At 39.8% G+C, this 72,089-nt stretch overlaps 3 protein-coding genes across 3 annotated transcripts; all 3 read left to right on the plus strand.

The window, feature by feature from the left end:
• Positions 1 to 22,119: 22,119 nt before the first annotated feature.
• LOC114290678 (uncharacterized) lies at positions 22,120 to 25,548 on the plus strand. Its single transcript, XM_028234622.2, has 2 exons — positions 22,120 to 24,714; positions 24,864 to 25,548. Exons 1-2 carry the CDS (start codon positions 22,125 to 22,127, stop codon positions 25,184 to 25,186), a joined length of 2,913 nt encoding a protein of 970 aa, XP_028090423.2. The 5' UTR covers positions 22,120 to 22,124; the 3' UTR covers positions 25,187 to 25,548.
• A 2,513-nt stretch (positions 25,549 to 28,061) lies between these two features.
• On the plus strand, positions 28,062 to 28,878 carry LOC145821094 (Disease resistance-responsive (dirigent-like protein) family protein). The gene has a single exon (XM_082917681.1). The coding sequence runs from the start codon at positions 28,131 to 28,133 to the stop codon at positions 28,683 to 28,685; it is 555 nt and encodes a 184-aa protein (XP_082773807.1). The 5' UTR covers positions 28,062 to 28,130; the 3' UTR covers positions 28,686 to 28,878.
• Positions 28,879 to 40,828: 11,950 nt separating this feature from the next.
• LOC145821747 (uncharacterized) lies at positions 40,829 to 51,919 on the plus strand. Its single transcript, XM_082918308.1, has 3 exons — positions 40,829 to 41,418; positions 41,528 to 42,270; positions 51,851 to 51,919. The coding sequence occupies exons 1-3, from the start codon at positions 40,947 to 40,949 to the stop codon at positions 51,917 to 51,919; spliced, it is 1,284 nt and encodes a 427-aa protein (XP_082774434.1). The 5' UTR covers positions 40,829 to 40,946.
• Positions 51,920 to 72,089: the final 20,170 nt, after the last annotated feature.

The following is a 72,089-nucleotide window of genomic DNA, read 5'->3' on the forward strand; positions in this document are numbered from 1 at the left end:
TATAGCTATAGAAATTTAAATAAAATAAAGAGATAAGGGAAAGAGAGGCAAACAGATTTATAGTGGTTCAGCTTCAACTCGGCCTACGTCCACTCCTCAAGCTTCACTTGAGATTTTCCACTATACTCTAGCTTCACAAGGATGCTAGTAACCTTTTCACAGATGGAGCAATCCTCCACGGATTTTACACAGACTTTCTAAGTCAATAACACTGAGTGTACTACACTCTTACAAGGTTGAAAAGAATGTATTTTTGCTTTCACAGAAAGTTACAAAAATTATCTCTCAAAGATAGATATATAAAATGAACCTTTGATTTTTCTGGAAACCTCACACAGGAGAGATAAGCTTAATGCTATAAGGCTTAGTGTATAATTTCTGAGAGAAAGATGTAAACAAAATTGAAGAACACTTCTCAGAGAATTTTTAGAGAAAGATGAGAATGATTTTTGATCAAGGAATGTTTTCTGGGTTCTGTAACTTGTATAAGGTTTTTGTAAACTGTTTATAACAGAGGCTTTGGTATATATAATGAAACTTATAACCGTTGTATTCATTTGAATTCATTTGAATATCTTCCACTCCATCATTACTACTTTTAACTTGTGGGAGACAAGGCTTGGATCTTGGAACAACTCTTTTAAAGAATAGCCATTGTATTCATTTGAATATCTTCCACTCCACCATTACTACTTTTAACTTGTGGGAGATAAGATCATTACTAATTTGAATATCTTCCACTTGAACCTTTTGGCCTGCTGCTGTGCTGGGCTGTTTGAGCCTCTATTTTGGGCTGTTTGAACCTCTAGTTTGGGCATTATTTTTTGGTTAAAATGAACTCCTGATTTAAGCAAATATTAAATACATTCAAACAACATTTAGGATAAAAGTTTAGGTGAGAAATAATGGAACAAAATAAATTTTGATTCTATTTTTCTCTTTCAAATAAATTAAAACATAATTTAAATAAATCATGAAAATAAATTTTGGATTCTATTAAAACATAATTAAATAAATCATCAAAATAAATTTTGGATTCTATTTTTCTTTTTCAAATAAATTAAAATATAATTAAATAAATCATCAAAATAAATTTTGGATTCTATTTTTCTCTTTCAAATAAATTAAAATATAATTAAATAAATCATCAAAATAAATAAGTCTAACAATTCTACTTATTGAGACTTCACTTACTACTCAATAAGACTCCACAACTACTCAATCAAACTTGATTTACTACTCAACCATCGTTGCTACTACCACTACCATTGTTACCGCTACCACCATCATCACCACTATGCTACTACTACCACCACCATCACCACCACCACCACTACTGCCACCAACTTCATCAACATTGTCATTATTTCCATAAACATCACTAAAAATTTACTACCACTATCACTATCATTGCTATCTTTACCACCACCACCACCGCCAACACCACCACCATCAACGGTACCATGCCATTACTGCGGCTACCATGCCACTGCTACCACTATCGTTGTCTACCACCATGCCACTACCACCACCACCATCACTATCATATCACCACTATTGCTCAATCAACTTCTATTTATTACTCAATCAAACATGACTTAATACTCAATAAGACACCACTTATTTGGGTTTGACTTGCTACTTAATTAAATCCTACTTATTACTCAATTAGATTATATTTACTATTTCATCAAATTTATCATTGTCCCAAAATGTTGAAAAATACTCATTGAGCTTCCACTTAGTACTTAATAAGTTTCCACTTATTACTTCATTAGACTCCACTAATTACTCAATTTTGGTTTCACTTACTACTCAATGAGTTTCCACATGCTATTTCACTACACTTCACTTGCTACTCAATGAGTTTCCACTTACTATTCCACTAGGCTTTACTTACTATTCAATGAGTTTCCACTTACCATTTCATTACACTTCACTTACTACTCAATTTTGGTTTCACTTATTACTTAATGAGCTTCCATTTACTACTTCAATAAACTTTATTATCTACTCAATTTTGATTTCACTTACTACTCAATGAGTTTCCACTTACTATTTTATTATAGTTCACTTATTACTAAATGAGACTATACTTACTATGAAATTAAATCCCATTTACTACTCGTTAATTGTTTACTCATTGCTCCATCAAATTTAACTTACTATGTAACGCCCCAAAAAAAATACATAAATCCATCACTTTAGACATGCATTATACAAAAGAGATTAACCATTTCTATTCATCAGAGTAATTCTTACAACAGTATTACATGTTAATAACAAAAGAAAGTGCCCTATAGGCTTACAGCTTTCCAAGTTAACACTTGGTTACACAAAAGAAGAGTACTAACTCCATACAAATTAAGCCCTTGGTTTGCTATACATGTAATACAAATAAAACAACCAAAAAGAGTCTTCAACTCTCATCATGATCCAAACTATGTCCTTGGAGGTGGCATGCTACCTGTACCTGAAAATAATGTCCCATATAGGGTGAGCCAACGCCCAGTAGAAATATGCTAAACACAGTATGAACAATAACTAAGACATTATCAAATGATAAATGTTCAATTTCCACAAATCAATTCATAACCCATTTCCATCTTATAATCACTGCGACTATGTTTCATTCTACTTTCCATTTCTTAACAGTTTCGCAAATTATATCAATGGCTCAGAACCTGGCCAACCCTTACTATAAGACAGTAACTCATATTAAACATTTCCCATTTCTCAATAGATAAACATATTAGTTGTATCAACATCTCAACAGATAAGCATACAAGCTGTATCCACATTTCAACAGATAGGCATACAAACTGTATCCACATTTCAACAGATAAGCATACAAGCTGTATCATCACTTCCATAGATAAGCATATGAGCTGTATCAGTGGAGTCCATCCCCTATCTCCTCCCAAACAATATTCGGTTTAGAGGTCCATCCCCTATATTCCCCTAAACCGTGGAGTACATCCCCTATCTCCTCTCACACACATACACAGAGTATATACACATTGGTCATATACACAATCAATCAATACATAACATTAATGTATTCTATCAATCGTCATACTTTATGACATAGCCAATTGATTAGTTTTAGTTTGCCTAATCATTATGCATTGTCTACAACAATCAAAACTACCCTCCACCGGTAGCCCAAGCAATTATTTCTAAACAGATAATAAAAGCTCCAACAGATAAAATATCATGTTTTCAAAAGTGAGCGATTAACAAATCCAACTCCACTATTCTACCATATAATGAGTCAATTTCATTATTTCCAACTCCATTACAAATACCAACACTTTTCCCAAATTAATTATACAAATTAATTTACACAACGAATTAGAGCATTTCCCTCATTTTTCAATATTGACCCAATGGTCCATATACCAACAACCAACATCAATACCACTATTTTGAAACCCAAAATACTCATTTTAGAATCAAAATAATAAAACCCTCTTTGACATTTTGAAACCTTAAGTCCCAAAATTTCCCAATTTCAACACTTTATCAAAATCGCCAAAAATCTATGTTAAAGACCATAAGAGTGAGTAGGAATCCCTACCTCAAATTCGGAGTTCAAGGGATGAAGATGGAGAAACTCAACGTGCTCCAAAACTCGATATTTTCGGATCAAAACGTAGCCCTCAATGATCAACACAACTTTTGTAAAGGCCAAAGGTGAGGAAACAACTCTAACTAGATCAATACCTAGAGAGAAGGCAAGGTTCTAGAGAGAGAGGCTCAACAATGGAGTTTTGAAAAAGTAAGAGAGAGAAATGAATGTGAAAAAGTGATTTTAAAAGTCAAAACACGGAGCTTTAAACCCGACTCCCCGCTCGAGCGTGGAAACTTCCGCTCGAGTGTCACTCACAGACTCCCGCTCGAGCATCCAAACTGCCGCTCGAGCGCGGAATACACACTCCCAGCACTTTTACAGAACCAGGTCTCTGCTCGAGCGTCCAACTCCCCGCTAGAGCGTAACACACAAACTCCCGCTCGAGCGTCCAAACTCCCGCTCGAGCGGACAACCCTGCAGAGAAAATACTGGAAGGGTGATTTTCCCGCTTGAGTGCCAAAATCCCCGCTCGAGCGGACAGACCAAAATCTGGGCATCTACACTTGGTTCCTAAGCTCAACCAACCTGTTTTACACCTGCCCAACACAACCCAAGACTCAAATACAAAAGAGTAAAGGATGTAAACGAGATGTACACAACAACCAATAAAAAAGGGAAACCGGGATCGCTATAACCTCCCCCCCTTAAAGAATTTCGTCCCCGAAATTAAACACAATTTCAAAAACAGGTTTTCTCTACTTCTAACAACATTTCAACCCAATATTAAACATTCCGACCCATTACCGGTCAATCTCATCTCTTTTCAAGAGGCAAAACACAATATATATTACAAGTGCATTATCAACATGCAATTTTCTTCCATTTCCAACCATTTCCAACATACATGGTTCACAGTCCATATCATAATCAATATACATGATACAACTCCAATTCTACAATATAGCCAGCATATGCAATATCATAATCAACTCCCATATCAAGGTAAGTTGTACAACATACTTCCATTAAACCAAAACATTACCAATGTTTTACAACTTAAGACATATGTAAAACTCTTAAGCCCAACAACATTACAAAATCTGAATACAAGATCACTCATCAATAAACAAGTCCGGATATTTTTCGCGGACCTCCAACTCACGTTCCCAAGTGGCTTCCTCCACTCCGTGATGTTTCCATAAAACCTTTACCAAAGGGATGGTCTTGCCACGCAGGACTTGATCCCGCCTATCCAAGACCCGAACCGGTCTCTCCTCATACGAGGCGTCCTCATCTACCTCTAAGTCGGTCCAATCTAACACATGCGATGGATCCAGCTCATACTTCCGAAGCATACTAACATGAAAGACGTCATGCACCCCGGACAACTGCGGCGGTAAAGCCAAACGGTAAGCAACTTCCCCAATCCTCTCAAGGATCTCAAAGGGACCAATAAACCGAGGGGATAACTTCCCAGTCTTCCCAAACCTCATCAAACCTCGCCTAGGTGATATTTTCAAGAAGACATGATCACCTATCTCAAACGCCAAAGGCCTCCTCCTACGATCGGCATAACTCTTTTGGCGACTCTGGGCTGTAATAAGCCGCCTACGGATAAGCTCAACTTTCTCCGTCGTCTCCCTAACCAACTCTGGACCCAACAAAGGTGTATCACCCACCTCGGCCCAACAAACTGGAGACCTACACGGTCGGCCATACAATGCCTCAAACGGTGCCATACCGATACTCGACTGAAAACTGTTGTTGTAGGCAAACTCCACCAAGGGCAAGTGCCTCTCCCACGTCCCACTAAAGTCAAGGACACAACCTTGAAGCATATCCTCAAGGATCTGAATAGTACGCTCGGACTGCCAGTCAGTCTGAGGATGGTAAGCCGTGCTAAAGGTCAACTTAGTGCCCAAGGCACTCTGCAAACTCTGCCACAACCTAGCAGTAAAACGAGGATCTCTATCTGAGACGATCGTCACTGGGACCTCGTGCAATCTCACTATGTCCCGAATATACAAGTCGGCGAGATGATCTACCGAATCTCTCACACGCATGGGAATAAAGTGCGCTGACTTAGTCAACCGGTCTACAACCACCCAAATAGCATCACTACCCCGCTGAGTCCTCGGAAGACCTACAACGAAGTCCATGGTGGCATGCTCCCACTTCCACTCGGCAATAGGCAAGGGTTGCAACAAACCCGCTGGCCTCTGATGCTCGGCCTTCACTTGCTGACAAGTAAGGCACTTCGATACGAAAACTGCCACATCCCTCTTCATACCTCGCCACCAAAACTGGCGACCCAAATCATGATACATTTTAGTGCCTCCCAGATGCACCGCAAGGCGTGAATGGTGGAACTCTCGGAGTACTTCCTCTCGGCAAGACTCCGGCACAAACAAACGGTCTCTGTATCTCACACTCAGGTCGGGATACACCGTCAAACCTTTCTCAACCTTCCCACTGGAGATCTTCTCTCGGAGGGATTCTACCTCAAGGTCACCTCTCTGTGCCTCCAACACTCGTGTCACAAGTGTAGGCTGTACAACTACAGAAAATAAGGCCGCAGCCTCAACGGATTCGCCCAGAAGCAAATCAAACTCGCCCAAAGCACCCAACATCTCCCATTCCCGGATGGCTATACAGGCTATATCGCTGATGGATTTCCTACTAAGGGCATCGGCCACAACATTGGCCTTCCCCGGGTAATAGTGCAACTCAAAATCGTAGTCCTCGATGAACTCCATCCACCTTCTCTGCCTCAAATTTAAGTCCCTCTGTGTAAACAGGTACTTCAAACTCTTGTGGTCCGAGAACACCTCGAACCTCTCACCATAAAGGTAGTGCCTCCAGATTTTCAAGGCAAAGATCACTGCGGCTAACTCTAAGTCGTGTGTAGGGTAATTCTTCTCGTGTATCTTCAACTAACGTGAACCATAAGCTACCACTTTCCCCTCTTGCATCAACACACAACCCAAACCTTCTCGTGAGGTATCACAATAAACCGCATAACCCAACCCTCTCTCCGGAATAATCAAAAGCGGAGCGGTGGTCAATCTAACCTTCAACTCTCGGAACGACTTCTCACAAGTCTCATTCCACACAAACTTGACCCCTTTCCGTGTTAATCTAGTTAACGGCGAAGCTAGTCTGGAGAAATCTTTCACAAACTGGCGGTAATACCCAGCTAATCTCAGAAAACTGCAGATCTCAAACACACTCTTAGGCTGTGCCCAATCTTGCACTGCATCTACCTTGGACGCATCAACAGACACCCCTTCTCCGGATACTACATGGCCTAAGAACTTGACTTCTCCCAGCCAGAACTCACACTTCCCAAACTTGGCGTACAGCCTATGGGCTCTAAGTAACTCAAGCACTACTCTCAAGTGTGCCTCGTGCTCCTCCTCAGAAGGCGAATAGATAAGAATGTCGTCCACGAAAATGACCACAAATCGATCTAAGAATTCCCGGAAGATCCGGTTCATCAAGTCCATAAAGATTGCCGGTGCATTGGTAAGCCCGAATGGCATCACCAAAAACTCATAATGGCCATACCGCGTACGGAATGCCGTTTTAGGAATATCCTCCTCCCTGACCCTCAACTGGTGGTAACCCGATCTCAAGTCTATCTTAGAGAAACAATGGGAACCCTTCAACTGGTCAAACAGATCATCTATACGGGGCATAAGGTACTTATTCTTGACCGTAGCCCGATTCAACTTCCGGTAGTCTATACACAATCTCAAGGCACCATCTTTCTTTTTAGCAAAGAGGGCCGGTGCCCCCCATGGTGAAACACTAGGGCGAACGAAACCCTTATCTAGCAATTCCTAGAGCTGAATCTTCAACTCACTCAACTCGGCTGGGGCAAAACGATAAGGTGCCATAGAAATCGACGCCGTGCTGGGCTCTAGATCAATAAAGAACTCTATCTCTCGGTGAGGTGGCAAACTAACAAGGTCCTCGGGAAAAACATCCGAATACTCACAAACCACCCTCGGCAACACAACATGGGTCTCATCACACTCACCACTCTCAAAGCTAGCAAGTAGACCACTAAACTCACTCCGCCCTCGCGAATCATATCCCGGTGGCAAAACACTACCAACCCGGTCTCCCAAGAAATGGAACCACTCCCCGCTCAAGGTACATAACGTGACCCTCTGGCGGTAGCAATCAATAACAGCCCGGTATGACGATAGCCAGTCCATACCGAAAATAACATCAAAGCCCTTCATGGGCATGACCACAAATGGAAATGGAAGCCTATGGTCGGCGACCTCTATATCACAACCTCTAACTCCCTGTTTCAAGATCAACTCACCACCAATAGGCGATACTACACAAATAGGAGATGCCAACTGTGCCAACTCCAATTCCAAAACAGATGCAAATGCAGCAGATACAAAAGAATGAGATGCTCCCGTGTCAATCAACACACTAGTAACCGAGTTGCAAAACAGAAAAGTACCTCTCACTACTGATGGAGCCGGTACTAGGTCCTGCGCGGTAACAGCATACACGCGCCCTGTAGGTCCCTGATCTACCTGCTCACCACTAGGAGCAAACGACTGCTGCACAGACTGGGATGACGAAGCTCCCGGATTGGCTCTCGAGGCCTGCACAGACTGAGCTGGCTGATAACTCTGCGTCTGCCTAGAACCAGACGCTCCCGAAGTAGCACTCAACTGTGGGCAATACCTCTTCAGGTGCCCAGGCTGACCACACTGATAGCAAGACAAAGGCTGGCCCTTGCCCTGACTCTGGCCCTGAGATCTAGCTAAAGAAGAAGCAGCTCGCTGACCCCTTCCTTTCTGTGGGCAAACTGAAGATTTGTGGCCCAGCTGGCCACACGCAAAACAACTCAAGCCTCCCTGACTACCTCTCCCTGAGCCCGTACTCGGTACTAGAAAGGTCGATCTAGCCACACCACCCTGAGACTGCTGAGGGTTAGAACTCCTCTGTCTCCTGCTATCACCCTGACCATCTTGGCTCCTCTTGGAGCCTCTCTGCCCCTCATCCTCCTCCTGCATCATGAGCTCCATGTGAGCTGCAGCATCAACCAAACGTCTATACTCCCGGATAAACGACCCTCCAATCCTCAACTTGAGCCCACGCCTCAGCTTCCGCTCAAACTCAAAGCAACGGCGTTCCTCGGACGCCACAAGTTCAGGTGCAAACCTGGACAGACTGGTAAAAGTAGCCTCAAACTCGGCCACTAACAAGCCCTGCTGTTTAAGCTGGCAAAACTGCTCCCTCAGCTTCTCCCTACCAGCTGAAGACAAAAACTTCTCCTGGAAGGTGTTCACAAAAGCCTCCCACACACCACCAACACGACCCTTCTCGTGCTTCCACCACTGACCCGCATCTCCCTTCAGTTGGAAGGATGCCAAGGTCACCTTTAAAGCCCCGTCCTCGATGCCAAGCATCTCGAACGTCTTCTCCATCTGTTCCAACCACTCGTCAGCCTTAAGTGGCTCCTTCGGATCCCCAACAAATTCGTCCGAGTTAGATCGGAAGAACTCCCTCTTCAAGAAAGAAGGTCCAGCCTCAGTAACTTGATTCTCTGCTCTGAGAATACCCAAAGCTCCCGCTATCTCTCGGGCCAAGGCGCCCATAGCCTGCTGACCTGTTGGCTCGGCCACACTGGCCTGACCGACTCCCTCCTGCATTGCCGGAATGTCATCCGGTAAAGGCATTTCCTGCCTGCCACGCCCGACACGCCTACCACGCCCTCGTCCTGACATCCTAATAAAGGTAACCAAGACTATTAGCACATTTACAAATGTGCCGAAGCTATAACACTCGCGTCCTAATGCATGGACAACTGTAATTCACTCCACGTAAGCATATAAACACATAAGCATTTACGAATTTCATTTCCGGATAATGATAGTCCCGAGGCGTTACTAGAGTTCCGGTTAGAAACAGCATTGATCAAGTGCTTTTCCAACAAGACTCCCAGCAATCCAAGGATCCAATCAACATCCTAGAAACTACATTCCATACCCACATAGTCACATAAGCACGTTATCAATTAAGCACATAGCATATGACACTACATCTAAGTCTCTATCAAGCGAGACAAACCCATTGTGATCCTAATCACTTCCCACGTACCCAAAGTATTCGAACCCGGTACGCTCTGATACCAAGTTGTAACGCCCCAAAAAAAATACATAAATCCATCACTTTAGACATGCATTATACAAAAGAGATTAACCATTTCTATTCATCAGAGTAGTTCTTACAACAGTATTACATGTTAACAACAAAAGCAAGTGCCCTATAGGCTTACAGCTTTCCAAGTTAACACTTGGTTACACAAAAGAAGAGTACTAACTCCATACAAATTAAGCCCTTGGTTTGCTATACATGTAATACAAATAAAACAACCAAAAAGAGTCTTCAACTCTCATCATGATCCAAACTATGTCCTTGGAGGTGGCATGCTACCTGTACCTGAAAATAATGTCCCATATAGGGTGAGCCAACGCCCAGTAGAAATATGCTAAACACAGTATGAACAATAACTAAGACATTATCAAATGATAAATGTTCAATTTCCACAAATCAATTCATAACCCATTTCCATCTTATAATCACTGCGACTATGTTTCATTCTACTTTCCATTTCTTAACAGTTTCGCAAATTATATCAATGGCTCAGAACCTGGCCAACCCTTACTATAAGACAGTAACTCATATTAAACATTTCCCATTTCTCAATAGATAAACATATTAGTTGTATCAACATCTCAACAAATAAGCATACAAGCTGTATCCACATTTCAACAGATAGGCATACAAACTGTATCCACATTTCAACAGATAAGCATACAAGCTGTATCATCACTTCCATAGATAAGCATATGAGCTGTATCATCACTTCCATAGATAAGCATATGAGCTGTATCATCACATAAATCTGACAAGCATATGAACTGTATCAGTGGAGTCCATCCCCTATCTCCTCCCAAACAATATCCGGTTTAGAGGTCCATCCCCTATCGTCCCCTAAACCGTGGAGTACATCCCCTATCTCCTCCCACACACATACACAGAGTATATACACATTGGTCATATACACAATCAATCAATACATAACATTAATGTATTCTACCAATCGTCATACTTTATGACATAGCCAATTGATTAGTTTTAGTTTGCCTAATCATCATGCATTGTCTACAACAATCAAAACTACCCTCCACCGGTAGCCCAAGCAATTATTTCTAAACAGATAATAAAAGCTCCAACAGATAAAATATCATGTTTTCAAAAGTGAGCGATTAACAAATCCAACTCCACTATTCTACCATATAATAAGTCAATTTCATTATTTCCAACTCCATTCCAAATACCAACATTTTTCCCAAATTAATTATACAAATTAATTTACACGACGAATTAGGGCTTTTTCCCCCATTTTTCAATATTGACCCAATGGTCCATATACCAACAACCAACATCAATAACATTATTTTGAAACCCAAAATACTCATTTTAGAACCAAAATAATAAAACCCTCTTTGACATTTTGAAACCCTAAGTCCCAAAATTTCCCAATTTCAACACTTTATCAAAATCGCCAAAAATCTATGTTAAAGACCATAAGAGTGAGTAGGAATCCCTACCTCAAATTCGGAGTTCAAGGGATGAAGATGGAGAAACTCAACGTGCTCCAAAACTCGATATTTTTGGATCAAAACGTAGCCCTCAACGATCAACACAACTGTTGTAAAGGCCAAAGGTGAGGAAACAACTCTAACTAGATCAATACCTAGGGAGAAGGCAAGGTTCTAGAGAGAGAGGCTCAACAATGGAGTTTTGGAAAAGTAAGAGAGAGAAATGAATGTGAAAAAGTGATTTTAAAAGTCAAAACACGGAGCTTTAAACCTGACTCCCCGCTCGAGCGTGGAAACTTCCGCTCGAGCGTCACTCACAGACTCCCGCTCGAGCATCCAAACTGCCGCTCGAGCGCTAAATACACACTCCCAGCACTTTTACAGAACCAGGTCTCTGCTCGAGCGTCCAACTCCCCGCTAGAGCGTAACACACAAACTCCCGCTCGAGCGTCCAAACTCCCGCTCGAGCGAACAACCCTGCAGAGAAAATACTGGAAGGGTGATTTTCCCGCTCGAGCGCCAAAATCCCCACTCGAGCGGACAGACCAAAATCTAGGCATCTACACTTGGTTCCTAAGCTCAACCAATCTGTTTTACACCTGCCCAACACAACCCAAGACTCAAATACAAAAGAGTAAAGGATGTAAACGAGATGTGCACAACAACCAATAAAAAAGGGAAACCGGGATCGCTATATACTATCCAAGTAAACAATACTTATTACTTAATGAGACTCAACTTACTACACAATCAAACTCCACTCAATTGGATTTGATTTACTACTCATTTAAATCTCACTTAGTTGTATCATATTAAACCACACTTACTATTCAATCAAATTTTACTTACGGCTCAATTAAATATGGCTTACTACTCAGTTTGGATTTGACTTACTATTTAATTAAATTTCACTTACTACTCAATGAAACTCTACTTACTATTTTATTAGACTTTGCATACTACTTAATTAAATTTTATTTATTACTCAATAAGACTTGACCTGCTATTCAATTAAACCTTACTTACTACTCACTGACACTTAACTTACTCTACTAACTACTCAATTAAATTCATTCATCACTCAATCAAACATGACTTACTCAATAAGATTCCACTTGCTACTCTATTAAACTGGAGATATTACTTAATAAAACTTCATTTAGCACTCAATGAGACTCTACTTAATTACAAATCCATCAAACTTGACTTACTATTCAATCAAATATCACTTACCAGTCAATGATACTCCACTTACTATTCCTTTAGACTACTACTCAATCAAACGTTTCATACTCAACTTTCTACTTCATCAAACTTGACTTACTATTAAATAAAATCCCATTTAGAGAGTGTCATACTAAGTGATAAATCGTTTCAAAACAAATGATAAAATAATTCATAACAAGTGACAAACAAATTTAGAAATCTAACAAACTTTAAAGAGTGTCACAATATGATCTCATTTATTACTGAATGAGATTCCACTTACTAGTTCATTAAATTTGACTAACTACTAAGCTACACCTCATTTCCTACTTAAGGAGATTTCACTTAGAACTTCATTAGACTTAACATACTACCTAATTAAGTTTCACTTATTACTCAATGAGACTTCACCTAAAATTCTATTAGCCTTGACTTATTACTTAATCGAACATTTGACAACTGACAACCATTGAGTGCTAAGTAGAATTTGAACAAATAATAGGACTTAACTTATTACTTAATCAAATATCTGACTACTAACAACCATTGATTGATAATTAGAATTAGAACAAATAATAAGTATTATATTTAAGAATGATAAGTATTGTCATAAGAAGTGATAAGTACTATCATAATTGTTAGTAAGCCGAAGCACCTCCTGCATCACCATCGACAAATTGTGCTCTACGCTCAATCCTAAATTGGTTGTATATGTCCTTTTGTACGAACCCAACATTCTCATAACCACCAGCTTCTTCTACCATACAAGAAGTTATTACTTAATGAGATATTTCAATTTCCACATACTACTCTATTAGACTTTAGTTATTATTTACTGAATTTTCACTTACTACTCAATCAAACTATACTTACTACTTAATTAAACATGACTTATCAATCAATAACACACCACTTCAATAGAAATTATACTTAAATAGAAAAAAAGTAAATATAAATGTTACTAAACAGACCTTTAAATAGTAATTACTATTTTGAGGGGTTATAGGTAAATAATAATAATAATAACAATAATAACAATAATAATAATAATAATAATAACTACTATTTTAAATTAATGTTTTTAAAATTAAGTTTAAATAACTTACAATTTAAAAATATTTTATTTACAATTTTTTTATTTTTAATATTACATCGAAAATTAATTTTTCACAATAATGACTATTTTAAAAAATTAATAAATTTTAATAAATTAATATTTACATATCATATTTTACTTTTTACAAATCATAACAAGACAAAATATAGAGGAAAAATAGTTAAATATGGTATGTCATTAATTTTATGTATTTAAAATTAATTTAAAATATAAAAGATGGCACAATTTTCAAGAATTGAAGGTGACTTGTTAGCAAGTAATATTTTGAATAGTAAGGCTTCGTTCGGGAAGTTGGTTGACTTTTTGACTATTTTGCCTAGGCTAAAAAGTCTCATTTGGGTTAGACTTTTTAGTTTTTTTGACTTTTGTGAAAGAAAAAGTGAAATGATTATGGTTTAAATGTGACATTTTGTCTCATTGGTTTTATCCTATTTTATCTTTTTGTGACTATTTTAGCCTTTTAACTCCTAAAACCAACATGTCAAACGAGGACTACATTTATTCATAACAAATAGTAAGTGAGTGAATACCAAATAATAAGTATATTTGTAGCAAATGATAAGTTAGAGCCATTTTTTTTTAATTTCAAAATTAACCAAAACTACTTTACTTTTTGAAAAATCACCTTACTTTTTCTACCTAGTTTTGCTTTTGATTCATCCAATGATTAACATTTATCTTATCTAAATCTAATGATCTATATTTTTTTATGTACCACACATAAAATCTACTTTCATGTATGGTAGAATTTTTCATAAAAGTGATACTCCTTTCTGTCCCAAAATAATAGTCTTTTTTGGGAAATGCAACCTTTTTTTATTGTACAATTATTGCACTTTAAAAATATTCATTGTGTTTGATTTTAATTTTTTGAATTCAGTTTTCTAGAATTAAGTTTTTTATTTTTCATGATTTTTTGTTATTAGTGAATATTTTTGAAATTTTAAGCAATTTTTTTACTTTTTTAGGTGCACCATACTTAGATAAATCTAAATAGTAAAATATTTTAAAAATTAATAAATACACAAAAATAAGAAAAATGTATTAAATTTTCATATATTTTTTGTATTTTTGGTATTTCGTGAATTTTTTAAAGATTGTTTTCACAAATATTTTACTTTTTAAGTGTATTTATGTTAGGCGTGTCTAAAAATTAATAAAGTTGCTTAGATATTTAAAAAAATAGTGAAAATAAAAAAATACGAAAAATGAAAAAGTAAAATTTTCTGAAAAGTGAATTCTGAAAATTGAAACCAAACAGAGTGATTAATTTTTCAAAATTACCCTTTGATAGTATATTTATTTAGAAATATCGAAATAATTATACTTTTTGTGTTATTAATGAATTTAAAATAAGGATAAAATAAGATATTCATATTATTTTAATCCTTTATTTTAAAATAATAAAAAATTATTACCCAAAAGACAACCTAAGAGGGGGTGAATTAGGTTTTTATAATTAAAATTAATAATACCCTAATAAAAATTATGACTAATACAATAGATAAATATAATTAATGAAATAAAAATAATTAAAACAAGTGTCTTAACAACTATGTTAGTTAATGATTTTAGCACAATAAAAATGTGAAATATAGTTATGGCAATTTAAAATAAAATAAAGAGATAAGGGAGAAAGAGACAAACAAATTTATTGTAGTTCAGCTTCAACTCGGCCTACGTCCACTCCTCAAGCTTCACTTGAGATTTTCCACTATACTCTAACTTCACAGGGTGCTATAGCAACCTTTTCACAGATTGAGCAATCCTCTACAGATTTTACACTAACTTTCGAAGTCAAGAATACTGAGTGTACTACACTCTTACAAGGTTGAAAAGAAAGTATTTTTGCTTTCACAGAAAGTTTCAAGAATTATCTCTCAAAGATAGATATAAAAATGAAGCTCTGGTTTTTTTATAAACCTCACACAGAAAAGATGGGTTTAAAGGTATAAAGCTCAGTGTATAATTTCTGAGAATAGATGTGAGTGATTATAGATCAAACAATATTTACAGGTTTTTTTGTAACTTGTTTACATTAGAGGTTTTGGTATATATAATGAAAATTATAGCCGTTTATAGCCGTTGTGTTCATTTGAATTTATAGCCGTTTATAACTGTTTATAGCCGTTGTAGTCATTTGAATTTATAGTCATTTATAGCCGTTGTACTTTCATCATTACCAATTTGAATATCTTCCACTCTATTATTACTAATTTGAATATCTTCCACTTGAACCTTTTGAACCTTTTGGCCGGCTATTGTGCTAGGCTGTTTGAACCTTTGTTTTGGACTGTTTGACCTTCTGATTTAATCAAATATTAAATACATTCTAACAACATTTAGGATAAAGGTTTAGGTGAAAAATAATGGGACAAAATAAATTTTGATTCTATTTTTCTCTTTCAAATAAATCATCAAAATAAATTTTGATTAAAATATAATTAAATAAATCATCAAAATAAATTTTGAATTTTATTTTTCTCTTTCAAATAAATTAAAACATAATTAAATAAATCATCAAAATAAATAAGTCTAACAAAAATAAAATAAAATACTAATATTTTGAGACAAAAAGTACTAAATGTCAAGAATATTTATCAATATTATTTATTTTTTAAGATACAAATGTGAGTAGATGAAAGGGTTAATGATATCTGATTAACTTGATTTTTGACAGATATATTCTACCCGATATATTCTAAATGTGAACAGTTCAGATTATTAAAACAGATCCCAAATAAACCCATAAGACTGTGCACCAATTCCCCCAAAAAACAAGACGCCCCAACATTCTCCTCTCTAAAGCGGTAATATTCTCTCACTCCAGTTTGTCTATATCCTTCTCTTTTTATTATTAGTGGTGTTTATGGTTGATTATTTTAGTAGTTTCATTATTTTTAATTTTTAATAAATATTTTTTAATCAAAATTTATATTTTTGAGTTTAACTCGGCTAAACGGGCTGCAAAAGTTTACAAAAAAAAATCTAAAAAGTTTTGAAAAAAACTAGAAAGGACAAAAAACAAAAATAAAAAATATTCGGCTTTTTATTTATTTTTTAATCCATAGTGAATTTTTTTTTATTTTGAATTTAATTTTTTAGATTGATTTATTCAAGACAGACAAAGCAAAACAATTTGACATAATTTTCAAAAAACATTGCTAAAGCCAAAAAATATATATATATATTCAAAAAAATATGTGATTTTTTTAGTTGTATGCCAAACAATCCTGAGTAACTATGCTATGTAGTACCAATTGACTCACTTTTTGGCTCCCTTAAGGTCTAATCTTAGGGGTCACCACTTGTCACTACAAAAAAGTTGACTTTTTGCGACGGCAAAATGCCGTCGCAAATACTCAAAACGCTATTTCAAAAACTTTTTTGCGACAGTAACTGACTTTTAGCGACAGCAAAGGAGGGGTCACAACAAAGGGCGTTGCTAAAAGTTTCTTGCAATGGCAAAGTGCCGTCGCCTTTTTTTTGCAACGGCAAAAAATGCCATCGCTAAAAGTATTATTTGTGAATGAGGTACTTGCCGTCGCTAAAATATTATTTGCGATGGCAAACAAGACTGTCGCGAAAGGTTTTTTCCCAACTATTGGCAATATCTTTTGCGACGGCAATGTTAACGTTGCAAAAAAAAATCTGGTTGTTATGTTTTTTTGAGACGGTGTGGTGCCGTCTAAAAAAAAAAAAGCAACAAAAATATTAAAAATATGAAAATTACCTGTATTAAATGAAAAATAACTAAAAAAGAAATCAATAATTATATAATAATATAAAAATTTCAGTATAAAAATAACAATTCATCTATAATAAAAATATTCTTCTATTCATAACAACACATCAGCAAAATTATCCCACTACATAATGTTACATAATACATATACAATGTTTAAATACATAATATTGTTCACAAATCAAAATAACATAAATCAAAAATAAAAGTTTTCCTCGTGATTCTTCTCCTTGTATCAAACTTATATCAAATTTTCTGAAATATTTACAACATATTTGCATATTACATATTTACGAAACATAAATTGAAGCCAAAACCCTAATTACTGAAAAAATAAATAAATAAATAAATAAATAAATAAAAACACAGAACAGTGTCTTGAGGACACACTGTTGCCGATCGCCAATCAAAGACAAGAAGATAAGAGAAGAGCAGAGAAGAACAGAATAGAAGAGAAGAGAAGAATACCTTCGAATCGATGATTTGATCGCTACTCGCCGCCGTTGTCGCCGATCGCCAATCGTCGCTAGCCACTACTGTTGCCGATTGCCAATCACCGCTCGTCCCTCGCCTCAGAGAGAGAGAGAGTGTGTGTGTTGTCTCGAAACTAGGGCTCTACAAACCTAAAAGGAAATGAAAAAAATGGGAGGAAAGACAGAGGGAAAAAATGGGGGAAGTTTCATTTTTATTTTAATGGGGAAATTTGTTTCATTTTTATTTTAATGAATTTTTTTTTTTATTTTGTAGAAGTAGGTGTAATATTTTAATGAAAAATATTTTTCGTTAAAATAAAGTTAATTTCTTATGGTCAATGAAAAATATTTTTTTGTGGCCTCTTTGTTTTTGTTACTAAAAATCAAAAGCTGATTTTTTGTGGTAGAGGAGAGGGAGCGACAGTAGTGGTGAATGTGGTGGATAAGAGGTGATGGTGGTGGTAGTGGTGATGGCAAAGGAGATTAGTGGTGAAGTTGTGGTAGTGGTAGAGGAGATGGAGTGGCGGTGGTGGAGGAAAGGTAATAGTAGAAGTAGTAGTAGTAGTAGTGGTAGCTGTAGTGGTAGTGGTAGTGGTAGTGGAGTGGTAGCGATGATGGTAGTAATGGTAGTCGTAGACGTGGAGTGGCAACAATGGTAATAATGGTGGTAGTGGAATGACATTTGCAATAGTGGTGAATGTGGTAGAGAAGATGGGTGGTGAGAAAGAGATGAGTGAGAGACAGATAGAGAAAAGAGATAGAGAGAGACAGAGACAGAGTGGTGAGCGAGAGAAAGACAAAGTGGTCGCTAAAAGTACATTTTTTTGTAGTGGAGAGCTCGGTAAATCGAGAAGAGATGAGAGAGTGAGTGAGCAAGGTGAACATAATAGGAGAGACAGACAGACAGACACAGAGAGAGAAAGAAAGAGAGAGAAGAGTAAGAGACAGACAGATTGACACAGAGAGAGAAAAAGAGAGAAAAGAGTGATGAGAGACAAAGAGAGAAAGAGATAGAGAGACAGACAGACAGAAAAAGAGAGAGAAACAAGAGATGAGCGAGAGATAGACAAAGAGAGAGAGAAAGCGAAAATAGATGATCGAGAGAAAGACATAGAAAAAGAAAGAAATAGAGAGAGAAGAAAGATGAACGAGAGAGATGGAGATAGAGAAAGAAGAGAGATGAGAGAGAAACAAAGAGAGAAAGACAGAGAGACAGAGGCAAAAACAAACAGACAGAGAAGAGTGATGAGTAAGAGAGAGAAAGAGAAGAGAGAGAGAGAGAGAGACAAAGAGAGAAAGAGATAAAGAGTGAAAGATAGAAAAAGAGACAGAGAGAGAAGAAAGATGAGAGAGATAGAGAGAAAAGAGATGAGCGAGAGAGATAGAGAGAAGAGAGATGAGCGAAAGAGACAGAGAGAGAAAAGAGATGAGTGAGAGACAGAGAGAGAGACAGATAGACAGACAGACAAAGAGAGAAGAGTGATGAGTGAGAAAGAGAAAAAGAAGGGAGAGAGGAAGATGAAAAAATGGGTGAAAAGAGACAGACAGTGAGAGAAAAAAAAAGAGCGAAAAGAGATAAACGAGAGAGAGACAGAGAGAGATGAGCGAGAGAGATAAAGAGAAGAAAGTGAGAGAGAAAAAAGATGAGAGAGATAGAGAAAAGAGAGATGGACGAGAGACATAGAGAGAAAGAGAGACACAGACAGACAGAGAAAAGTGATGAGTGAGAGAGAGAAAGAGACAGAAACAGAGACAGAGACAGGCAGACAGAGAAGAGTGATGAGTGAGAGAGAGAAAGAGAAGAGAGACAGAGAAAGAGACAGACAGACAGACAGAGAAGAGTGATGAGTGAGAGAGAGAAAGAGAAGAGAGACAGAGACAGAGATAGAGAGACAGGAAGATGAAAAAATGGGTGAAAAAAGAAATGTTATATCAAAAGAGTTAGACGATGTTTTTTTTTTTTTTATGACAGAAAAATACCGTTACATTTATTTAAACCATTTTGTGACTATATATATATGAAGCCACAATATATATGTATATATATTTTTTTTTTGCAACGGTACCTATTACAGTCGCAAAAAACTCTTCTTTTTTTTTTTGCAACTGCAGCTAGTGCCGTCGCAAAAACTCTATTTTTTTTGCAACCGCAATCTCTACCGTCGCAAATACTCTTCTTTTTTCGCGACAGCATTTTCTATCGTCGTAAATGCTCTATTTTTTGTGACAGCAAGTTGTGCCGTCGCAAAAAAGTCACATTTTTCGCGACGACAAGTTGTGCCATCTCAAAAAATCTTATTTTTTTGCGACGACAAGTTGTGCCGTCTCAAAAGGTCACATTTTTTGCGACGGCAAGCTGTGCCGTCTCAAAAGGTCACATTTTTTACGACGGCAAGTTGTGCCGTCGGCCGTCGCAAAAAGTTCTGTCTTTTAAATCCACTTTTCTTGTAGTGTGTGTAGCGGGACTTTTTATTTTTATTTTTATTTTTCTGGATATGTGGTTATTATTTATGCTTTTTATGTTGGACTTTTATTATCAAAGTTTTGGATGTAATTTTTACTTATAGTGTATAAGAAAAAATAGCTTAAATAAATTAAAATAACAACAATGATTCATCCCCCTTTTCCACCCACCCCCTTTGACCCCCTCTTTCTCTCATTGGTTACATTTTCTTTTTCTTTTTCTTTTTTTTCCTGCTCCTCCAATCACCACCCGTCACGTGGCAAAGGGGGTGAGGGGGTGACCCCCAAAAGGGGTCCCAAGCATTAAAACCCATCTCCAACAACAGCCACTCTAAAGATACTTAATTTTTTTTATTAAAAAAGAGCCTAAAAATGACTCTGTATATTTGGAGAGTCACTAGTCATCCTTTAAAAACATAAAATTAATTTCTTTCTTCTCTTCTTACTTTTAAATGTAATTTTCATATCAATTTTTTTTAAAGTTAAATTTAGTTGAAAAATAAATATAAAATAATATTTATATGAAATAAAGAAAGAATATAGACTATTATTGAAGAAAGTACTTGAAAAAATGATTTTCTGAAATTAAAAATACACTTTACATAAATTTTGAAGAAAAAGTAATAAATTATTGCCGGCGATGTGCTCAAAGTCCCATAAATAAGCTGCAACGACACACCCTCTTTCCTATCACTAGAAAACGGGGTGGATGAAAAGGGAGATGAATCATTGTTGTTTTTTAAATTAGTAGTTAAACATTTAGGATAGGGGAGTTGTTTGATATGCTCTTAAGGTCTAGGAATAAACAACAAATTTAATTATTTGGTCTATTTTTATACTGAATATAGATCACAATATAATATTGTGATTTAAATCCTACACTACATAAAATTATAAATGAATAATATTAAAAATATTAAATATTTTATTAATATTTTTATCAAATATCTCATATAAACATTTAATAAAAATATTAATAAAATATTTAAAATCTCTAACCTTCTTCATTATAAATAAACTTACTACAAAACATCCATCTAGCGTGAGGATCCTCTAGAGTTTCTTCTCTAGAGTGATCTCCTAGAGTTAGATCCAATGGTTGATATAAAGGGAATAGAAAACGACGTCGTTTTGATATTTAAAAACATGAAAAAAAACACAGCAACAAACATATGTTAGCCTCTGTTCTCTTCTTCTTTTCCTTGCCCCAAACAGTTAGATCCCAGAAGATGACCAAACCCACTTTTGTTTTGAATCAAATGAAAATGAAGAAGATTAAATCAACACAAGCATCCTTCAATTTTTTCAAGTGCTCTTGCATTCTCTGCACAATCAAGACAAACCTATACGAATATATGTATATATGTACAGACTCCATGTATATATATATATATATATATATGTATATTTACAAATTGAATCAAATGAAAATGGATTTTGATATGTGAGATCTACATAAATAAAAAAAGAAGATTAAATCAACACAAGCATCATTTAGTTTCTTCAAGACAGAATCAAAGACGATGGAGATCGACGAACATGGAGATCGGCGATGAATCTGTGGTGTGTTGGACAGAAAGTCTTCCAGATCGAAGACGAAGGCAGGGACAAAAAGTCTTCTAGATCTCCGCGGCAGCGGCGGAGGCATGCCGACGACGTTCTCCTATTCTCTCCTTCTCTCAGCCCTTCTCTCTCTCTCTTTTCTCAACCCTTCTCTTTGTTTTGAAATCTGAAACTTTTTTTTTTTTTTTTTTCTCAAATTACACACAAAAACGATGTCGTTTTTGTGAGGGAGAATCTCAGCCTTCCGATGGATCACTCCAGGAGATCACTCTAGAGAAGGAACTCTAGAGGATCCTCACCCAAACATCTATACATGCATGGAACAAACAAAACACAAGCTAAAATGAGAAATGGACACACCACTTCTCTCCTCCTCTTCTTCTTCTTCTTCTTCTTCTTCTTCTCCCTCCAGTTGGTGTTCTCTGAGTTGTCTCCAAACCAGAGAACCACCATGAACCAGCTCTATGGTCTTCTTCTCCCCAACAGCCAGTTTTCTCCACCTTCCCCATGGAATGTCACCAAAGACCCAAATGCATGTTCATGGAAGGGTGTTACATGCACTTCCAACAATTCTGCCATCACCAATCTCTCTCTCCCTTTTTTCTCCATCACTTCCTCCGATTTTCTTGTTTCTCTTTGCCAGATTGATACCTTGGAGGCTGTTGATCTCTCCAACAATCACTTGAGCTCAATCCCAGATGGGTTCATGACTGGTTGCGGAAAGATTACTGGGTTGAAACAGTTGAATATCAGTAGGAGCAAATTGTCTGGCCCTTTACCCACTTTTAATGGTTTTGCTAAGTTGGAGTCCTTGGACTTGTCTCACAATTCATTGGGTGGAAGCATTGATTTACAGCTTGATGGGATGGTTGGTCTCAAAAGTCTGAACCTTGGCTTCAACCAGTTCATTGGCTCTGTTCCTATCAACCTTGGAAAATCCATGGTTTTGGAGGAGCTTGGGCTTTCTTCCAATCGCTTTGAAGGTAAATTCCCAGAAGCAATTGCAAATTATTCTCATTTGACTGCAATTGACCTTAGTGTAAATAACATTTATGGGTCTATCCCTGGTAGATTTAGAGAGCTTCACAATCTGCAACTTTTGATTCTATCTTCTAATAATTTGAGTGGTGGAATCCCAAAATTCCTTTCAACTATCCAAAAACTATGGCGATTCGCGGCCAACCAGAATTCTTTTTCTGGTGTTATTCCAGTTGGAATTACAAAATATCTCAAGAATTTAGACCTTAGTTATAATAAGTTAAATGGGTCAATTCCTGGAGACCTTTTATCCCAATCAAATTTGCTGAGTCTCGATTTATCTTATAATTCATTAAGTGGGTCAATACCTGCAAATATGTCTCCAACCTTGGTGAGGCTGAGATTAGGAAACAATCAATTGAATGGGACAATCCCATCTTCATCTTTTGGAAGCCTTCAAACACTGACCTATTTGGAGTTGGATAACAATAGTTTGAGTGGACCAATACCTCCTGAATTGAGTTCGTGCAAGAATTTAGCACTGCTGAATCTTGCTAACAACCACCTCACTGGTGTTTTGCCGGTACAGTTGGGTGTTCTGAGCAAACTTCAGGAATTGAAGCTTCAATTCAACAATTTGTTTGGAGAAATCCCAATTCAAATTACCCAATTACAAACATTGCAGAAACTGAATATCAGCTGGAATTCGCTGTACGGTTCGATACCACCATCAATTTCAAGCTTGCAAGCTCTTACCAACTTGGATTTACGATGCAACAATCTCAGCGGTTCAATACCTGTTTCGATTGGTAACTTGAATTTCCTTATAGAACTCCAACTAGGGAACAACAAACTCAGTGGGACAATTCCGTTGATGCCACTGACTTTGCAGATTGCTCTAAATTTAAGCAGCAATCTCTTTGAAGGGCCTATACCTAGAACGATATCAAAATTGATCGGATTGGATGTGTTGGATCTTTCCAACAACAAATTTTCTGGTCAGATTCCAGATTTTCTGGTTGAAATGACAAGCTTGACACAATTGGTGCTTTCCAACAATCTGCTCTCTGGAGTGATTCCCAAGTTCCTTCTATTCGTTACCGTTGATGTAAGTGGAAACAAGGGTCTCATTAACACTACAAATTCAAACTCTCCCTCATTATCTCCGAAACAGAGAAAGACAATGGATGTGGGAGTCCTTTCGTTTGCTGCTGGCAGTGCCTTGGGCTTTGTGTTAGTAACAATTATTGTTGTAATAATTTCCAGACGAGGAAATGGTGGTTTAGATATCATGGCTTTTGTGGACATGTTAATGGGTTTTGAACGATTCTTAATACAGTTTTATAGTGTCAAAGGTCATTGTATAACTGATAATAGCATCCACAAATCAAAGCTTAACTTATCCAATGCCATGGAGGCAGTTTCCAAACCTGTTAACATGATGCTGAAGAGTGAGTTCTGCACCTACTACAAGGCTGTCATGCCTTGTGGGATGAGTTATTGCATCAAGAAGCTAAATTGGAGCTGTAAGGCATTCCAATTGCTTAACCCTGAGAGGTTTGTTCAAGAGCTAATGGTTTTAGGTAAGCTAAGCAATTCAAATATCATGATCCCTCTAGCTTATACTTTAACAGCTAGTAGCGCATATGTTGTTTACGAAAATCCTCAACATGGAACCCTCTTTGACCTTCTTCATACAAACAGTCATACTGTCCTGAAATGGGAAGAGCGTTACAGTATAGCTGTCGGGGTTGCTAGAGGTCTGGCTTTCCTACATGGGTGCTCCACCTTGACTGGACCCATAATTCTCCTCCATCTTTCGACAAAAAGTATCCTGATGGAATCACTTTCGAAGCCTTTGATTGGAGATTTTGATCTTAGTAAGCTGATCAATCCTTCAAAAACCATGGGGACAATCTCAGTTGTTGCTGGTTCACTTGGGTACATCCCTCCAGGTAATCTGCTCTTTTTTAACTATCTTTAGTTCAAGTAAATATTACTGTTATTAGTGATCAAATTGTACTTCTCTTTTCATAAACAAAATGAAATGATATGCATAAAAATTCTGAACTTATTGTGATGGGAACCTTTTTGTTACTTGCAGAATATGCATACACAATGAGGGTGACTCCATCAGGGAATGTTTACAGTTTCGGAATCGTGATGCTAGAATTATTAACCGGCAGGCCTGCTATAAGTGAAGGGACTGAGTTAGCTAAATGGGTACTGACTCAGACTCAGTTGATCCATCACAACAAGTGGAAAGAAATTCTTGATTGTAGACTATTAAGTGATGCATCAAGAGGTGTTCATGATCAAATGCTTTCAGTTCTTAGAATTGCTTTAGGTTGTATTGCCCTCTCACCAGATGAAAGGCCAAATGCAGAAAGCTTGCTCGATTTGCTGCTTGACGTCACAACAATTTAGTCTGTAATTATGTAACAGTAATTGTGGCAATTTAGTAGCATGGCAAACGGAGTTCACTACATTGTACCCCACAATCGGTTTTTCAGGAATAATAATAGGACATGTTTGTTTTGGTTTAGACAAGCCATTCTGTGACAATGTTCACTAGAAATTCTACATAGCTTTACTTCAATTTTGGCCTATGACTGGTTTGTTCCCAATACTATCCTGATAAATTATAACAAACTTCTCATATTAACCCTTTACATTATGACATTTACATACCCAAATTTATAAATAGGCAGGTTATTTGTATCCCAACTCTGTTCTATCTACTTGCATCTCCAGGGCAGTCTCTCTAGCAAGTTGTTTTTTGGGTTTTGCTTTCTTCTTCGAATACCAGAGACCAGAGAGCAGTCTCTCTAGTGAGTTGTTTTTGGGGCTTTGTTTTCTTCTTTGAATACCAGTATACGTATGCAAAATGATGGTCCATTTCAAAATAACTAAATTAGCCATTTCTCAATGTAATTTAAGCAAAACAAAAACAAAATAAATTCTAGAGGAGTTCTGAAAAAACCTTTTTATGTTCCACTGTTCTATCATTTTGTCTATTTGGTTTAATAAAAGTAAAGACTTTGTCAGTGGATGTCCACCATCATCAAACACAACTGCCACCTCTATCACAACCAACAAATAGATAATTTTAGTTCGAAAATTCTCTGTTTGCAATTAAATTTATCTATTTAAGGTAAATTTATCCACTTTTTTTTTTTTTTTGGGGGGGGGGGAGAGGGGGGGGGGGGGTGTTTGAAGAATTCACAGCTTTTGATTGGAAATGAAATCAAAAGCCAGTTTAAGTGGTGCCCCTTTTCGTTTTTGTGCTTGGAATGTCTTTATTATCAAAGCTCTGCTTCCCCAAATTCATCAATATTCAGAGGTTTGTCTTGGATTTCAATGAGCTGTCAAAAACGATCTTAAAAAAAAAGAAAGAAAGAGCTGTCAAAACCATTTAAAGTGAGCTTTGAAGAAGCTAGGTAATTGCCAAATAAACAAATTTATGTTTCATTTTCTTATTTTATTTATTTGTTTTGGGTTTGTTCTTGGAGGTTGGATTGTTTTTCAGCTGGAGTTTTCTCTAATTTTGATGAGTCAATGACGATCTGTCAAAACACCTCCCTCTTTTATGAGTAATTTTAGGTATTTAATTTTGGTATTCGAAGTTGTATTTTAAAAAAATGTATAATTTTGATTTATTCGAAGTTGTATTTTGATTAGGTTACAATTATCTTATTTAAGTTACATCATCTCTCTATCACATCACTTTAAATTCAACCATATTTTACATTTTTTCGTAAAAAGTCAAAAAATATATTAATTTAGGACTTCCAAACAACCCCTAAATATAGATTTCATTATATAAGTGTCAAGTACAGACTTGAAATTTTTTGAAATTAGTGTTGTCCTACTTAGAGTTGAGTCCGAATTCTCGGCCGCACAAGCCTAGCGCCATCCTTGCAGCACCCCCAAAACGACGTCGTTTTGGGGGAAATTTCAATTTTTTTTAAAAAAAAAATGCAGAACAGAAACCAGAGGACAGAGGAGGAGAAGAAGGAAGGAAGAAGGAAGAAGGGAGAAGGAGAGAGGAGAAGGAGCAACCGTGGTGGCCCCAGATTCGGGTTTTTCTCTCTCTACAAACCATCGCTCTCTCTCTCTCTCTCTCTCTATATATATATATATATATAACCGGTCTGCAATGTCCCACTCTTCTCCGCTACTGCATCTGCATAAGAGGCTCCCGCAGCAGCGCCCAGCATGGATGTCGGATCAGCATTTGCGTTGCCGATCTCTGCCGCCGTCGTGTGCTCGTCCATGCTTTTATCCTTGTTCACTTTGTTCGCCTGGTCCGGCCGGATCTGGGGCCGCCACGGCTGCTTCTTCTTCTTTCTTCCTTCCTTATTCTCCTCCTCTGTCCTCTAGTTTCTGTTCTGCATTTTTTTTTTTTAAATTGAAATTTCCCCCAAAACGACGTCGTTTTGGGGTTGCCACAAGGATGGCGGCAGGCTTGTACGGCCGAGGATCTGGACTCCTTAGAGTTGGACTAAACAATTATTTAATTTCAATATTAAATTAAACAATAAGAACACTAACAAATATACTAGAAGGTTAATTTTTGTCTATCAACTACATAACAAAGATATGTTAGGACTATCTCATCAATAAATTTTTCGACCACTAAATAATTATCTTAGATTAAACTGTACTCATGTGAGAAAAAATAAGATAGGGCGACATTACCATATGTAGTATAATTTTTATTATTTTAAATTTTTTCAAGTGTGTCAATCTTGCATCAAATAGATTCCTATGTGCGTGTAGTATAATTTTATTAGATTATCCCACACTGATATGCAATTGTCCCAACATCAATCAATATCTCGTTATAACCACTGGGGGTGGGGGAGGGGATGGGGATGGGGTCTTGGAAAGGCGTTGGCCTTCTACATAGGTGAGCAGGAGTCGACTTTTAGAGACACGATTAGCGGTCCATTTATTTGGTAAAACTGACGGTATTGTACTCCGCGCATGCTCAGTCTCCTGTGCTAGGGGTTGGTGCATTTCCCCCTTACCCCGGTAATGAATCCTTTCTTTTGGATTGAGTTAAATCTGACCATTAACCGGTTACTCCAAGGTCAAGACCTGCAGATGTTATGATATCCTCACAGAGTGTTTTTTTTTTAATCAAAAAAAAAAAAAAAAAAATTAGTATCTCATTATTCACCACCAAATAAAATATATATATGTATAAAGGTTTAGGTCAGGGAACAAATAGTGGATTAGGTTGCCAAACTTCAATTGATGAACAACACCACTTAGAAAATAAACTGTTTATAAGAAAGAAAATGTTCTTCCAAGAACCACCCAATATTGCACCAAACATTTCAAAACATCTCACAACAACAACATTATGCTACCCAGAATCATATTCTGCATTGCAGTCTCTTTAGCCATATTAACAGTCATCCTCCTAGCCTTGTTCTCACCAGTAACCCATAGAAATCCTACAAAGAACCACCCCAACAACAGGCCTACCCTAGCTCTATCTTTATACATTCAACAATCACAAGTAACTAACCCCAACCCTAATCTGCAACCGGTGGCGCCATCAAGTGATGGGGCATTCGTTTTCCATCGAACGCTCACTGAGGGACCTGAGAACACTTCCAAGGTTGTTGGAACAGCTCGAGGCTTCATAATTCCGATCCAAAATTTTGCGCGCTCAGCGTTCAATATTATTTACCTTACATTTGATAGTCATGAGTATTCAGGGAGTGTTAGTGTTGAGGCCAAGAATTTTGGTGGAAAGAAGGATAGAAGAGAACTCACTGTGGTTGGTGGAACAGGCTCTTTTGCCTTTGCCAGGGGACTAGCTGTTTTTTCGCAGACGGGTCAGGATTATGCAACTTACCATGTTAAGCTACACCTTAAATTCTCTAATCGATCCCAAACCATACCGGGTTGATGTGCAAATTGTGTTTCTGATGAGTTTTTTTTTTTTTCCAATCTTTTTGATAATCGTACGAGTTTATTCTTGTGTGAAGGAAAAATTAAAATAGTATGTCTATAGGTTACAATTTGAAAAGAGATTATCAACTATACATTTCAAAAGTAATGTGGACAAAAAAACCAAGACAACAATGTGGACTGGTAAAAACCACATAATTTGGTTTTGATTTTCGATTTTAAAGATGTTTTGATTTAGATTTTTAATTACTACTCAATTTTGGATTAATAATCTTTTTCTTTTTCTTTTTTGCCAAGATTTTTAGAATGTTAATTTGTTAATAAAATTAGATTATAACTAAACAATTGAATCGTTTATTTAAATAAGACTTTTGCACTTTGGCTACCATTCAACTCGATGCTAGGTTAGTTTCTAAAACAAGAGTCTTCATTGTTTTTGAAGTAATCATTTGAATAACTAAAATTTAATTTTACAAAAACTAAATGTACAATAGTTAAATAAACCCACAACAATCAAACAAAAAAAAAATACTCTAGAATCACTTTAGAAAAAATTAGGATAAATTATAAATATACCTTTGAAATTTATTTAAAATACAGATTATTCCTTATCATTTTAGAAATTATAAATATTCTCTCAAATTTTTTTATTTAGCAGATTTGACAACAACAAAAAAAAATTCCTAACTACTCTCTTATAAAATAATAAAATTACATGAAATGTTAATTGAAATATATCTCTGATATCGTTAAAAATTGTTAATTATTTGATGATTTATTAATAATGGGCCAATTTTTATGCGATTAGAAATTTGAATGGGTGAGATGTAATTTCCAGAACAACTGTATGCAATTTGTATTTTAAACAAATCTTAATAATTGTATTAGTAAGTTACCCAAAATATTACTATAGAGGATCCTTTCTCTGGTTCACTTCCTTGCATGATTATTTCACCACTGTTTTGCTCATCTTCTATTTGAATATTTGATCACTCTAATCTGAAGTAATCTTTATGGTGGTGGTTGTGGTGTTTTACTGTAAGAACATTTGCAGTCATGAAATTCAGGTTGAACTTGTCCATGATGTAGGAGAGGGTTCAAGAAAAGAGTTGGAAAATTCGAAAATCTTCGAAGATCCTTGAAGAACAACTTCGAATTCTCTAGAATATGATGAGAGGCTTAGATTCTTCAATGGTCTCAACTCAAGAACACAAAAGTAAAGGAGATGATGGAGATAAGAGATTGGGTGAAGAAGAAGGCAAAATGGCTAGAGAATAGAATAATGGCAAGGCTCTCCCATGGATCTCCCACTTTCACTCTCAAGGTTGATAATGGAGATGGGAAATTAGTTCTTTCCCAAGAGTTAAAAAAATCTCCAAAAAATTCATCCCTTGTAAAGCTATGGGTGGGTGCTATTTATAAGCACCTCATGATGTAGGATGGAGCCCATGTGCAAGGCACATGGGGGATATTCTCTCTAACCACCTTGTCCGAGGAGGTGACCTCTCCGAGGAGGTGACTTCTCCGAGGATGAGAAAACCCCGAAGAGGAGATCAATCCCTCGGCGAACCCTTCTTCTTAGCCACACCTAACCAATGATCCCCAATCATCCCAAAGGGTCAGGGGTAGTCCCAGAGGACGTCCTGCCGCAAAATATTGCCGAGTCTCATGGACCCCCCCGGGGTCGTGCCACCTCGACCCGGGTATAGGCTAGTTTAACCGAAGAGTGAATTTATCTCCACTCACCGTCCTCGGGATCGGGTCCTTTGTTCGAACTCCATTACGCCCATGGTTCTGGTGCGTAGATCCCGGAAAGCTCCGAGCCCGCAAGTGTTCTGGGACTCATTAACGGAGCGATTTCTAGATTGCGTCTGAATCCGTTCGAAGCCAAGTATTTCGGACCTCTAGGTTCATGGATCCGAACCCTTTCGAGTCCGAATGCCTCGGATCTCTAGGCTTGCCTAATACCCTTTGGAGTCCGGGCCTGAGTAAGTCTCTAGGTTCGTGGATCCGAACCCTTTCGAGGCTTAGAGCGATTCAATCCGTTTGATGGCGATAAATCTGGGCCCACCGATTCTTGGACTTGCGATAAATTCGGGCCCACTAATCTTGGGCTATTGGGCCTAAATAATTTAGTGGGCTCAAATTAGCCCCTCTTACATTTGCCCCTTGCGTGTATGAGAAATTTTAAATTTCTCAGACATGCATACTGTCATTTCTTCGACCCTGTTTCGCATCACGTTCCCAAAAAAAAAAAAAAAAAAAAAAAAAAAAAAAAAAAAACATGTTGTCACGACAGAGCTTATGGATAAAGTTGATGACGCACTTCAATTTACAGAAAAAATTGACAAGCAAAAATTTTATTTTTTTGTACTTTTTTTTTTTTTTTTTTTTTTTTTTTTTTTTTTTTTTTTTTTTTTTTTACTTAGAATATTGATAATTACATTTTCACTTCTCCAAGTATTGAAGAATACAAAACCTTTTTTTTTTTTTTACTCCAAGTAAAAGAAATAAGAATTAAGATAAGAAATCAAAAAATTTTCTTTTTGGGCTTGGAAATAGGTTGGCCTCTTATATATATGCATATATACATTCAGAACAATCTGCTTGGAAATAGGAATTCCATATATCACACCTTTTTTTTATTCTATTTAAAGAGATGGCTCAAAACCCTAAATCTCACAAACTTTTCTTTTCGATGAGCCACCGAAATCAATCAACCTTCCTCTTTCTTTCTTTCTTTAACCCAGCTTTTCTTCTTCTTGAACAAGACCAACCCAGCTTTTTCTTCAAGAACAATCTGCTCACTGACCTCCATTGCATCTCCAGTCTTCGTCTCTGCCATCGTCACTGAAGACACTCCGACGCCACCGACATACCGACGCCGACTCCTCTACGACGTCACTGCCATTGCAGGCCTCGACTGACCAGCGCCGACGCCACCGCTACTACCGACCTCGACTGCCCGGCGCTGCTGTCCGTTGGCTTCTCTCCCTTGCAGCTCCACCATCGGTGCTTCACTTCAGCCTAGCGAGCTCAGAGATTCGGGCACGCCGGATCTTGGTTTCGCTCCTATAGCCGCTGAAGTCCATCACTGCTTGTGTATCACTCGTTGTCTCAACCCTCTAAGTGCCGTTGTCGGCTTATGCAAGAACCCACCATGGCGCTGCTCTGTGCGTGGCCTCATCTATCTCATGCGCAGCTCCTACACCGCCATTGCACCTGTCAACTGTAACCGACCAGTAACGACCACGCCGTCCCCTCAACGCGGCGTGGGTCTGTCCGTAGCCTTTCTCGCCCACTGCCCATACTGTCGCTGGTTCTCTTCTTTATTTATTTATTTTTTTTTTTATTATTATTATTATTTTTTTTTTAAAAGCTTTGGTGTTTGCTTTACTGCCCATGGTGCTGGTTCTCTGCGCTGGTATTTGCTTTAATCCTACTGATGTAGATTTAATCAATCTACAAGACTGCTTCAGTTTTTTTTTTTTTTTTTTTTTTTTTTTTTTTTTTTTTTTACTTTGTTGCTTGACAAACTTTGGGCAAATATATATATATATATAGATTATCATATATATATATATATATATATATTTTTGTTTAGAACTCGGATTACCCACATTAGCCTTGGCTTGTGCACAATCAATCGTTGCTTCCGGCTTCAGCTTATCCGACGTCAACCACGCACGTTCGCCCTCTCAACGCAACGTGTGTGGTCTTGCCCGACCTAGCTCCACATCGCTGCTTCTGGCTTCAGCTTATCCGACGTTGACCACGCACGTTCGCCCTCTCAACGCAACATGTGTGGTCTTGCCCAAGCCTAGCCCAGTCTTGTTGATTACAGTCTGTAAAGCCTCTCTGATTTCAGCTTAAATTTCCAGTATCGGCTTCGGACTTCACCTCCCTAACTGCCCAAATTTGTAAGTATGACATTCGACCCCCTCTTCCGAATATAAATATATTTAAATATATATAAATATATTTTTGTGGCAATGTAGAGGGCTCAAGCAATCTGATGAAAATAAAAATAAAATAAATAAATAAAAACTGAATCTGAATATGGACTCAATTTTTGTGGCAATCCCAATGATATTTTTTTTAGCTCAAACACCGTGATTTTGGCCATATGGAAACATGCACTAGCACTTGAAACCTTATTGAGGTGCTTGGCTTGAACATAATTTGTTGAACTTTATCACCGAGGAAAGGCCGAATATAACTTGTTGACTAGTATTTGAGCTCCATTTTTGACATGGAGAGAGAAAACCCTGGACTTATGAATATGGACTTTGGAAATGACATTCTTGTAATTTGCATAATGATCCATTGAACCTTGCTACTGATAAGCAATGTAATATACTTCGGATCTCGGGCCTAAAATTTACTATTGAACTTCACTCTGTCCAAATTTTGAGCCCCGTATAAATTAGACCTTTAATATGGAACATAGTGACTTTAAGAAATTGACCCGATTGAACTTCATCATGAAGCGACCTATGACATTGCACCTCTTATTGATGATAGAAGACGAAAATCTATATGTTGATGATGCACCCATTGGTATTAAAATTTGTTGAGCTTGAAGAATATCCGAAAAAATGAATTGTTGATGACGTCCGAAGTTGAATTTGTTGATAAACCCATCATGTTGCATGTAACAATATTCTGAATTTTAATACGGTCAACTCTTTAATATTTATACCGGTTATTTCAGCCATATGTCTTCTCAAAAGAAACCCGTAGCTCCGGGGTCATCAGAACCGGCTCTCATGAAAGAGAGGGATGTACCTCCGGCATCTGAGTGGAGGAAATCTCCTTATTTTGGTCGGAAGGACCCCTTCTGGCGGGCGGCTACCTCCACCACTTCTCTTCTATCTCCGAAGGGGGCTCCATTATGTCTCACTGAGGACACTGACTCTGGACACGAGGCCCTCATTTCTCCTTCCTCGGTGCTACGCTTTCGGATTGAGCGGGGGGACTTTCCATACTGTTATCCTCAGTTCAAGGCCTTCTCAAACCCTCCTTTTGGTTGGCAGGAGTGGGTCGATGATGTTCTCTCGGACAAGAGCTTCTGTCAGCGGCTTCAAGAGGCCCGCCTATTGATCCCAGTGAAAATATCTCGATCCCTATCCATCCGTCGCAACAATGCTAGCTTGGAAGCCATGGCTCTTCGGTGGAGCACCGAGACACACACCTTTATACTTGGCCAGCACGAGATGGGGCCCACCCTTGAGGATGTGTTCATGTTGCTGCGTCTGGAAGTGACCGGCCCTGATGCCTTCGACCCTGAGCAGACACCCCCCGAAGATGATTCTTTGATCCAATCTCTGAAGCTAAATCTTCAAACTTGTGGTTGGTGGAGTTCCGTTTTTGATGGTTCAGCGAGGAGGACTAGTCGAGTAAGGACGGACCGTGCCTCCTATACTGCATGGATCTGCCACTTCTTCAAAGATCTTCAGCCCTTGGCCAGAGATGCTGACCCTAACTCTCGGGAGTATGAGGTCGGTCCGATGTATGACTCCAGGCTCTATTTCTTGGGATTTCTGGCTTGCTTCCTTTCATTCTTCATTCTTCCGAGCACGCCTCCGGATTCCCTCAATCCTTTTGTCTTCCCCTTGGCAGTCAGGCTCTTCAGAGGAGATCGGATCCCTTTGGCTCCCCTATTTCTTGGGAATCTCTATTATCGGCTGGATCTACTACATCGAGATATGATTCGCTCCGTGGGTCGATATGAGCCTGTCTCCTTTATTCACAGCCAGTTCCTGCTTTGTTTCTTCTTCGAGAGGTTCCCAAAATTTGCCCCTGCTCCGACTGTATTCGAGGCGGAGGTTTTTCGGGAGATAGTGGATAAAGATGGCATCCCCGTGCTCGATACTGATGGGTCTCGGACATTTGGGAAAGCGAAGTCTTGCCAGCCGTTGATTACATGTTGGTCACGTACCATTTCCACCTTATCCTTGAATACTCTAGTGGATGATCCCCGACGCTTTGTGGCACGGCCATATGTATGCCCGCCTATGGGTGTGGCCACACCGCTTATCTATCATGGTTCCTCCCGCTCGGTGTCCTTTCCTTTGCCGAAGAACATCCCTGCACCCTTTGTTGATATGCTGATTATGATCCGTCCGAGTTCATTACCGGTATGGCATGAGGAAGGCGTTGATAGTGCCGTTCATAGGCCTGACCGCGTAGCATATCAATTCGGGTTTGATCAATGTGCCCCGGGGCCAGCACCTCCTTTATTATCATTTTCAGCGAGCTACGGGCGCTTCAGTCGCGGGCTTGTACACACCGTGTTTCCCATATCCGACTCTTTGACGATGCCAGGCTTGAGTCGAGTAGGGGGTTTCACCTCCTCTTTCAGGCGGTATTGGCAGAATAATATCGATGCGTTTATTGCATTTGTCCAGAGCAGACCGACCGTATGTTTGCCTCCGCCGATTTATAAGAAGGATTCTTCTCTTCGGCTACCCGAGAGCCGAAAATCTGACCACATGTACGAGAGTTTCTTCACCTCATCTGCTCCAACTGACCCTTCTACTCGGGCATCTGCTTCTAGCTTGGCAATTACTTCTCCGGAGCCAGTCCCTTTGAATAAGGCCTCTGGTCCTCGGACGACCCGCCTTAAGAAGATGGCTCACAAGAGGACTTCTGATGCCAATCCTTCCACTCCTCGCCTTTCCAAAAGGCTTCATGAGGTACCCGAAATTTTTGATTTGAAGCTACTTTCCTTTTTGCGACTATACCTTCTGTAGACACCCCATTTTTGACCGACCTTAAGACTCAGACATCACCAGTTGAGCACTCGGTGATATTGCATGTTGTGCTTGTTCAGAAGTCTCAGAGTCGCGGCTGCGAGCCCTGCCTCCGGGCTTCCGAACCCTCTTCTGTGCCTTGCCTCGGTTTGCGAACCAGACTCGGTTTTCTCTGTTTATTTTCCTGAGGGGAGGGAGAGGTCCCGTAGATCATCTCTCAGTGGCCGTGAGCTACATTTGGTGGCCGTAGGCCATTTTGCCCATTTCGAAGCCCGGTTCTCGATTTTCGGAGCCGTCAGGCCGTGTGCCTCGGTTCGGGACCGCCTAACCACCTCCGTTTGCTTTGATTTTCGGCATACTTCTTATTTGCTCCCTTTTGAGGGGCACTAGGGTCTGAGAAACCCACTTCGTGGCCGATTGCCATTTTCGGTGCTTAACAGCCCATTTTCGGGACTCTAAACTGCGTGTTTTGGCCCCCGAGCATTCGTTTTGCATCGGTTTTTGCTTATTTTTGGCAGGTACCTCTGTTTTATCACCAGGAAGGTCACTGAAGGGTGGGAGGCTAGTAATTGTTGCAGCAACCAGTTATCTCTCCTCCGGAGCCTCCCGGCGCCCGTTTTTCCAACTTCCGGGCAAATGTTGAACACCTTGGAGTTAGTGTTGTCAACTTTCGACCACATATCTGTGATCTACACACTTGGGAGGCTCCTAAAAGTTTATGGCCGGCCATTAATTTTTCTTTCCATTTTTGCCCCTCCTCTTCCGGGCCAATGTTGAACACCTTGGAGTTAGTGTTGCCAACTTTCGACCACATATCTGTGATCTACACACCTGGGAGGCCCCTAAAAACCCATGGCCGGCCAGTAATTATAAAATTACTTTTTTTACCCCTCTCTTCACATGCAATGTTGAACACCCTGGAGCCTGTATTGCCAACTTTCAACCACATATATGTGATCTACACACATGAGAGGACACCAAAAGTTGGTGGGAGGCTAGTAATTTTGCCGAAAAGCCAACTTCTTTTTGGTCAAAAGTGGTTCAGCATGAATCCGGGAAGGAGAAAAAGCTGCGCGGCTTCACCGAAACGGGTGTAACTCTTTGTACAAGAGGAATTAAGATATGAGGCCACCACCATTGGAAAGCTTACTTCCGGGGCTTCATTTTGCACTCAAGAATCTCCCAAGTCCAAGTCCGGGGGGGAGAGATGTGGTTGGTTGAAGTCTGCTTGGACTGAATCTGCGCGGCTTCACGGAAAAGGGCATAACTTTTTCTACAAGAGGAATTTTAATGCAAGGTTTGCGCCATTGGAAAGCTAACTTCTGGGGCTTCATCATAAGGGGTGGCCGGCCACTTTTTTTGGCCGGCCGGCCGTTTTTTTCTTTGACCTAGCCGGCCGGCTATGTTAAGTGGCCAGCCGGCCACCTGCAGCAAAAGTACCTGGCCGGCCTGCTTCTTCAGGTTGAGTGCATTCCAGCTGTGCCTTGGTTTTCCCCCAAAAAATATCTGCATCCGGGGACCCTTTTGAAAGAAGAAAAAGGCTCATTTTTCTCTACACTTTGGGGGAGGCTCTTCTCTCTCTCTCTTGAATTTTGCTGGCCTCCCAACTCAAAAAAAGGGGTTACAAGGCTTGCTTGGAGGAGATACATACATAGCACCCCATTTCCTTCAAGTTTTGGGTTCCATTTCTTCATCATCTTCAAGCTCTACCACCACCCTTCCATTCCAGCAGCAAGGGGAAGAATTCCAGCAGCTTAGAGTCACCAAATCTGGTCCAAGAAGCAACAAAAGTGTTGGTCTTCAAAGGTAAGTCCAATTTCCCTCTTTTCTAGCTCATTTTTGCATCATCTCTAAGCCATACATGCTTATTAATTTGAGCTCCGGCCCTAACTGAAAGTGGCCCTCTTTTGAGCTCATTTTCACTTTTCATTAAGGGCTCAACCCTGTTTGAGCCCTCCATGATGCACTTGCTTCATTGATCCTCTTATATGTCATAATCTTGCATGCTATTTTTGGCCCATGATTAATCTGTTTTTGAGCATGATGTAATCTGTGAATGTGCTTATTTTGGGCCCCTCTTCAACATTGTTGAAGGGCCCCTCACCATTTGGTGCCTCCATGTGTCACTTGTAGTTATATCCCTTATTTGGCCCCATTTTTGCATAAATTGGCAACCCCCTTTGCTTCTGCTTTTGGACCTTGGTCCGAACTGAAAGTGGCCTTATTTTGGTCTATACTTCATGTTTCATTAACATTTTTTTTTCTGTTTGGTGATTATTTTGTATACTTCATGTTATAGTACCTTTTGAGCCTCATTTTGCATCACATTTTTAGCATGTTTGTATACTGATTTTGAGGCTGCCATATACTGTAAATATTCATATTTTTGGTCCCTCTTCAGTGTCGTAGAAGGAAATTTTTCAGTTTGGGTTTTGCTTATATCACTTGCTTCATTACCCCTCTTTTGGCCCCTATTCTTGCATGCTATTTTTCCCTTACCTATGCTTGCTGTTTGGCCATGTTTATAACTGTAAAAGTGCATCTTTTGGGACTGTCTAGCTTCTGTCTTTGCATTGCATGTCCATATTGTGCATGTTTGGCATAGCTATAGGCCATTTTGGGTGCCTAATGTTGCATTTCGGGACAATTCCTTGCATTTGGTATCATTTCGCTTCATTTCGGGACTGTTTTCCCCCATATTTTGTTGCTGAAATTCTGTTAGTATGCTTGCATATCATTTTTACCATGTTTCATCACATTTTGTCATCGCCTCGGTTTGCGTGCCTGTGTGCACGCATTTCGAGGCACCTTCTTTTTATTCGACGGCATCCTATGTGAGTGTGGCTGAGGCTCACTCATGTTGGTATAAGTCCATTTGTCATTTCCATGTCATTCCATCACATTTTATCATTGCCTCGGTTTGCGTGCCAGTGTGCACGCATTTCGAGGCACTCCATTTTTATCCACCGGCATCCGATGTGAGTGTGGCTGAGGCTCACTCATGTTGGTATAAGCCCATTTGTCATTTCCATGTCATTACATTGTATTCCATCATCGCCCCGGTTTGCGTGCCCGTGTGCACGCATTTCGAGGCACCTCTTTTTTATCCACCGGCATCCGATGTGAGTGTGGCTGAGGCTCACTCATGTTGGTATAAACCCATATCATGTTTCCTTGGCATTCGCATTGCATTTATCATCGCCTCGGTTTGCGTGCCCGTGTGCATGCACTTCTAGGCGTCTCATTTTCATTGCATTCTGTCATCGCCTCGGTTTGCGTGCCCGTGCGCACGCACTTCATTTTCATTGCATTCTGTCATCGCCTCGGTTGGCGTGCCCGTGCGCACGCACTTCGAGGCGTCTTATTTTCATTGCATTCTGTCATCGCCTCGGTTAGCGTGCCCGTGCGCACGCACTTCTAGGCGTCTCATTTTCATTGCATTCTGTCATCGCCTCGGTTTGCGTGCCCGTGCGCGCGCACTTCTAGGCGTCTCATTTTCATTGCATTCTATCATCGCCTCAGTTTGCGTGCCCGTGTGCACGCACTTCGAGGTGTCTCATTTTCATTGCATATATCATCGCCTCGGTTTGCGTGCCCGTGTGCACGTACTTTGAGGCATCTCATTTTCATCGCATCCCATCATCACCTCGGTTTGCGTACCCACGTGCACGCATTTCGAGGCATCTCATTTTCGTAGCATTGTGTATGATAGGATTGCATCTTAGTTGCATTTCATGCATATCATACATATTGCATCATGTCCGGAATAGGAGTTAGCCCGGGCACGGGAAACGAGGTACATTTCGTACTCCGAGTGACGGAATGTGTCTCAATTCCCCAGTCACCGACACTCCGGATTATCCATGATGGAGTTAGGTTTTAGCTGTAACTTCATGTGCATTCATCCTATATTGAGTTGTGCATTTCGACTCCTCGGCCATCATGCCTCGGTATGCGTGATTGGTGGCACGAGGATCGAGACATGCATATATCTGTGCAAATACATTGCTATGCCCCTTTCCTGCTCTCTGTCACAGCAAAATGAAGAACCAGCAACTTTTTGGGGCTTGGCATGCATTTCAAGAACAGGTGTAAACAGAGGCTAATTGGGGCATTCCGGTGGATTTCCGCGCAAGACAACCCGGACATGCATCATCCATCAGAAGCAAGGCAGTCCCTGGCTTGCACGCCAGTTTTATTTGCTTTCTTAGTTAATTCATTAATTAATTAGAATTTTGTAATATTTTGGACTGTAATATTCTTTTATTCGGGACTGTAATATTTGGACTGTACATTTATTCGGACCCTCTGAGTGAGGGTACAACTGTAATAAGTGTGTGTGAGTGTGATGTATGTCTTCCAACCCCACGTCTTTCTCCCTTTTATTTATCCGCTTTTGATGGTTAGATTAGGGCATGTTTAAATTAGCATACAGTATGACAGCATGTTTGCATTCATTCATCTGTATTGCATGCACCGGGCTCGGCGCACCATACTAACTGCATTGTACTTTCAATTCAAAGTTGAATACATGATAGTTGCAGCATTTCATATGCCATGTTTAGAATAGCCGAGCCTACTATAGTTGCATTTTGCATGTGTTGCATTAGGCATTTCTGTATACTTAGGATCATGCATGATTTCTAATAAGTGTCTATTTTGGCTTGGAGTACTCGGTAAGTTTTTATGCTTTAGCATCCTTGCATGCGTGTGAGTGCTGCCATGAATAGCATGTTTACCATGAGGCTATGTACTTATCTAATATAACTGCCTGAATGCCTGTGGGTGAAGGTTGGGTTATCTGAATTGGAATAAATCATCAAATGTTTTAAGCCTACCTGCGGGTAGCAAACCATTTTCAAAAAGCGAACATGAAATGTTTTGTTCCAATTCGGACGACCTGGTCTATACTTGTATGCTGTGCGCATCACATAGTAACCTAGGCTAATAACCAGAATAAGAGCACACAATGTTTTCAAAAATTGATATCATGGTTAGTAGAGGCTAGTCTATGACTGGGCGAGCGGGGGTGCTCACGAAGTGACCTTCCCCAATCGTACCCAAGTTCCCAAGCCGAGGCAACTTTGGTGATGACGGGCACGTGGCCTTTCGGCACCGAGTCAGGGTTTCCTAAATTTCCCAAAATAAAATATTTAGGTGGCGACTCTGTATCTGGCAAAGCAGTCCATGTTTGGCACTACTTTTTCAAAAATCTGTTTCTCAAAACGATTTACCGGATTTGGACTCTTTGGTTCAGATTAGGAACCGTGACATTTAAGAGTCCGAGCTATAGTGACCCCAAATGAACAGAACGGGAGCTCGTTCCTCCCGGGGCGTTCGGGGGACGTCTACACCTTCTAAAATGAAAACTTTTATTTGTCCATGTTGTGTAGGATCCTGCGGTTGTTGACGTTCTCAGTACCGTGGCTCCTGGCCATGCTGCCTCCCCCAGGCCGGACTCAGACTTGGACGACACCCTCCCTTTGTCTGCAAGACTTGTGAAGATGCGCACCTCTCGTATAGCAGTTATAGATGATGACGATGATGAGACTGAGTCCTCCGACCATTTTTGTGACCTTATTCCACGCATGCGTCGTCACTGCCCTACCGTAGCTGAGGAGGAGCACTATCTTGGTGACGAGGTTATTGGGGCTCACCGTTCTGATGTTGAGATTACTGGAGGGACTGATGCCACAGAAATTGATGCCGTAGGCCATGCTTCTAGAAGCAATGTAGAGACGAGGTGCGCCTCTGGGAATGGTGTGGAGGTGGATGTGCTAGAAATCTCTGAGACTCGCTCTGGCACTTATGGTGATTCTCATCCTCCGGCCCTCCTTCCTTCTTCAGGGATGACTGCTACTGTTCAGGCTTCGTCAGACATTGAGATCGATCAGGTGCTCTCTATACGGCCAAGTGACCTTGCTGATGCTAGGAGTCCTTCAGTTGCTCCGGCTTTGCATATTGATTCTCCCTCTGGTAATCTTTCTTTCTGAAGTTTGTCATTTACTTCTATCTGTGAGAAATCTTTACTCAAATAGTTTTCCTGTTCCCTACCTCTAATAAGGCTTCCTTATCTTTTCTTCAGTGTTAGCTGCTACCGGGGTCCTGCCTTCACCTGCCTCAGACTCTGCTCCAGTGTTAGCTGCTACCGTGGTCCCGTCTTCACCTGCCCCGGACTCTACTCCGACTCTCTTTGTAACTCCTCACGGTTCTCCTTCTCAAGGGGGAACACCTGCCTTTGAGACGACTGCCAGAGGTTCTTCATCGCCAGTGCCTTCGAATATTTTGGATTTGAATCTCAGTAATTTTCACATTGATAGTGATGCTTTTGGTCTTTCCCCTTATCGTTCGGCATTCTCAGGCTCGGGACCTCTGCCGAGAGTTACCCCTCCGGGTGGTTCATCTAACCCGATAGACATTGGGGAGATTCCTGAGACTAGCAGCTTTCCGGCCCCAATTCCTCCTTCAGCTTCTGGCAAAGTATCATTTCTCCATTATTGGGTAGCTCCTGAGTTTGCTTCAGTTCTACAGCTTGTGCATTCAAGTTACCCGGAGACCTTTGCTTCATTTGCTTGCCAGTGTCCACTCATTCAGACTGCTCTTCTCGAGTCTTTTGCCACTATCTTATGTAGCTTGGACAGGCAACGGTTGTGTGACCTTAATGGGAAAGTAGTCGAGACGGCGTATCAGGGGATCTCTGACATGGAGCGTCACCAAGTGGACTTATCATGGCTTCGGAAGCGCCTGGATATAGCTTCGAACGCCAGTCATCGGCTGGAACTTATGTCTGTGCTTGCCTCTTATCTCACCTCTATAGATGAGATAAAGGCAACTCTTCGTGAACTTGAGTCGGGTTATGCTCGGGCCTTGGAGACTTTAGAGGCACACTCTACTGTTTGTCCTCCAGATGTAGATGTGACGGGCAGCTTCTTTGAGGGTGTCTTTAGGAAAGATTGAGTTTTTTTTTCTTCAGTTCTACAGCTTGTGCATTCAAGTTACCCGGAGACCTTTGCTTCATTTGCTTGCTAGTGTCCACTCATTCAGACTGCTCTTCTCGAGTCTTTTGCCACTATCTTATATAGCTTGGACAGGCAACGGCTGTGTGACCTTAATGGGAAAGTAGTCGAGACGGCGTATCAGGGGATCTCTGACATGGAGCGTCACCAAGTGGACTTATCATGGCTTCGGAAGCGCCTGGATATAGCTTCGAACGCCAGTCATCGGCTGGAACTTATGTCTGTGCTTGCCTCTTATCGCACCTCTATAGATGAGATAAAGGCAACTCTTCGTGAACTTGAGTCGGGTTATGCTCGGGCCTTGGAGACTTTAGAGGCACACTCTACTGTTTGTCCTCCAGATGTAGATGTGACGGGCAGCTTCTTCGAGGGTGTCTTTAGGAAAGATTGAGTTTTTTTTTTATCATTACTTTCTTGCCCCTTTCGATAAAAATGTTTTATCTAGGACAATGCAATGAAATGACAAAATTTTTGTTGTTTGGATATTTTCGCATTGTTTTCTCATTCTACTTGATAAAATATTTATTTCGAATGATACAATGGAAAGAACAATCATATGCACATGTTTATAAAAGCTGAAATATTCTCATTAGTTCTTCAACTTTCTTGACAAAAGTATAATAGATTCACTGTAAGTGATGGGATAAAACATACACCATAGAGAAAACCAGCTTCTTCATAACGTAAGGGAAATACAACTTTTAGACAAAGTAAGAAAGTGAAAATGAATTTCAACATAGATGAGTCCAACTATGGGTAGTAATGCTTGATAAACTTTGCATTGAGCGGGCCAGTTCGGAAGCCGTCTTCAACCCTTACAAGTTTGTAGTACCCGCTTGAGCTCGCCCGAACCACCTTGTAGGGCCCTTCCCATTTTGGAGAAAACTTGGGCAAAGGCTGTCCTCGCATGATTGGGTCTACAATCTTCCATACTAGATCACCTTCTTCAAACTTCCTTGGTATCACAGTCTGGTTATAGGCTCGGGCGATGGACTCATGATACCTTTCCATGACTTTTGCAGCTCTGTCATGCTTTTCCTCTAATGCTTCCAATCTGGTGGTTCGAGGCTCCAACACCATCCCCGAGGCGAGAGCCATTCGAGCAGATGGCGTTTCCAACTCTATAGGTAACACTGCCTCGGACCCATATACAAGGGAGTAAGGAGCTGCTTGAGTTGGCTTTCTCTTCGAAGTGCGATACGCCCATAGGGCTACTATCAACTGTTCGGACCAAGTCCCCCCAAACTCATCCATCATCTTGCTCAGAATCCTTATCAGTGTCTTGTTTGTGGCTTCCGCTTGCCCGTTCCCTTTTGGATAGTAGGGTGTGGATTTGTGATGCTTCACTTGGTAAGTCTCTAGGAGGCTCTTCACATATTTGTTTATGAAGGGAGTGCCGTTATCCGAGAGGATGGTGTTTGTACTCCAAATCGGCAAATGATATTCTCCTTGATGAAGTTCGCAACTGCAGGCCCCGTAGCGTTCTTCAGAGGAATTACTTCGACCCACTTTGTACTCAATTCTGTGGCTGCGAGAATCCACTTGTACCCCTTAGAAGATGTGGAGATGGGCCCTATCAGATCAAAAGCCCAGGTATGGAACGGCCATGGCGTTCGGATACTATGCAGGTCTACAGCTGGAGCATGGATCAAATTTCCGTGTTTCTGACAAGTCTGGCACCTCTTCACGTGATGGGATGCATCTGACTCCATGGTCGGCCAGTAATACCCAAGGTGTATAAGTTGCTCGAACAGCCGAGCCCCTCCTTGATGTTCAATCTCGTGGGCTCTTCCGAGGACTAGATCTGACTCCTCCTTGGAGAGACATCTCAGGGGAGTGCCCTCAATACTTCTTCTATACAGCTTGTCCTGATCAAGAAAGTACCGCCTCACTCTCCTCTTGAGGTGTGCAATGTCCCTCGGGCTCTCAGGTAGTGTTCCTTCTTTGAGATAGTCAATGTAGACTTGCCTCCAGTCAGGGGTATCAATTTCAAAGCAACTCTCATCCTCCCGGATGTATGACTGACACTTGGGGCATTCCTTCTGTAATTGATTCGAGTCCTTCTCCATCTCGGGCCAATAATAACCTTGTCTTTGGATTCTTCTATACAGACTGATATCCCCATCCCCGCAAGACTTTTCATGGATCTGTTGTAGTCGGAAGCTTGCTTCTTGTTGGCCAATACACCGGGCTAGGAATCCGGTACCTCCTCGGAAGTAAAGTTCACCTTGAATAATTGTGAATTGGGCAAGCTTGGCCATAGTCAGTTTTCCAACTTTGCTTCTGAGTTGCTCGAGGACTTCTCCTCTCCAGTCCTCCGGAAGGCCTTTGTCTTCGGGTATTATTGAAGGTTCTGTTCTCTTCTTGATAACAATTGTTGCCTCTTCCTCTGGAATGTCAACTCTTGCCCCTAATGTTGCGAGGGCATCTGAAAACTTGTTGTCGGAGCGAGGCACATGCTCTATTTCGACCTTCTGAAATTTGTCAAGAAGCCTTTGGACTGTTGTTCGATATGTGGCCAAGGCAGGCTCCTTTAAGACGAACTGTCCTGAAACTTGCTTCACTATCAGCTTTGAGTCCCCCCGGATCCGAATCTTCTTGATACTGTGCTTCTCAGCTGCTATCAAGCCTAAAATAAGAGCCTCATACTCGGCTTCGTTATTCGAACAATGGAAATCCAGTTTATAAGACAAATATAACTTTTCCCCACTTTTGCTTGTAAGGACTATCCCGGTTCCTCCCTTCCCTCCGGCTGCTGCTCCGTCAAAGCTCAATGTCCAGAAGCTTTCCTCGGAAGCCATAGCTGTGTGCACCTCTCCTCTTAATTCTTCATTCACTGGTTCATAGTCACCACTTGGAAATTGGGCAAGGAGATCAGCTAAGGCTTGGCTTTTGATCGCCTTGGGGGCTATACATGTGATCTCGAATTCACCCAGTGCTAACAACCATCTTGCCACCTTCCCGGTTAGAGCAGGCTTGCTGAGGAGGTATTGGATTGGATCACTTATAATAACAATCTGAATCTGATGTGCTAGGAAGTAATGTCTGAGCTTTTGGGCAGTGAATACCAAAGCTAAACAATGTCTCTCTACTGGAGTATATCGGACTTCTGCTCCTCGAATCTTCCGACTGATGTAATACACCGGGCGTGCTACTCCATCTACATCTTGGACCAATAATGCCCCTATGGACTTGGGGGTTGAAGTTAGGTACAACATTAGAGGCACCCCGGGCTGCGGGGCTATCATGGTCTGAGGCGAGGTCAAGGCCGCCTTGATTCTCTCAAAGGCCTTTTGGTGCTCTTGGTTCCACTCGAACTTGGCATCTCCTTTTAACAAAGAGCCGAAAGGCGCAGAGATCTCTGCCAGTGCTGGGATAAACCTCCGAATATAAGACACCTTCCCGAGGAACTTCTTTAACTCCTTCTGAGAATGCGGGGGAGGCATTGCTCTGATAGATTTGACCTTGTCTTCATCTGCCTCGATACCATGCCTGTGTACAAGAAACTCGAGGAACTTCCCGGCCGTCACCCCGAAAGCACATTTGAGAGGATTCATCTTCATTTTGAATTTCTGGCACCTCTTGAATACCTTCTCAAGGTCTCGGAGATGGTCTTCTTCTTTCTTGGATTTCACCACTAGATCATCAACATAATCTTCCACCTCATGATGGATCATGTCATGAAAGATTGCAGTCATAGCCTTTTGGTAAGTTGCACCGGCATTCTTGAGTCCGAAAGGCATGAATGTATAGAAGAAGTTTCCGAGAGGTGTTCTAAAAGCAGTCTTTTCTGCGTCCTCTTCAGCCATCTTAATCTGATTGTATCCACTGAATCCATCCATGAATGAGAACATCTGGTGTCCCGAGGTAGTATCCACGAGGGTGTCGATGTGAGGAAGAGGGAATTCATCCTTCGGGCAAGATTTGTTCAAATCTCGAAAGTCTACACATACTCTGATTTGGCCATTCTTCTTCTTTACTGGCACGATGTTTGCTAACCACGTGGGGTACTGTATTGGCCGGATGAAACCAGCCTGTTGAAGTTTTTCAATCTCCTCCTTAATCTTCTCTTCGAGATCTGGATGATATTTTCGAGCAGCTTGCTTAATTGGCTTGGAGTTTGGGAACACATCAAGATAGTGGGAGACTAGGTCAGGATCTAGTCCGGGCATTTCCTTATATGACCAAGCAAACACATCTGAGTATCGGCTTATCAACTTTAACAACTGTTCCCGCTTCTCTGGGCTAAGGCTCGAACTTACGAATACCGGCCTCGGTGCATCTTGTCCATCACTCAGATCTATTTCAATAAGTTGTTCGGGCTGAGGCTTCGGCCCATCTTGCATACATTCTGGAGCCACTTCAGGCTTTATTACTATATCATTGTCAGGAGGCTCTTCTTTTGACTCGGAGTCGGTGACTGAAGAAACCGACTCCCCGCACCTTCATAAATAGTACACCATCTTGCCTCCTTCTCGAACTTTCATCACCTTCCGAGCAATAGGTGGACTTTCTGTTCTAGACATTGCCCGCTTACTTGACTCTGCCATCGGCTCCTTGTCATCTTTGATATCCTCCCAACGAGGAATTTTGACCCCTCGAGGCTTAGAGGTGGTGGGAACTTCTTCGACAGCCAGTTCGGTGAAGTAGATGGCATCAGAATAATGAGCTTCATGGATCTCGAAAGGCCTTTCTGTAGCCTGAATTGTCACCGTCTTCTTTCCCCATCTAGCCTTAACACACTGATGATAACTCGATGGTACAGCCCCATATCTATGCATCCAGGTCCTCCCTAGAATGATGTGATAATTTGCCTCAGAATCGATAATATGGAACTTGGTGGCCGAGCGAATCTCTCCAACGGCTAAATCAACTGTTACGCATCCGATAGTAACTCTCCTTTCTCCACCGAAGCCAGTGATGACTATCGGCTGCTTCACAATGCGTTCTTCAGAGATTCCGGCTTTTTCTAGAGTAGCGCGAGTCATAATGTTGATAGAGGCTCCACTATCTAGAAAGGCCCTTTTGAACTCAACCCCGTTAATAAAAACAGTCACATAAAACGGGCGATTGTGAGAAAAAGGATACTTTCGATCAGCCTCGGAGAAAGTAATGGCACTAGATTGCTCTTTTGCCTTCCTCGGGATAGACCCCTCAGTCGACATGCATTCCTCATGGTGTGCCTCGGCTATATTAATGATAGACTTGGTGATTTCCGTTCTTGCCTCCCTGGAAAGTCCAAGCTGGTCAAAGAACTGCTTGAACTTTACACAGTCTTGTAGGGTTTTGGCATAGTGATCCGGATCTTTTTCCACTCTTGGAGGCTCGTAGTTAACCATCTCCTCGGTCTCCTCAAAATAAGATGCCACATAAACATGGTGTCCTCCTCTTCCATAGTATTCTTCTCCTCCTTCTGGATCAAAGGGATCTTCGCCATGAGTCATAAATGTTCTGCCCTCTGGATCGAGAGCACTTCCATAGTAAACTTGCTCACCCTCTGGCTCGAGGATGTCGTCCAGATAACAGTCATCGTCATCGAGATTAGCGATAGCCTCGATCATTGGGCCTTCATAAGCTATCATAGCAACATTCTTGCCCTTGTCTCGGTGTTGAGGATATGGTTGTTCTCGGATGTCTTGAGTCCCTCGCTTTTTGAACCTCAATTCGTCTGCCTCGACTTTATCTCTGAAGATTTTCCTGAGAGTCCAACACTTCTCACGGTCCTTTTTTGATGGCATTTCTTCAACATAAGGCAATTTTAGCTCTCCGTCAGCCACCCATTCCTTAACTAGAGCTTTCACTTCCTCGATTCCACATGGATAAGAAACATTCCCCTTTTCACCATTATATTGCTTTGTTTTCTGGCCTCTATGACCTCCTCCTTGTGAATTTCGGGTATCCGGGGCAGAGGCAGCAGCAACGATAGGTCCACGAGATGACTTGAAACTAGTCTTGTAACTGGCTTTAAATCCGGACTCTTGAGCCTGAGGAATGCTAATGTTCCGAGCTGCTTCTATTAATGCCGAGAAGGTGGGTAGCTTGTGGTTAACTAGAAACATTTTGTACCTGCTCAATGCCCCTTCTAGACAAATTTGAACCAGATAACTCTTCTCAACTGCTTCATGACAATCCACGGCCTTGTCCTGAAACCTTTTGACGTAGTCAAGGATGTCTTCACTTTCTTGTTGCTTCTCTTTACACAATGTAAGTGTGGTCACCTTCTCCGCCACTTGAAAGAACTTGGAGTGGAATTTGTTAACCATTTCCTCCTAACTTCGGACAGAGTTTGGGGCCAAATTAACATACCAACTATATGCTCGGTCGGTGAGGGACTTAGAGAATTCTCTCAGTCGGAGGACGTGGTTTGAACCATGAATACCTAGAGTCTCGATGAATCGCACAACATGTTCTCGGGCATTTCCTTGTTTGCCGTCGAACTTGATGAACTTTAGCACTGTATACCCCTCAGGGTATGGATAACTCAGCATCTCAATGGGGTAAGGCGGCTTGACGTCTGGATCAGGCAAAAAGGGTAAGGTCCTCTTGCCCCGTTCGAGATCGAACATGGCCTGCACATCGGCGAGAGTGAGAAACTGTTGAGGGAGAGAGTTTGATGGTGGTATTCCCGGGACTTGGCTTATGTACCCGAAGATTGAGCTAGGGGCGTCTTGGCCATTCTGGTGCTGCGAATTCATCATTGGTGAGGACATTTGACGATACTGGCCATCAGCGCCTATAGACAAGCCAGTTGGTGATGGGATATTGAGTTGAGGCCCATAGAGTCCACCGTACGGCGCCGCTATACCGGGTTGTGCTTGCAGATTTGTTGTCGGCACCAAAGGAGGCCCGCTTGGTGCTTGGGTAACATTCACTGGTGGCGTAACAAGATTAGGTACGGGCATAGCTCCCTTTTGCGCCATCATGCTCCTTATGTTTTCCTGGACACCAGCAGTCGTTGGAGTGCCATTCATTACACCAGAAACTCCCCTAGTCACCATTGGATCTTGGCTCGGCACGCCATGGAGCCCGGGCATGGGCAAACTGCTGCCGCCTACTGTGGTTTGAGCATGTGTTACTGTGGCTGTGTTGCCATGAGCCATAGGTTGATTGGGGCCTACTTCTCCTTGGATTTGATTTTGCGCTCCGGCGGGAATAACTCCACCACCCGTTTGATTTCCGTTTGGCGCCGGTGCAAAATTAGAACTCATCACTAACATGTTGTGAGTGAGATTCTGAAGAGTGGTAAGAATCTCTTGCTGAGTATTTTGAAGTCCTTGAATGGCTTCAAGCAAAAGTGGTTGATCTGGAGCGATGGTTCTGTCATCACCACCATTAGAGAATCCTTGTTGGTGAACTTCATCTTCTCCCGCCATCCTTGTTGGAGTTGTGTGGATTCCAGATCTCGTTGAGACCATTAACCAATCCGCCTCCCTAGCGGAGTCGCCAAAAATGTAGGAGAGGGTTCAAGAAAAGAGTTGGAAAATTCGAAGATCTTCGAAGATCCTTGAAGAACAACTTCGAATTCTCTAGAATATGATGAGAGGCTTAGATTCTTCAATGGTCTCAACTCAAGAACACAAAAGTAAAGGAGATGATGGAGATAAGAGATTGGGTGAAGAAGAAGGCAAAATGGCTAGAGAATAGAATAATGGCAAGGCTCTCCCATGGATCTCCCACTTTCACTCTCAAGGTTGATAATGGAGATGGGAAATTAGTTCTTTCCCAAGAGTTGAAAAAATCTCCAAAAAATTCATCCCTTGTAAAGCTATGGGTGGGTGCTATTTATAGGCACCTCATGATGTAGGATGGAGCCCATGTGCAAGGCACATGGGGGATATTCTCTCTAACCACCTTGTCCGAGGAGGTGACCTCTCCGAGGAGGTGACTTCTCCGAGGATGAGAAAACCCCGAAGAGGAGATCAATCCCTCGGCGAACCCTTCTTCTTAGCCACACCTAACCAATGATCCCCAATCATCCCAAAGGGTCAGGGGTAGTCCCAGAGGACGTCCTGCCGCAAAATATTGCCGAGTCTCATGGACCCCCCCGGGGTCGTGCCACCTTGACCCGGGTATAGGCTAGTTTAACCGAAGAGTGAATTTATCTCCACTCACCGTCCTCGGGATCGGGTCCTTTGTTCGAACTCCATTACGCCCATGGTTCTGGTGCGTAGATCCCGGAAAGCTCCGAGCCCGCAAGTGTTCTGGGACTCATTAACGGAGCGACTTCTAGATTGCGTCTGAATCCGTTCGAAGCCAAGTATTTCGGACCTCTAGGTTCGTAGATCCGAACCCTTTCGAGTCCGAATGCCTCGGATCTCTAGGCTTGCCTAATACCCTTTCGAGTCCGGGCCTGAGTAAGTCTCTAGGTTCGTGGATCCAAACCCTTTCGAGGCTTAGAGCGATTCAATCCGTTTGATGGCGATAAATCTGGGCCCACCGATTCTTGGACTTGCGATAAATTCGGGCCCACTAATCTTGGGCTATTGGGCCTAAATAATTTAGTGGGCTCAAATTAGCCCCTCTTACACATGAAAATATATGGGCTTGTTTGATAATTAGAAAACATAATCAAATTTTAAATAATTATTTTTTTAATCTATTTAAGTTATTTCAGAGTCATAAAGTGTAAGAAATCATGCCAAATATTATGATGCAGATTTACAAAAAAGAAAAAAGAAGGAAAAAAAAAAAGAAAGAAGGTAAAATACATTTTTAACTCTTATAATTTAACTTAAATTTCATTTCGGTATCTATAATTTTAATTTGAATAATTTTATTCTCGTACTTTAAATTCAATTTTAATTTGGTCATTTTGTTTAAATTGGAGATTAAAATTAACATATTTAAGACACTTGGCAATCTCTTAAAGTTTATACGTGAAAAAAAATTAACATAAATTTTAACGGAAGAATCAAATTGAAATTACACTTAGAATATAAGGATTAAATTATTTAAATTAAAATAATATGATCAAAATAAAATTTGGATCACATTATAAAAATAAAAAATATAATTTATTAATAAATAAATAAATAAACGAGCAAGGCCAAAGTTAGACAAAACAAGGCCAGGATAGGGGGGAGATGTGATGGCAAATGTCCTTTTTTATCTGAAGTTTTCGGCCAAGTGGGTCAGGTCTGGACCGGGTAAGGCTTCCACACACTAGCCTACCCTAGCTTCTAATTGTGAGAGGTGCTCAGGAAGGGTTGGCCAACGATTAGGCTAGATCGTGGGTCTAGTTTAGGTCCAATCTCGGTAATTGAAGCAAATAAATCCAGTTATGCAGATTATATATGTTTCATTAAAAATAAATGAAACAATATTTACAATATAATTTAATTATTATTATTTTTTAAAATGTAACAATATTTTTTTTTTTTTTGATGACTCAGGTATTCCCACAGCCGAAGCATGAGACTAATCCTGAGGGCCCTGAAGTTAACGACCGGACAAACCTCTAGTGGCACGCACAGTAACCCGTGGGGGTGAAGTTAACGACCGGGCAAACCTCTAGTGGCCCGCACAGTAATCCGTGGGGGGTGGGATTCGAACTTGGGACCTCCAGGAGGAGCAAACTCCCAGACCCCAGATTTTCTTCCCTCACCCACTGGACCACCCTTGCGGGTTAAAATGTAACAATATAACGTTTAGTCTCACGTGAGTTTTATTTTTTATATTTGTATGTGATTTAAAAAAGTCATCTTTTATTTATAAAGCTTTTGAATTTATTTATTCAATTTGTAGTGAGCTTATTTTTTAAAATATTTAAAGCAATTTCGTTTGGTTAGAGGATTTGAGAAGGTATTTAAAAAAAAAGAAAGAGAAAAGATAAATAAAATGTGAATAAAATATACTATCATTTCATCTAATTTTACACATTTTCTATTTCTAGTGAACTTATTTCTTTCTAAATCTCTTCTCAAATTCCCCAACCAAACACGATTTTCCCAAACTCTCTTTCTCTCCTCCTCTTCTGTCATCTGCAGCTTCTCCTCTTCTTTGCCGCTGTAGCTCAATTCTGTTAGACAATTTTTAATGTATTCAAAGAAAGAAGATAAAAAAGGAAGAGAGTCTGTTTGATTACAAAAATCAAAACAGTATATATATATATAAATAAGAAAAACAGATTCTTATTTTATTACAAAAACAAAACCAGAATCTGGAAAGAAAAAATTAATAAAAAAAAATAGATAGGTAAACTAATCACTTATCATATTATTTTTCTCGAACAAAATTTGATCAAGTCCAGTGTTGTACACTGTGTCTTTAAGACAGATTTGTCCTCTCAAAGGGCTTTCAAATATTGGACGCCCATCTCTTAAGATGAAATGATCAATGACAACTAGTAGCAGCACTACTAACTAATTGTCCAATGAACACACTTTGTGTTTATATTCTTTCTCACACAGGAAATTTATGTAGCAAAATGCAGGAAATAAAAGCAGAAAAGCAGAACGAAAATTGGATGAAAATCAAATAAAGGATTTGTCTATTTATAAGTGAACTGATGGCTTTTCAGAATGGCTTCAACAGGTACCAAACCTGTTTGGACAAATTTGAACACGTAAAGCACCTATTCGGGTTAAATTTGAATAGATAATGAACCTATTCGGTTGGAAAATTTTTTTTGAAGAGGTGCAAGGGACCAAACTGCCAACATTCAGAAATGTTAAGGTCACTTCAGAATTAATTTTGAATTTCAAACAATAAGAATTTATTTTTTGAAAAAATCAAATTCAAAAGTTTTTGGCTCAAAAAGATAAGTATTGGGCCGAACAAGCGCAACCCAACCTCACACCACACATGCGTCCAAGCCCAACCCACTCGACCTGACGGACGACCGGCGGTGGCAATGCATTTGTGTGTTTGTTTTGGGTCTAATGGATCTAACCCACTTTACCCATAACCTCCCTCTCTATAAAACTTGAATGCGCTTTTGGGCTTATCCCAAGGTCTAAACTCGAAGCTTATAAACCCACACCAAGTTTGCCCACCAAAGCAATGTGGGACAAACCTTAACTCCATCCTATATGGAAACTTCACCAAAACACCATTTTCATGGAGCTCATTTTGACATCGATTTCCCATTCACCCCAATAATGGTTTTGAGTAACCACATATACAACGTGAATCGTTATGCGGCAAAGAACGCGTTGCCACATGGACTCGCCAACTTTGGCGCATAGGTCCAGGCTAAAAATTAGACCAAAGTTTAGGAAAAATCTGTTTTTGCCAAATCATTTTTCCAAACCATTTCTTACAGATTCTTGGGCCCCTCATCCTCCATGGCTTCAACAACACCACTATAGCATCACCTGGCGCCAGCTGATCGTGACGTCACTCAAGATCCATTTGCAATGATTGTGATGGTGGAATGCTTTGATGTTGGCCTTACTACACTCAGCAAAGCAGTCATTCTAAGAGGAATAAGCAACTTTGTCTTTGTTGTCTACTCTAATGCTTTTGCCACTCTCATCATCCTCTTTGCTTCTACCATTTTAGACAGGTCTCTCTCTCTCTCTCTCTCTCTCCAAATATGGATTATCAATATTCAATACCCAATCTCATTTTTATTTGCTTCAATTTAATTTCTTCTTACTTGCAGGCAAAAGAGGCCTTCTCTTCTCTCTCTCTCTCTACCCTCTATAAATTCTTCCTCATTCGCCTTATTGGGTTTGTAAGATTGTAATTGTTTCTTAACAGCTTCAATTGATTAAATCAAGAAATGAGTTTTGGTTCCTTTATAAAGGAAATTAACAGGTTTATGTTTTTGGTTTTTATATATATAGGATTACTGTGATGCAAAATTATGTATTCATTGAGATAATTACAGATAGGTGTTTGACATAATGTGTCAATAGAGAATTGCTTGAACCATACTGAATTGTTATTTTAGCAAATTAGATTTGTTTCAATAGCTCAAATAAAACAAAAGAGTGCAATTATTTCAACAGAGCAGATCTCTTTCAATAGATAAAAAAATTGAATTGTTACTTTAACAAATAAAAAAAATTGTAACGCCCTCAAATTGTTATATAAATCAACCATTCACATTAATCATAAATGTAATAGAAATGTTATATTTCATTCAACAGGATTTATATTACAAAAGATATTACATGTCATTTTTTACGTTAACAACAGAATGAGTGCCCTACGGGCTTACATCTTTCCAAGTTGTTACTTGGTTTTAACAAAAGAAGAGTCCTAACTCTTTTACATATAAAGCCCTCGGCTTGAATTTACATTTAAATACAAAAATGATAACAAAAACGGAGCTTTTAGCCCTTAAACCTCTCAAATTAAGTGCTTGGAAGCGGCATGTCACCTGTACTTGAAAAATGGTTTCCCAAGTAGGATGAGCCAAAGCCCAATAGAGATATGCTAAACAGTATATGAGAATCAACTAAAATATGAGCATCCGATAAATGTGCAGTATTCTAAACCAACACACATTCTTTTCAAGGTCATTCAATACAGATAGCCAATATCTCGATTCATTTCCATTCTTTTATTTCGGGTAAATCAATTTACCAAGTTCATAATTATCAAAACAATAAAAATGAGATTTCAACTCAATGGTTCACAATTCAATGCATTTATCAATCCAATACTTCTATTTCTTGCCATTTTACGGAATGACGTCCGAGGGAACCGGCACCTATGAATAGATAAGATTTCGGGACTTTCACCCTAGACACTCCGGTCAACTTAATTCTCAATGGAGTCCATTCCTTATCTTTTCCCAAACAATGGAGTACATCCCCTATCTCCTCCTATTAAAAGATACATAAACAATGTATTTAAACACGTTGTCATATACAATGACTCATCAATTCACATATTCAATGATTTACTCAAACCGTCATATTCAATGACATAATACAATTGATTAGTTTCAATTTTCCTAATTCTCATGCATTTTCTACAATAATCATAGATATTCTCCACCGATAGTCCAAAACAGATATTTCTAAACAGATAAATAAATCTATCACCAGATAATTTATCAAATTTTCCATAGGTGAGTGATTTATCAATCCAACTACACCATTCAATCACTTATTCCCCAAATTTCATAATTCCCAAACTAATTTCGTATTTCCACATTGATTTCATTATTTGTACAAAATAGTTTATTTAATTCAAACTAGGACATTTTTCCCATTTTCTCAAATATTGCACCCAATGCTAAATTTCACCCATTATACAAAAATAACCCCATTTTCAAGACCTCACATACACATATGGAGTCCAAAATAGAAAACCTCTATTTCACAAATTCAATCTCAAACCCTAACTTTACTCAAATTTCCTAACTCCACCATTTATGCAAAGATGACACACATCTAGGTTAAAACTCATAATAAAGAGTAGAACATCCCTACCTCAAATGGAGAAGCTCAAAGAGGAAGAAGAAGAAACTTGAAGATGCTCCAAACTTGAACTTTTCGGATCAAAAGAAAGCCCACGCGGTACTCTACTCTTTTTACAAGGGAAGTAGGATAGAAAGACTCTAGATCAAGTAGTATTTGTAGAGAGAGTGAGTGTTTTAGAGAGAGAGACAGCCGATCTAGGGTTTTGAGTGAAGAAGGGACCAAAAAGTGATATAAAATCACGCTGCTGTGAACCGATATATGCAAGGCTCGCTTGAGCGAAGGAGTTGTCGCTCGAGCGACCAGACTCAACAAGTGTCCTCGCTCGAGTGCAAGAAGCATCGCTCGAGCGCACAATGCAAAGCTTCAGGTCTGCCACCAACGCAGACGCATGCTCCAGCGCAAGAGTTCTCGCTCGAGCAAAGGAACAAATAATACGCATCTCGCTCGAGCACAAAAGTTCTCGCTCGAGCGAAAGATGCGTCTAAGAAAGAAACCTGAGGACTCTCAATCCTCGCTCGAGCGCAAAAAACCTCGCTTGAGCAAAGTAACAAATACCCAAGGCTCGCTCGAGCGCAAAAAAGCCTCGCTCAAGTGAAGAAGCTAAAACCTAGGCAACAACCATTTGTACCAACTTCCTACCAACTTGTTCCAAACTCACCCAACACGACCCACAACTCAATTTCAAAGAATTAAATTGAGGAAACAAGACAAAGACAACAACATACAACCGCGGAACCCGAGTCTGGAATACAATAAAGATCGGGGTAAAACCTGGATCGCTATAAAAATTGAACAGATAAGTTCAACAGATTAGAAAAAAATAAAAATTTGAACAGATAAACGAAAAAGTAGTAATGGTTTGAACAGATATAATAAAATTTTAACGGATAGAATTTCACATAGATAGATTTTCAACAGATAGAATAAAAATTTCAACAGATAGGTGTTAATAAAAATTAAAAGGGCAAAATTGGAAACAAAATATATTTTAAAACAACAAAATGTACTTATCACCACAATATGAGTGGTGCTATTAGCACCCCATTTATTATTTTGGACCCCTCATTTCTTTAGACACTCACTTATAAATTTTGAAACCCTTAAAAAAAATTTCTCCCCCGAAATAATACCAAAAAATTCCACTCATTCAATTGAATGCACACCCCCCACACCCCAAAAAAACCTTTCTTCCAAAAACCCTAACAAAACCCATGAAGAAGAAGAAGAGCCAAGTGTGCTGTCTCTGCTCTCTCTCTCTCTCTCTATATATATATATATATGCTGCCTTATCCTTTACTTTGGTGATTAATGTTCGGTTACCAATTCCCGAACAAATAATAAATATTCGGTTACCGATTTCTGAACAAATAAACAATGTTCGGGCTTGTGTTTCCGAATTTCGGTCATATGTTCGGGAGTTCAGTTCTGAAAAAATGACGAACATATTTTATTATTTTTGCCATTTTTTTTCAAAAAAACTTACTCTTACAAGGCCAATTTCATCTAAGCTAAGAATACCATCAAAGCTATGAACTTCCTCTGAACTTTTATTGTTATACTTCTCTCGTCTCATGGAATTGTGGTTGTCGAAAAAACTTCCACTCATTATCATCGCTGGAGAAGTGTGGGTAATCAAATGGCTACACCGTTATCGCCGAAATATTACCGCCAAAGGGTTTTCAAAGTTTTGAGGGTGGGTAAGTTTTGAAGATGAGATTTGTGGAAACTGGATGGGTAGTGATGGAGGTGAGTACTCTCATAAACCCTAATTCATGATATAGTGGTGTGTGGGTTTAATTGTGAGATGGGGTGTCCCAAATGTCATTTTCAGTAATTTTATTTGAGGTTATTATTGTAATAAAAAAAGTTAAAAATTGAGAGGTCCAAAATAATTCATAGGGTACTAATAGTAACACTCCCACAACATTGGGAAATTCTATTTCTACATACCTAGTTACCTCAGTCCACACACTTAATGAAATATTATTTTAATAACAATTATACCCTAAACTAAAATGGCTGTAACGGACATCCACCAACACCCATAATATTATATCAAAATATTCTCTATACACATGTTTAAAAAAAAAAAAAATATCACTGTACATTTTTTAATTAAAAAAAAAAACTAAACCCTAGGTTCTTCATTATTTGTCGCTTCTTCCATTGTTTCTCATTTTGCTTGCTACACAACTCTCATATTGTTTTACTCTCTAGGTTTGTATTCCATTATTTATATTGTTTTCTCATTAGTTCCATAATTATTCTTGATTTTGTTATGAAAGAATTACAAACCGACAGAAGTTCAAGATCAAGTAAAAATATGCCTGGTGACAACAAAAGCAGTAATGAAAGGGTTAGTTTTTTCGTGCAGAAGTTTTTTTTTCGGCGATTAATTCAAAAAACCAGTGCCAAAATATTCTATTTTATTCGGAACTACAGTGTCGAACAAATCAATCTATTTCAAAAACCAAGTGTTGAATTAAAAAATGAATTTTGGAAAACCAATGCCGAATTTCCAAAATCACAACTCTTCAAGGAAAAAATGAGGGTTTATTCTAATTTGTCAATGCACTTGACAGAGAAAACGAAATGGTATCAAATGCAATAACGAAATCGAAACAAAGTAATAGTTGTCTTCAATAGATTCTAGAACTAGAGTAACAAATGGAGAAGGAGGGTCTTCAATGGAGTTGGTGTCAATGGAGATTATTTAATGGAGGGTCTCAGGTCTTCAGTCTCTTCAATAAAGTTTCCTTCATTGTTTTCACTGTGAACCAAAATAAGACAGATCGTTGCTCTTCAATTTGGAATAGATGTGTGGAAAAAAGGTTGAGGTAGTGTGTGCACAAGATATGAGAATAATTGGTATGTGGAATGAAAACAAAAATTAATAATCAAATTATTAAGTATGTGTACTGAGAAAAGATGTATACTCAGGTACCTAGGTGTGCGAAAATAGAATTTCCCCACAATATTTTGACAAAGAGTGTGCTTCTCAACAAAAAAGAAAAAGAAAAAGAAAAAAATGGTGTTGGGACCTAATGCATTACACCCTTTTTAAAATGGACTTTTTATCAATTTTCTTTTTCTTTTATACATAAAAAATAAATTAGTAACTATTCAATATAAATAAAAGCGTAAATTAAACTTTGCCTTCCATAAGTTCACAGTTTTTATTTTGGTTCTTAAAATATTTTTTCCCTAATTTGATTGTTAACATTTACAATTTTCTTAATTTACTCTTAAAACTAATTTTCACATAATGTTTGAACAAAAAAGTCACATTAATAATCACGTGACATAAAAATATATTATATTAAGGCTTTAAGATCCATAACCTAAAACTCCACTCTACGACTTTCATCAGCCCATTAGAACTCCACTTTATGACATCTACCAACCATCAAAATGCTATTATTATCACCAACAATTTCATTTTCTTCTTTGCACATCCCAACACCCATCACTTCAATAACAATGTCACAACTCAATCCCAGCAAGGCAAACCCTGTTGAGAGGGCAAACTTCAAGCACTGTAACACCATTACACAATAATCTTATGTACAATCCATATATTTACAACACTAATATTGTATAAAACCTTTCAATCAGCCATTATGTATTGATCCATTCAAGTACAAAAATATCATCATGTTACTAAGTTGGTTTCTATGTACCATTTACAGTGTAGATACATGAAACACATTGTGAATGCGAGACAAACTAGGTGGTAAAGCCAAATGGTAACCTGTCTTGCCAATGCAATCTAGTATCTCAAATGGCCCAATATATCGGACTTAGTTTGCCTTTCTTACCAAATCACATCACTCCCTTTCATGGCGAGATGCGTAAAAACACATGATCCCCAACTTGAAATTCCAAATCTCTTCTCCAATTATCTACATAGCCTCTTTGTCTACTTTGAGTTGCCTTCAGCCTATCTTGAATAATCTTAACTTTATTGGTAATAATTTGAACAATATTTGGCCCCAGTAACTTTCTTTCTTCAACCTAATTTCAGCACACCAAAGTCCTACATCTCTTCCTATATAAAGCTTCATACGAAGCCATTCCAATACTTGATTGATAACTATTACTATATACAAATTCTATTAATGTCAAGTGTTCATCCTAACTACCTAAAAAATCTAGGACACAAGCTCTTAACATGTTTTCTAAAGTTTGGATTGTCCTCTCCAATTGTCCATCAATTTGTGGGTGGAAACTTGTACTGAATCTCAATTTAGTATTCAAAGCATTTTGGAGACTAGGCCAAAAGTGGGATGTAAAGTGTGACTCTCTGTCTAAAATAATAATTACTGGCACACTATGCAATCTCACAATCTCATCCACATAATTTTTTGCTAACCGAAAGTTTTTCTTAATAGCCAAAAAGCGTGCAGATGTGGTCAACCTATCTATAACAACCCAAATAGAGTCATGTCCTTTTTATGTGCAAGGCAGCCCTAATACAAAATCCATTGTGATATGTGTAGCATTGCCCAGGATGTACTTGAGTGCACTAAACAGAAAATGCGACTAGAGATTCGACTACTAAAACATGACATGTGAATCATCTCAAAAGCATGAGGTAACGCACGTAATCATATAATAATTGATTAAACCCACAAATACAAATGAGCCGAATCTAAATGCATGAAATATGGATGCAGAGCATGGATATGGTAAAAAAGAAAATATGATGATATTTACAGAATATGGAAAGTGAGTAAATAAAAAGGATAGAAAGAAATGGGGTTGGAAGACATACATAGAAAGGGATAAAAAGAAGTGGGGGCTGGGAATTATTACAACATTGAATATTTACGACACCGAATAAAAGATGTGAGGTATGAATTATTACAACAAATGACTGTCTAACTTAAACATTAGATGATTCTAACAAATCAAACAACAACAACAACAACATAATAAAATAATAATAACAATAATAATAATAATAATAATAATAATATTTGAGAGAAGTGTGTGTGTGTGATGGTTTTATCTACTACCGCACAAAAAAGATATATTATTATTAGAATAGAATAATATAATAATATACAACATAATATAATTAATATATTATTTACATTATTATTAAAATTTTTAAAAAACTACATATTTAAAACAGTAAAAAAATGCAAGAAAATAGCAAAATTACATCAAATTAATTAGCTAACCATTTCTACCATGTTGTATTATATATTTAAAGACAAGAAAAATAAAAAAATAAAATAAATGAGAAAAGTACGAAAACTCACCTTTGAAGGAAAATATTAATTTTCTGATTACCAAACTTTCTTCTTAACACCCTCACGGTTATGGAGTATGCCTTGAACTCTCCGTAAGAAGTTGCAAGTTTAATTAATAGAATTTTTGGGTCGTATGTATCAGTGGATAGAAAGGTTTCAGATTTGTTGAAACAAAAATTATTTTTTCAAAATTTTTTCTTCTTAAGCTTTGTAAAACAAATTTTCTCAAATTTTTTTTTTTTTTTACCTCCTCTTTTCCAAACAACAAAATAAGGTAGTATTTATAGATTTCCAAAACACCCAAAACACATGGCTAGCCATGTGGTATTTTCAAAAACACATGGCTTACCATGTGGTATCTCAAAACCATGTGGCTTGCCATGTGGTGTGAGAGCTAATTTTTCCAAAACTGTTAAATATTTTGGAAAAGAAAAAATTTAGAAAAATATTTTTGAATAGGTTTAAAATAATTTGGCCAAAACAGGTGTATGATTGAAATTAAAGCTTAAATCTAATTTTTCTACTGAGAAATTCGTAAAATAGCACATTCTAATTTTCATCATCGGGTGTTTGGAAGAAAGCGCCCAAGTTTTAAGGCTGGTTAAAATGGGGTGTCTACAATATGCTCCCATTTCCATTCAAGTATAGGAAAAGGTTGAAACAAACCAGATGGCATTGACGCTCTCTTTTAACCTGTTGACATACCAAGCACCTTGACATAAATTCTACTATCTCTCTTTATATTAGACTACCAATAACATTCCCTTAAATTTTGATACATCTTTGTACTTCTTGGATGCATTGCATAAGGTGAATTATATGGGCCTCCTCTAATATCTCGTTCTTGATCTCAAGTTCATTAGGCACACTTAACCAATTTTTAAATATCAACACACCATGAGCTTTAATAATAAAGTCTGATAGAGTACCATCTCTCATTTGAGCTCGAGTCTTCTTGAAAACTAAGTCTTGCCCTTGGGCTTCATGAATGTGATTCACCAATAAAGGTCTGACCTTAATTGTAGCTAACAAGGATCTTGACTTCCCAACTTCTAGATCAACTCTGACAGACTTTACTTCACGTAAGAGACCAAATTGAATGCCCTAAATGTGAGTTAATCTCCTTGTAGACTTTCGACTAAGAATATCGGCCACCAAATTAGCTTTTCCTAGTTGATAATTAATGGTGCAATCATAATCCTTAATCAATTCAATCCATCTCCTTTAACCCAAATTCAAATCCCTTTGTGTGAATAAATATTTCAAACTTTTATGATTGGTATGTATCTCATATTTCTCCCTATATAAATAATGTCTCCACAAGTTTAAAGCAAAAACAACTGTTTCTAGCTATAAATCATAAGTGGGATAACTGCCTTCATGATTCTTTAATTGTCTTGATGCATAGGCCACCATTTTTCCATGTTGCATCAACACACAATGGAGTCCTTGATAAGAAGCATCACTGTTGTAACAACCCTCAGCACTGTTTACTGATAACGTTACTGATTAGTGCTAATCTATGATTAAGCATGTTAATTGACTGACTGATTGAATTACTAAACTGATTGATTGATTGTGCTAGTTGGAACGCAATTCTATCTGTTGACTGTTAAATTATCTGTTCGTGTTTTATGCTTTAAACTGCAAATTGAAGGCCTTATTGGCGGCCGAATCTGAAATTGATTGATGTTTTGTGCTAATTAAGATTTATATGATTTTATGATATATTTAATTGAATGTGATTTGGTATGATTAAATTAGATTAAATAAAGCTAAATTACAAGAGTTGGACTTAATTGCCATTTTGCCATTTGTGGGCTTTGCTAGACAATTGTTTAGTCTTGACTTATCTATGCTAAACGTCATCCTTGTTCATTTGTGAGAGAGCAAAACTGAATGAGAGAGAGAGGGGTAGAGAAACTTGGCTTCATCTAGAGAATTGGAAGATTTGAAGGATAATTTGCATAATTGAGCTTCCATATCTTGCATTCAAGACCTAAGGTAGGACATTTACCTTCTTGTTTGTGAATTCAAGTTAATTGTTGCATGGTTCATGGTAAATAGGAGCTTAAGATCATAAATTGGTTGTAGATTGTTGAATTGGAGCTTAATCTATGCATGCATGTGCATGGTCTTGCATTTTGAGGTTGTTCCTCATGAAATTCGACATGCATGTTCATATTTTGAGCTTAGTCCATGAATTTCTCATGTTTTTGCAAGAATTGGCTCTTTGGAGCATGTTTTAGAAGCTTTGAATTCATTAGAACTTATGCATGTATGAGTTTTGCATCAATCTTCATGTTATTGGAATTTGGGTTGGAATTGTGTTTTAATTGAACTACCTTTGGGCTTTGATTTCTCAAATTGATCTTTAAAACATATTATATTATGAGTTTTAAAGTGTTTTCCAGGAAATTAGCCCAAAATGATCGAATTTGGTATATTGAAACTTGATTTTGAGCTTGAGGTTCAAATCTGGAAATTTCAGATTTTGGACTCCCGCTCGAGCGGGGTAAGTGGCGTTTGAGCGAGAAATTCGGGTATCTAGCACTTTTGTTGTGTTTACAGTCCGCTTGAGCGGGGTTTTGCACGCCCAAGCGAGGACTTGTGTCGTACGCTCAAGCGGGTGTCGAGCGTCCATCGAGCATGATTTTCATACATCTAGTACTTTTGCAGTCCGCTCGAGCGGGAAAGTTTACGCTCGAGCAGAGACTTTTGTTTGCATGTCCGCTCGAGCGGTGAAACACACGCTCGAGCGGGACCTCTGTTTTCTGAAAATTCTGAAAATGTTTTTAAAGTGCATCTTTACATCCTCATTCCATCATAGGCATTCCTAGGCCTAATTTAAGGCATCTTAATGAAGATATTGATGTAGAACCACACCGAGTCAAGATAGGGATTAAGTTATTATTTCCCAACTTTGTAGCTTAGTGTGTGTTCGTTCTGTAACTATGTAGGGTTGTGTAGACGTCCCCGAACGCCCCGGGAGGAACGAGCTCCCGTCCTGTTCATTTGGGGTCACTACAGCTCAGGACTCTCAAATTTGTCATGGTTCTAAGTCTGAACCAAAGAGTCCAAATCCGGCAAATCGTTTTGACAAAACTGATTTTTGAAAGAAGTGCCAAACATGGACTGCTTTGCCAGATACTGAGTCGCCACCTAAATGTTTTTTAAATGGGAAATTTAGGAAACCCTGACTCGGTGCCAAAGGCCACGTGTCCGTCATCACCAAAGTTGCCTCGGCTCGGGAACTTGGGTACGATTGGGGAAGGTCACTTCGTGAGCACCCCCGCTCGCCCGATCAAAGATTGGCCTCTACTAACCATGATATCTATTTTTGAAAAATTTGTATGTCCTTATTCCGGTTATTAGCCTAGGTTACTATGTGATGCACACAGCATATAAGTATAGACTGGGTCGCCCGAATTGAAACAAAACATTTCATGCTTGTTATTTGAAAGATGGTTTGCTACTCGCAAGCAGGCTTAAAATGCAGATTTTTCCACCCGCAGGTGGGCTTAGAAAAGATGGTTTTGCCACTATCTAGTGGGCTTAAAACAAACATTTGATGAATTGTCCCAATCTAAATAACCCAACCTTCACCCTGAGGCATTCATGCAGATATATCACATAAGCATTTAGCCTCATGGTAAGCATGCTATTCATGGCAGTCACTCACACGCATGTAAGGATGCTAAAGCATAAAACTCACCGAGTACTCCAAGCCAAAACAAAAACTCATTAGAAATCATGCATGAATCCTAAGTATACAGAAATGCCTAATGCAACACATGCAAGAATGCAAACTATAGCAGGCTCGGCTATTCTAAACATGGCATATGGAATGCTACAGCTAACATGTATTCAACTTGTAATTGAAATACAAATGCAGTTAGTATGATGCGCCGAGCCCAGTGCATGCAAAACAGATGAATGATGCAAACATGCTGTCATACTGTATGCTAATTGAAATATGCCCTAATCTAACCATCATAAGCAGGTAAATAAAAGGGAAGAAAGACGTGGGGTTGGAAGACATACATCACACTCACCCACACTTATTACAATTATGCCCTCGCACAGAGGGTCCGAATAAATATACAGTCCCAAATAAAAGAATATTACAGTCCAAATAATATAGTCCAAATAATGTACAAATTCCTAATTAATTAACAAATTAACTAAGAAAATAAATAAACTGGCATGCAAGCCAGGGACTGCCTTGACTCCACTCCGGATGATGAATGATGCATGCCCGGGTTGCCTTTGCGCGGAAATCCATGACGATGCCCCAATTAGCCTCTGTTTACACAATTTCTTGAAATGCGTGCCAAGCTCCGAAAAGTTGCTGATTCTTCATTTTGCTGCAACAGAGAGCAGGAAAGGGGCATGGCAATGTATTTTCACAGATATATGCATGCCTCGATCCTCGTGCCACCAATCACGCATATCGATGCATGATAGCCGAGGGGTCGAATTGTGCAATTCAATATAGAATGAATGCACATATAAACGCAACAAGAACCTAATTCCATCATGGATAATCCGGAGTGTCGGTGACTTGGAATTGAGACACGTTCCGTCACTCGGAATACGAAACGCACCTCGTTTCCCGTGCCCGGGCTAACTCCTATCCCGAACACGATGCAATATGCATGACATGCATGAAATGCAACTAAGATACAATCCTAACATACACAATGTTATGGAATGACATACACAATGCAATAAGGTAATACACAACCGAGCATGCACAATGCTATGGATGAAATGGCATACGCAATGCAATAATGGGCTTACACCAACATGAGAGAGCCTCAGCCACACTCACATAGGAGGCCATCAGATGAAAACAAGACAAACTCGAAATGCGTGCACGCGTGCACGCAAACCGAGGACCGACCCTTAGGCATCGAAATGCCACTCTAATGAGACATGGCAAAGACATGGAAAATGATATGCAAACATGCAATTTTCAGTAACAAAATGAGGGGTAAAACAGCCCCGAAACGAGGCGAAATGACACCCGATGCATGGAATTTCTCCCGAAATGCAAAACTAGGTACATGAAATGGCTTACAGCTATACAAAGCATGCATAATTGGTACATGGAATGAAAAGACAGAAGCAAGGAAGCCCCTAGACAAGCATTTTTACAGTTCAAAGCATGGCCAAACAGAAAACAAAAGGATGGCAAAACTAGCATGCAAAAATGGCCCTAAATGTGATATAATGAAGCAAGTGGTAGATGAAAAGCCCAAAAATAAAAAGGCTCTTCTACAACACTGAAGAGGGACCAAAAATATGACTACTTACAGTTTATGGAAACCCCCAAAACAATATACAAGTATTCTCAACATGCTATGCAAGGTAGGGCCCAAAAGAGGTCAAAACACAAAGTATACAAAACATTCATCAAACAGCCAAAGACCCTTAATGAAACATGAATAATGGGTCAAAATAAGACTGTTTTCAGTTCTGTAAAAAGACCAAAAACAGAAGCATGATGGGCTAATAAATCATGCAAAAAATGGGGACCAAAGAGGGATATAATGACAAGTGGCATATGGAGGTCCCAAACAGTGATGAACCCTTCTTCAATGTTGAAGAGGGGCTCAAAATAAGCTCACTTACAGTTTACATCATGCTCCAAAACAGATCACACACAGGCCAAAAATACTATGCAAGATTATGGCATACAAGGGGGATAATGAAGCAAGTACAAGATGGGGACCTCAAATGACAAAAGTCCCTTAATGAAACATGAAATAGAGCTCAAATAAAGAGTACTTTCAGTTTTGTCCGGAGCTCAAAACAGCAAGAAAACTAGCTAGAAAAATGTTGCAAAATTAAGCTCAAAAAGAGGGAATTGGTACTTACCCTTGGAGACAAGTCTTTAGCAACTCTTGGCTTGAGTTTGCAGCACCCCTAAGCTCTGGAGAACACCCTCAAACTACTGGAGTGGAGGATGGAAGGGTAGGGCTTGGTGGTGTAGTGTAAAATGGTGTAGGGTTTGAAGAATGGAAGCTTGGAGATGGAGAGGGAGAGAGATTCAATGCAAAGGGCTTGAGGGAATTTTTTCTAACCCTAAACCAGCAGCTGGAGCTGCTGATATATAAGCCAAGGAGGGGGAAAAAAAGGGGGGAAAAATGGAGGGAAAAATGAGTCAAGTTTCTCTCAAAAAGTGCCAAACCCTCGGACACGGGTGAAGTGTAAAAACAAATACATGGCTGGAATGCACTCACAGGGGCAAAAATGGCCGGCCAGTTTAAAAGGGAGAAAAAAGTCATCCACCAGGTAAGTGGCCGTCCGGCCAGAAAAAGTGGCCGGCCGGCTAGGTCAAAGGGGAAAAAGTGGCCGGCCACCCCCTAGGATAAAGCCCCAGAAGTTAGCTTCCAATGGCGCAAACCTTGCATTAAAATTCCTCCTGTAGAAAAAGTTATGCCCTTTTCCGTGAAGCCGCGCAGATTCGGTCCAACCAGACTTCAACCAACCACATCTCCCCCCCCCCGGACTTGGACTTGGGAGATTCTTGAGTGCAAAATGAAGTCCCGGAAGTAAGCTTTCCAATGGTGGTGGCCTCATATCTTAATTCCTCTTGTGCAAAGAGTTACGCCCGTTTCAGTGAAGCCGCGCAGATTTTTCTCCTTCCCGGATTCATGCTGAACCACTTTTGACCAAAAAGAAGTTGGCTTTTCAGCAAAATTGCTGGCCTCCCACCCTCCTACAAGCTTTCTAATAGTGAAAATAAGGTCTCCACCAAAAATGAGCCCAAACCGATGCAAAATGAAGGTTCGGGGGCCGAAACGCGCAGCCCGAGGCCCCGAAAACTGGCTGTTAGGCATCGGGAGTGGTGTTCGACCATGAAGTGGGTCTCTCAGACCTCAGTGTCCCTCAAAATGGAGTAAATAAGATGCATGCCAAAAACCGGAGCAATAGGAGATGGTTAAGCGGTCCCGAACCGAGGCACACGGCCTGACGGCTCCGAAAACCGGGAACCGGGCTCCGAAATGGGAAAAATGGCCTACAGCCACAAAATGTAGCCCACGGCCACTAAGAGATGGTCTACGGGACCTCTCCCTCCCCTCAGGAAAAGAAACAGAAAAAATCGAGCCTAGTTCGCAAACCGAGGCAAAGCACAAAAGAGTCCGGAAGTCCGGAGGTAAGGCTCGCAGCCGAGACTCTAAAACTTCTGGACGAGCACAATATGCAGTATCACCAAGCGCTCAACTGGTGATGTCTGAGTCTCAAGGTCGGTCAAAAATGGGGTGTCTATAGTTGCCCCTCTTTGACAGAACTCGAAAGTCACATGTGACGGGAGTGAATGTCAAAGCCCAGAGACGACCCATTTTTGACAAGGCCGAAGACTTAGACAAACAAGCAAGATAACAAAGATGTGCCCGCAGGCAAGGGGCAAGATGCAAAATGATAATGCAAGAAGCCGAACATAACTTATGATCATGCAAAGAAACATGGGGACGTATCCCGGTGTTTAAGGACGTATCCCGGTGTTTAGGGACGTATCCCAAGGTTTAGAAAAGAAGGAGAAACATAGGGACGTATCCCGGTGTTCCGCAAGGAATGAGAAACATAGGGACGTATCCCGGTGTTCCGCAAGGAATGAGAAACATAGGGACGTATCCCGGTGTTCCGCAAGGAATGTGAAACATAGGGACGTATCCCGGTATTCCGCAAGGAATGTGAAACATAGGGACGTATCCCGGTATTCCACAAGGACTGTGAAACATAGGGACGTATCCCGGGGTTTCAGAATGGTATAAGCATTGGAACGTATTCCGAACACTTTTAACCGAAGCGGGAGAAACATAGGGACGTATCCCGGTGTTTCAGAATGGTGTGAGCATTGGAACGTATTCCGAACACTTTTAACCGAAGAGGGAGAAACATAGGGACGTATCCCGGTGTTCCAGAATGGTGTCAGCATTGGAACGTATTCCGAACGCTTTTAACCGAAGAGGGAGAAACATAGGGACGTATCCCGGTGTTTCAGAATGGTGTGAGCATTGGAACGTATTCCGAATGCTTTTAACCGAAGAGGGAGAAACATAGGGACGTATCCCGGTGTTTCAGAATGGTGTAAGCATTGGAACGTATTCCGAACGCTTTTAACCGAAGAGGGAGAAACATAGGGACGTATCCCGGTGTTTCAGAATGGTGTAAGCATTGGAACGTATTCCGAATGCTTTTAGCCGAAGCGGGAGAAACATAGGGACGTATCCCGGTGTTTCAGAATGGTGTGAGCATTGGAACGTATTCCAAACGCTTTTAACCGACAGGGGAGAAACATAGGGACGTATCCCGGTGTTTCAGAATGGTGTGAGCATTGGAACGTATTCCGAACGCTTTTAACCGAAGAGAGAGAAACATAGGGACGTATCCCGGTGTTTCAGAATGGTGTAAGCATTGGAACGTATTCCGAACGCTTTTAACCGAAGCGGGAGAAACATAGAGACGTATCCCGGTGTTTCAGAATGGTGTGAGCATTGGAACGTATTCCGAACGCTTTTAACCGAAGCGGGAGAAACATAGGGACGTATCCCGATGTTTCAGAATGGTGTGAGCATTGGAACGTATTCCGAACGCTTTTAACCGAAGCGGGAGAAACATAGGGACGTATCCCGGTGTTTCAGAATGGTGTGAGCATTGGAACGTATTCCGAATGCTTTTAACCGAAAGGGGAGAAACATAGGGACGTATCCCGGTGTTTCAGAATGGTGTAAGCATTGGAACGTATTCCGAACGCTTTTAACCGAAGAGGGAGAAACATAGGGACGTATCCCGGTGTTCCAGAATGGTGTAAGCATTGGAACGTATTCCGAACGCTTTTAACCGAAGAGGGTCTAACCCGTCGCACGCGCGAGGAGAAAGAATGATAATTGCAAGTGAATTGGTGCATAAAAATGCAAGTAATGAGCATAACAAAGTGAGATAGATGTGCATAATCAATGCAATGAATGGGTATAACAATGCTAGTGAAGAGGGTGCATAACAATGCAATTGGAACGTGCATCATAATGCAAGCATGAGAAGTGCATAACAATGCGGGTGGAAGGATGCATAACAATGCAAGGGGAATGTGCGTGACAACGCATATTTGAAACAAAATGCCGAATAAGGGGCGTACAAGCCTTAACGAGACCAGATAAAATCGCGACTTCCGATTTACCGTTCGGAGGGGTTTGCAACATATTCAGCTCAAAAACGGGCACACCCTGTTCATATTAGAGAGAGATAACATCTGTTGCTGCTTTAATTGCCATTCTGACTTGAAGCAGGCTTAAGCTTGAGGCCGAGATACACTCATACTTCGGAGTAGTGACAAGGCCTGAGGAGGTACATCCGGAGTACAATCACGGAATCCGCTGAAGGTGAAATACACTCAGGTGCTTCGATTTTTCCTCTTTTCTTTTGCTTTGCAGTCCAGAACCTATATAGCTTCAGATAGGCCCTGATTTCACTGTTCTCACATGACCTGGGTTGAACCCTGCGGTTTTATGAAAGAACGAATCTTGTTTTGCACAGATGTGGAGAACGGCATGGCACTCGGAGCGCAAAACGATTTTATTTTTGAATTGATAAATGAGCTTTTGACCGGGTATCGAGCCTACGACTGAACACAGCAAGACAACTCAACACAGAAGTAAAAGACACACAACCTAAACACCACTCAACAAAGGAAAAACAAAGTAAAACAATCTAAACACATCGAGACACGCTCGGAATGACTCAAAGCAAGAATCGAGGCAAACAAAACAAAAGGCACGACACACAGACGTGCACAGGGAGCCTGTTTCACCGGGTATTATTCCCCACCCTCTCTCATCTGTGATCCTCACATCACTCGGCCCTCAAGCTCTATTTTTCTGAAAAAGCCCTTTTCTCACTTTTCTCTCATCGCACATCTCTCTATTCTTCAATCTCTCATTTTTCATCCCTCCCCTGGGTGGTTGATGGATAAACAGGAAGTTGCGGGCTCTTGCCCCTAGCATGCTGCTAGATTCTTTTTCTCCTGCGCGCAGCAGTGAATTCCTCCCACGGAAAGGTTGCACTACAACTGGGTGTGTAGCAAGTCTGTAGCTAACATCGGTTGATGATGCTCTGTCGGGGAGTTTGGACGTGGTTTGACCTGTCCAGATGAGGAAGTGGAATATCTTGCCCCATTCTAGTTCGTGCTTCGCACTTTGCTTGATACCTCGTTGGTTGGAGGATGTGAGAGCTTTCTGCCCTTCGTTGTGCCCTTTTCTGGCGAATACGGTGCCCTTTCCGACAAATAGAGTGCCCTTTCCGGCAAGTATTTTGACAAAGGGGAAAAGACAGAACACCTGATTCAATTGTGCCCCTAGTTCATCATTTTGACCATTTTTTTGTTTTTGCTTTCTACTAAAACAGTTTTGACCAACATGAGAGTTAGATTAACGCGCTTGTTCGATTTTCTGATTTAAAATCATGCAAGTCAGGCCATGAGCACTGAAAAATTTCCTCTTTTGGGTCCAAGAAATGGTCCAGTTTTAAAAATGGAATACTTTTCGAGAAGATTAGTCAACCTTAGTAAAAATTCTCAAAAACTATTTTTGCAAATGACCATTGCTCAACGAGTACGGAACCCACTCTCGAGATGCACAACCTCAGATTCGAAGGAAAATTGCCCCTTGCTTGAGGGGAACGGTATGGCAACGGAAAGTTGCCCTTTGTTTGAACAGCATCGCGACGCATTGAATGGCAACGGAAAGTTGCCCCTTGTTTGAACGGCGCCACGGCGCATTGAATGGCGACGGGAAGCTGCCCTTTGTTTGGATGGTACCACAGCGCTTTGTAGGCAGTCCTCAGAGTGACGAACACAACCCGACTCTCGGATACAGAGAAGGCAAAGATGACCAAAACCATCGCATGGACACGATCGAATTTGAAGTGTTTTACGGCTGGACTTCAGAATGAAGTTGCCTACGTATCCCAAAGATGGGAATCAAGCC

Source organism: Camellia sinensis, chromosome 3 (genome assembly GCF_055761805.1).
Source record: "Camellia sinensis isolate YWXY chromosome 3, ASM5576180v1, whole genome shotgun sequence".
Lineage (NCBI taxonomy): Eukaryota > Viridiplantae > Streptophyta > Magnoliopsida > Ericales > Theaceae > Camellia > Camellia sinensis.

Coding starts and splice junctions, on each gene's coding strand:
- LOC145821747 (XM_082918308.1), top strand. CDS start 40,947: ATGCGCACCTCTCGTATAGCAGTTATAGATGATGACGATGATGAGACT. Junction 41,419..41,527: donor GCATATTGATTCTCCCTCTG/GTAATCTTTCTT, acceptor TCTTTTCTTCAG/TGTTAGCTGCTACCGGGGTC. Junction 42,271..51,850: donor CCTCTATAGATGAGATAAAG/GCAACTCTTCGT, acceptor TTGATGACTCAG/GTATTCCCACAGCCGAAGCA.
- LOC145821094 (XM_082917681.1), top strand. CDS start 28,131: ATGCTACCCAGAATCATATTCTGCATTGCAGTCTCTTTAGCCATATTA.
- LOC114290678 (XM_028234622.2), top strand. CDS start 22,125: ATGAGAAATGGACACACCACTTCTCTCCTCCTCTTCTTCTTCTTCTTC. Junction 24,715..24,863: donor ACTTGGGTACATCCCTCCAG/GTAATCTGCTCT, acceptor TGTTACTTGCAG/AATATGCATACACAATGAGG.